Raw genomic sequence first — 72,089 nt, forward strand, 5'->3', positions numbered from 1 at the left:
ACATGTTTTAATTGTCACATAAAGGATGTGGTCTATCCAGATCTGACCACTTATTATTTATCTGATTAAACAATTGCGATGAGCAGTTTCATGGTCTTTTGTTCATTGTGTGCCACTATTAAAACCTGAAGTAGCCAAATTAGCTATCTTGTTTTCTGGCTGTTAATATTCAGCAGGTCCCAGCTGATGACAGACACAGGTCCACTCGAATAAACAAACATTACTCTTCGCTGCCCGCTAAAGGTGTCATAGCACCAGTCCAGTCACTCCACTTTCTGAAATGTCATTAAGAAATGGCAGTTAAGGGGAACTGTGGAAGTCAAGATACTCAAACAACAAGAATAGATAGAACTGCTTATACACTGGCCGAAAAGGCAAAGCAAAACCCCCATATGACAGCAAAGAACCTACAGGAAAGCTTAGCTGACTCTGGAGTAGTGGTGCACTGTTCTACTATGCAAGAAAATGAATAAATAAAAATAACAGTTCAACCAGCAACAGAGGCAGCATGGGGCTTCTTTTATACAGTGATAGGAAAAACAGTAGGTCAAAGAAAGCTTTAATTCCACAAACTCCTGATCTGCTTTACTTACCAATATGGACATGCATGCTTACCAACTACTCTGAGGGCAGATTTTAATCAGTTAAAGTGGGCCAAAGTAAAAGACTCTGACTCCAGCAACACATTCAGAAAGATTTTACATGATGGATTAGGGTTTGAGTCTGGCTTTGTTTTTGGTAATAATAGCTAAACCTGCTGTCGATGCTTGGATGTGATTAATCACTCGTTCGGCTACCCGTCAGAACACGTACCTGATCCTGGCACACTTCAGAGGTAATGCAAACCACATTTAGATACAATTTGATGCCCAAACCCATTAATGTTCTATGCAAATTCATATGTACCTCCTTTAACGCTGCTTCTATTTTAAAAGCTTGGAATGAATTTCAGAATGTCATCCGCTTGCCCACGCCCTTGAGAAGCTCATTCTTTGACAACAAATTGAATATTCAAAAAGACATTTAAAAGCATTCAAACGTTGTTGGTCATCATTCATATTCTGACCTTATTCTGACAGAGGCTGAAGAATGGCTGCATATGAATTTATTCTGGAGTATTTTTATATAAAAAAGAGCTTTCGCTGCTTCAGAGGCCTTTTAGTTTACCCCAGCGTGCAGCATTGATTTTCAGAATGTCAGTCAAATTGTGCAGCATTTCCTCCTTGACGAAAGGATAACAGCTCTCATTCATCACGTACTGATGTGCTCTTAACATCTGGAGACAGACAGCTCTTCTTTCGACAAGCGAGGCAGCTCGGCATCCTAAAAGTGATTATTTAACGTTTTATTGTTTCTTTTTAAAGCTCGCAGTAGACTCATTTTCTCCACAAATAGTTATGTTATTGTGTCACCACATGGTCTCTAAATCTCTGAAGGCCCCTACCCAGTTTCTTTAGACTGTCCCTGCTCTGAGGCTTTGAGACAGTCTACCAACTGACGTTAAGCACTGTAGGATTCAGTTATTAATTTTGAGGCTAATTATCCAGTAACTGCTATGAATTATTCACTAATGTGAATGTGAACTGGACTTGTAACAAGATACGAGATGTAGGTAACAGAATATTTCAAAGAATGCTATTTTAGTCATGTTTACATCATTTTGTTGTGGGATATATAGCGAGAAAACATAAAACCAAATTAAAGTTAGGACATGATGTAAAATGCCAAAAACCAAAAGCAATGATTAGTAGAGTCTGTTTGACCTGTATTCAGTTGAAAACAGTACAAAAAGCACATATTAGATGATTTACCTTAAAAAGTTTATTGTTTTCTGTTTGTAAATATACACTCATTCCAAATTTGATGCCTGCAACACGTTCCAAAATGAGCATGTTTACAACTGTGTCACAGCCTTTTCTTTTAACACTTACTAATCGTCTGGGGACTGAAGACACTAATGGAAAGTAGATTTTTTGCCATTCTTACATCATCCAAGCCATCAGCTGCGCAACCATATGGGTCCTTTGTTTTCATATGATCTGCTTCATAATTGGACAGAGGTCGGGATTGAAGGAAGGCCAATCTGAATTTTAGCTCAGTAATCAGATTTCTCAGTGCTGTAAACTCTGATTTCTTTGGGATTTCAAACCACATATATGCTTGATGAAATCTTCTTCTTCTTTCGGCTCCTCCCTTTAGGGGTCGCCACAGCGAATCATCTGCCTCCATCTTGCCCTATCCATTGCCTCCTCTACTTTCACACCAACCATCTCCATGTCCACCTTCACTACATCCATAAACCTTCTCTGAGGTCTACCTCTTCTCCTTCTACCCAGCAGCTCCATCTCCAACATTCTTTGCCCAATATATCCACTATTCCTCCTCAACACATGTCCAAACCATCTCAACCTGGCCTCTCTGGCTTTATCTCCAAACTGCTCCACCTTCACTGTCCCTCTGATCTGCTCATTTCTAATCTTGTCCAGCCTTGTCACTCCCAACGAAAATCTCAGCATCATACGCTTGATGAAATGAAGGTTTTAAATATTCTTCATCTTCTAGACGATGCATGTTCATATTTTCAGGTTTGAGTTTGTTACGTTTACGTCATGTCTTCTTCTGTCAGTCTATTGTCTGGTTGCAGAACAGAAATCTGATGATGGTCTGACTCACGTTGACCCGGACTTTCCCCATTATCATATTTCACAAGTGCATGTAAACATGTTGATCAGATTAATGACAAAATCTGATTTTCTGAAGTTAGCGGAATATTGAGTGCATGTAAACGCACTCAATGGTGCCTAGAATGTTGCTCCAAGATATGCGTTTATCTTTAAGTGCTAATAGTGCCGTAACAGATGTGCAAGTTAGCCTGTAATATCCCCTATACCATGAAATTTACACTGATAACAATCTGGATGTTCATTTTCTTCTTTGGAAAACACAACTTGCATTATTTCCATAAACGGTCTGAAAGATTGACTCATCACACCACAATACGTTTATGCCTCAGTCCATTTCAGATCAGCTAAAGCCCAGAGAAATAAACGGCGTTTCTGTGTTCCTCGAGTGCAGACTGACACTTTCACCCTTGCACTCTGTAGATTTTAATCTGCATCTGTAATCATTTATTTCTTTCCATCATAGTTAGTTCTCTAGTTTTCTTAGCAGTTTGTACTTTTACATCAAAACAAGATTTTAATGCAAACTCCAATGATGTTCCATTCATTTTAGGACAGTCACAATTAAATTATTTATCATTATTTTTCTAATCATTTTTTCAGGTAACAAGAAAAGCTTCATAGGCCCACACAGTAAAGTCAGACTGTTTATGGTGATCTGTTACTTTTTAAAGTTAAAACTATTGCTTTTTTAGAATATATTATACATTTATGGATATAAAAATGTCCAATTGGCCTAACTGCATGCCTTTGGACTGTGGGAAGAAAACCGACGCAGACACGGGGAGAACATGCAAACTCACAGAAAGGATCCTGGTCGCCCGGCCGGGGAATCGAACCCAGGCCCTCCTTGCTGTGAGGTGACAGCGCTACCCATCGCCAGTCCAAAGACATGCAGTCAGGCCAATTGGACATGCTAAATTGCCTCTAGGTGTGTGTGTGTGTGTGTGTGTCTGTCTGTCTGTCTGCCCGCCCTGCGATGGACTGGCGGCCTGTCCAGGGTGTATCCTGCCCGATGACCGCTGGAATAGGCCCCCGCGACCCTGAGGGAGAAGCGGCTTAGAAAATGTGTGTGTGTGTGTGTGTGTGTGTGTGTGTGTGTGTGTGTGTGTGTGTGTGTGTGTGTTAGGGTTAGCCATCCAAGCAACCCCCAACATCAGGAGGTTGTGAACTCCAGTGGTTCCACAGCTGTTCATACCTGGAAACCCATGAGGAGAAATAAAGGCTGACATTCTGTGCTTTGTTTTCATTCAACCATGTATCTGGCATTATGATATATATCACAAAGATAACCCAGAAAATATACTGTCCAGGTATATTTTCTTCTCGCTGAAATGAAGCTCGGGGAAGCATGTGTAAAGCACTTGAGTCCACTTAAATGTACTATATAAATAACTGTTTGTGTTATTTCATTCTTACACAGACAAATTATAACAGGTTTTTTTTATTTTCCATGTTTACATATTCGCAGGGGCACTTCAATTCCTCCCTGTGGAGCGGCGGAGAGGAGGCCAAATCCTGGACCTCCAGCTGATTTTGTTCCCGCTTTAGCATTCTCACAGTGGTGCATGAACACACCGATCGGTGCCTCTCCGACTGCGCCGCTCATAAAGCCACAAAGGGCAGCGAAGAGCATACTAACATGCCGTAAAGCTAGTGTCTGCTTTCAGTATCACTGCTGGGTGCTTACCCTATGACTCAGAAGGCACACGGGGAAAAATTAATATAATGACCACACTCCAAATGCTGTCTGTTGCACCCCCTACGTAGCCCCTACTCTGTACATTTTGGTGTCCTCACTGCCCCTACATACACTAGATGACCAAACGTATGTGGACACTTGACTATTACATTTATATGAGCCTGTTGCACATCCCATTCCAGAACTATGAGTATTAACAGCTTCCACTCCACTTCTGAGAAGGCGTTGTATGAGATGTTGGAGTGTGTTTCTGCCCATTCAGTCAAAAGAGCATTGGTCAGGCACCAATGTTGGACAAGAAGGTCTGGCTCACAATGACTTTTCAATTCATTTCAAAGGTGATCAAACTTTCCTATCAGCACTGTGCGTTCTGGTAGGTAACAACCTCAAGTTTTTAAACACCTCGGTGTTACTGCTGGACTGAGCAAAGTCCATCATATCCTGTGGGCAGCGTCCTGTGACCACTGATGAAGGACTAGAGGATGACCAACACAAACTGCGCAGCAGCAGATGAGCTGTCGTCTCTGACTTAACATCTACAAGGTGGACCCACAAGGTTGGAGTGTCTAATAGAGTGGACAGTGAGTGGACACAGTGCAGCACTGCTGTGTCTGATCCACACATACCAGCACAACACACACTAACACCACCACCACCACGTCAGTGTGACTGCAGTGCTGAGAATGACCGACCACCCAAATAGTACCTGCTCTGTGGTGGCCCTGCAGAGGTCCTGACCATTGAAGAAGAGGGTGAAACAGGGCTGTCATGGTGTCACCCCCCTCACTAGGCTATGTTCAGACTGATTTTTGGAATCGGATCGGATACAAACCTCATTTGAAGGTGGTTTAAAATGCAATTCTAATCACGTCTCAGCTCTGGCAGCTCAAATCGGACTTCAAAGAGTCTTTAGTGTCACTCGCAGCACGATAAACAAAAACAATGTCAAATCCAGAGTGACTGAAGGGCTGAAGAGTTTGGGGGGATCAAGCTTCATCTCTTCTGCCATGTGTTTGAAATCCTCGTCACCAGCGTATCTACATAGTTACTGATGCCTACATTGTTACCGTAGCAACCCAAGACAGGTTAATGATGTCGTCTGATGATCTGATCATTTGCAAATAACAGTGCGGACAGTTGGGTCAAAAGATGTGATTTGAGAGACAAATTTGGACCTTGGACGATTCCTGGCTCCACCCACACACAAACTTTCTAATCTAATGTAAAACGCTTTGACTTCTTTTTATGTGTGGTTCACTCGTCTGCAAAGTCTCCGTGTTTGCACCTGAGTTCTGAGCCTGTTTCCCTGTTCTGAGCCTCATTTTGTCTTTCTGGTTTATTGAATGCATATGTCTCTAAAATAATGACCCCTGCTTTTATGGACAATGAGAGCTGGGCCTAAATGGTCAAATCTTATTATCTGTTCATATTGCTCATCTGTTATTTGTTATCTGGTGTGGACCAGAGAAGGATGGGTTTCCTGTTAGAGTCTTGGTTCCCCTCAAAGTTTCTTCCTCTTTCTCTTAGGGAGTTTTTCCTTGCTACTGTTGCCACTGGTGACGCTCATAGGGCTTGGACACGAATTTATCTGTAAAGCCGCTTTGGGACAACACCTGTTGTAAAATGTGCTATATAAACAAACTTTAATCTGACTTGACTTCCCCCAAATTAAGCCATTTTGCACTTGCAGCTGGTCCATTGTCTGTAATTGTAAGACTACGAAGTCCTCCTGTATGGTCAGTGGAGCTGTTAAAGTGGACACTTAGGCCCAGTCCTATCTTCTTTTTCCCTCTACCCCTCGTTTTCGAGTGTCACCCTAACTACTAAGGTCCAAGGGGTAGTGATTGAAATCTTGCCGTACGAAATGGGACCCTCAAAAGCAAAAATGAAAAAAAAACCCACATCACTTCATTAACAGCTACTTGTCCTGCTCTGCAGGCGACCCTGCCAGCCTGTAGAGGAGGGTAAAGTTCAGCTCCTCACTGCTGGACTTTAATTACATTTAGGGCATCATATGTTTGCCCCCCTCTTTGAAATCACCCTGAATTTTTCAGTGATATGAAGCTGAAATCGTCTATTCACCAGCTTCTTGTTTGACTTTCCACTCTCCACCTTAAACAGTGCAGCAGTTTCATTCTAGCACTTCAGGTGTCAGAACTGCTAGACTTCTTAAGGTGGAGCAGGAAAGTTAGCTAGCCTGCTACCGAGACGTTAGCATGTGATTGGCCATATTTTTGGTGCTTGTTATGAAGAAAATGACCATAATACACTGAATTGACATTAAACTCAGATAATACGATTTTTATTGTAATTTTTAACTGAGAAAATTCTCACATTTGTGGGTTTCTTTGGTCTCTTTTGTTCCATCTTGCCGGTTTTTCTTTATTTCTCTCGGTGTGGAATCTCTGAAAAGCCTCTGTTTGGAGGGTCATGTAGCCCCAACACTTCACTCCACCCCTCTATCTCAACACAAATTGGGACACCCTAACCCTAGAGGTGAACACACAAAACGGAGGGCTAAGGGCTCAGTGGTAGGGGGTGAAATAGGATGGGGCCTTAGTGTAGAAACAAGGAGGTTAGATTAGATTGAGGTTGACTAGTGAGCACACACACACTAGGGGGCAGTGAGAACACTTGCCCGGAGCAGTGGGCAGCCCTATCCGCAGAGCCCGGGGAGCAGTTGGGGGTTAGGTGTCTTGCTCAAGGACACCTCAGTCATGTGCCGTCGGCTCTGGGGATCGACCCGGCGACCTTCCGGTCATGAGGCTGGATCCCTAACCTCCAGCCCACAACTGCTCCGTTGCACTGGAGGGAAGTGGCCAGTCGATATATAATGTAATGCAGTATATTCAAACGTTGCTCTGTGAAGCTGTTTGGCGAATTCGCTGCCCTAATGCACTTGATCCACCTCATCAGCTCATTAAAAGACTTTTCATGTTAAACTGGCTGACTGAACTGAGAAAACTCTCAGTTGTGCAGGACCAGGATGGGAAAATGATGGAAAGATGTCCCTGGTATGCTAGCTGTTACCATCTGGTGTGTTGAAAGATGCAATCTGGGTAAATGGGAACTCTCTCGCAGTTACAGGAAGGTGCTACGCAGGACGATCCATCATGTCCATATTTAGGAAATTATACTATGGTGGAGCGAATGTCACCGTGAATACTGTCACATCTAGGCTTGCAATTGAGCCGAGGCAGGGTGCCAAAGCGAACCCGATGGTAAATGGCAGCTCTTTGATGTTAGCTTAGGAAAGCTCTATTGAAGTCTACGCTGGGTGGGCTGTCATGTCACTCAGAGGGCCTATAGGAGTTTCAGGCACTGCATGAAGCTGTGTGACTGTTCAGATTCATTATCGCTGTTAACTTTCAGTGACTTTGGGAAAGATCTGCTGTTCTAGCGAACACAAACATTTCAAATGTCCTAACCGACAGTTCCTTTCTCCGGATCAGCATGGACGCCCAACTTTCATCTCAAAGGCAATGAAATGTGGGATCATATTTTAGCCATGTAGCACCAGCATGCCCCAATGTGGGCGACATTTGAGCGTGAAAGGAAGTGAGACAGAGAGAGGAACACTTCCTTCAAAAGGATGAGAAACATGGCACACTGTGTAGCCCTTCATGTAGCAAGCAAGCAAAGTTTATTTATACAGCGCTTTTTACAACAGGTGTTGTCACAAAGCGGCTTTGAAGAACAATCAGCATTACGGAAAGAAAGAGAAAAATCTGGGTCCGAGCCCCCATGAGCGTCGCCAGTGGCAACAGTGGCAAGGAAAACTCCTTAAAAGAGGAAGAAAGCTTGAGAGGAACCAAGACTCAGAAGGGGAACCCGTCCTCCTCTGGTCAACACCGGACAGCAAACATTGTTACTATGAAGTTTTATAGAACAAAGTGGGGGAAAAAAAGAAAGCAGTGGTTAATTTGATTAGTTTATGATTATGCAGCAGCAGCAGCAACAGCGGTGGTCAAGCCGATGGCTGGTGAGCAGTGGCACCCAAACAGGGCAGAAGGGCCAACAGCATCAGACGCACAGGATGGGCAGCTGTTCGACTCGGCAAAGAGAGGAAGAAAACACAGAGTCAGTTCTGTAAAGAGTGGCTGACCACAGATTATAGTGTTAACAGTGTTTTAGTATTTTAGTATTGTTTTATTTTGACGTATTCAAATGATTATTGATTCACATTTATTATTATTGTTGCTTTTTCCTGGTTTGTAAGGTGACCTTGGGTTTTTGAAAGGTGCCATGAAATAAAATGTATTATTATTATTATTATTATTAACAGAGCAGCTGAGACTCCGGCAGGTCTAGATCTGACAGAGAAGACTAACTACCAGTAGTAAGCCAGCGCCTTGTGATCCAAGTAGGCATGATGGTTCATAGTAGGAGAGAAGATCACTCAGGTACTGAGGGGCGAGTCCATTTAGAGCTTTATAGGTCAGTAATAGAATTTTATAAATCAATATGAAATTTAACTGGTAACTAGTGCAGGGTTGATGAAACTGGGCAAATACGGTCAAACTTTCTGGTTCTTGTGAGACTCTGGCTGCAACATTCCGGACTCACTGAAGCTTGTTAAGGCTTTTGCTCTGACATGAAGACAGCAGGGTATTACAGTAATCTAGCCTTGAAGTAATAAATGCATGACCTAGCTTTTCTACATCCTGTAGGGCTAATGCATTTCTTAATTTAGCAATATTGTGGAGATGCAGGAAGGCTGTTCTAGTGATATTAGTCATATGTGCATTGAAGGTCAGATCAGCATCTATCACAACACCAACATTTTTAACAGATGAGCTTGATGCAGCTGAGAAATTGTTAAGTTTAAGTTAGACAGTTTGTTACTAGCTGCTTTTGGACCAAGAAGCAGGACCTCTGATTTTTCAGAGTTATGTAAGACAAGGTTACTTGACATCCAGTCTTTAATGTCTTTTATACAGTCCTCAATCTTGCCAAGTTTAATTTTATCATCTGGTTTGTTTGATATGTATTACTGACTGTCATTGGCATAGCAGTGGAAATTTATGCTGTGTTTACTGATAATGGTACCCAATGGTAACATATAAATTGTGAATAATATAGGTCCTAAAACAGAGCCTTGTGGAACACCATACTTTACTTTTGCAAGGACAGATGATTCACCTTTTACATTAACGAACTGATATCGATCAGTGAGGTAGGACCTGAACCAGGAAAGAGCTATTCCTCTTATCTCTGCAAGGTTTTCCAGCCTATCTAGTAAGATTGCATGGTCTATTGTGTCATATACTGTACTTAATTTTTAGTAAAACAGCCGTTATGTGCAAATAAGTCTTCACCCAGGAGATATTTTTCCAGGAGTTTCCAACACCGGTGTTTAAAAATGATTAAAAGCTACAGAGAAAATGGGACTCCTAACAACCACCCGCACACATCAAACAAAGAAGCTGAACAATGGACATACCACCCCAGAGTCCAGACCTCAACATCACTGAATATGTTTAGGATTATTTGGACAACTACTTGTAAGTTTTTTCATGTACAGCCATGTTCAATCTCAGCAGTGGCTGCCATGTAATACACTGTACAATTACACATATTGCACAATTACACTAATGCACACCTGTACATACTGGCTCAATGTGTCCCTATATGTTTTACTGCATTTATATCAGTGTTGTCAGAAGAAGACCTTGTATCTCCATTTTTGTCGTTTTTCAGTTTTTGATATATTTCAAAAATATATATATACAGTACTGTGTGAAAGTCTTAGGCACCCAAGACACATTTTCAAAATCTATTTATTTGTGTAGTATGTGCTTATGTTATACAAAATTTACAGAATATTAATCAATAATGATTATATATATATATATATATATATATATATATATATATATATATATATATTAATATAGTGATTTTGTGGATGTTAGTTTGTATGTTTAACCATCTCCAAGCTTCTCCTCGAGGAAGCCCAGTATTATATGTAGTTAAAAAGCAGCTCCAGGTTTGACCAATCAGTGCTCAGTAAATTGAGCTCATGATGTAATTCATGATATTAACGAGTCTCTGTGGCGGCTGTGAAGGTGTCAAGGAAAAATATGGACTCAAGAAATTCTTGTTACTTTTTATTGTTTTGATGCTTATTTGAATTATGAATACGACTTTATTCTAATGTATATTGTGATAAACTCACTGCTGAGGTCAGTTTAAAAATTAGCTTAGATGCCTAAAACTTTCACACAGTACTAGGTGTTTCTGATAAAATGGCAACTCACTAATTCTCAGAAATGGTGAGTGAGTGCTGTACAGTCTTCCTTACACGCATGTTTGTCTAAAAGTTTGTCTAAAAATTTGGTTGACTAAAAATGAGTTTGTTTGTAAAGTGTCTAAAGTTGTCTGAAGTAAAGGATAAGCTTCAATGTAATTGTGCTGTTGTTTCCACTGTTACTATTGACTGTCTGGCCTGACCCAAACAAAACCTTCTACATCAGAAGAAAAAACACACAGTTCTTGTTCGTAAAGGTGTTTATTTTCACACCAAAGAGCCTGAGTTATATTACTATATGTGTTTACCCACCCCACAGTATCTAAGCACATCAGATGGACTCTAATATTAGTTTTATCATCAGATCCTGCAGAAAACTAAAAACAGTGAACAGCTTTATAATGGGCTTTGTGCTGGAATGGGCTAGTCTGAACTCCACCCACGCGTTTTGTACTAAAATGAAATTAAAACTGTGTTTTTATCCACAGTAATGTCCACAGCACACTACTGGGTCACACCCAACGTACTGCTCAATAAACAACATTACATTTTAAATACCTTCTGTATACTTATATAACATATGTACCATCTTAAATGCATTATTGCTTTATGAATAAAAACATCATAGTAGGTTAAAAATAAACAAATGCATTTGTATTTTGACAAAAGCTCCAGCAGTATTTTCTTATTTTACCATCTTGAGAAATAAAACAAAAATTCTGTAGATTTTAACGGCGTCTTGTCTGTCATTGAAAACCTGAGGGGAGAGAGAGAGAGAGAGAGAGAGAGAGAGAGAGAGAGAGAGAGAGAGCACAGATGTCATTCCATGTGTTATATCTACTAACACCCTCTTTACACAAGAGCAAAACTGACCTTCAGCTGGAGGTTTTACTTTCTCTGAGTCACTACAGTTACAGAGGCAAGGCATAGAAGCCCTTAGAATTCTTGTGCTATTGTCATTTTGCTGCAATTCCATTTAAATTGTGTAATTATTAAAATGTAATTATTTAAACCTAATAATCATTTAGCTGTGTCACTAATTAAATACATTTCTTTACATTCTGCTCTGACAGGTTCGAGTCTGCATTTCTGACTTTCCATTTATTTTGAGGTCCAAAAATGCTAAAAAAATAGGTTTTGATTGTAAAACAAGAATGTAAAAACAATATAGTAATATAATTTTTTTCATTAACTCCAAATCATCATAAACTATCTCCTCTTCAACCTACAAACATAAATGATTGAAATTCTTAACAATAAACAGATTTTTCAATGCTTTAATGAGCTCCGAGTGAGAAATGCTTCATATATAAAATATAAATAATATAAAATATATAAATATATAAAAATGACATGCTTCAAAAGTTTAGATACACCAAGGCTAATGAATAAACGGTCACAATGCCTCACGTTTCATGTTCCTACGTCAATTCGATGATGTACTCTGTTTCTATACAAGGTCATTTCATAATAATAGTTAAAGGACAGTTTAATTCACTCACAGATATTCAGTGAGTTGAATGGTCTGAAATCCCTATTCTAGTAAAACACCCCCACAACATGACACTGCCACCACCATGCTTCATAGTTGGGATGGTGTTCTTTGGATAATGAGCCTAACACTTACTCCTCCAGTGCTTTTCAATATGGGCAAAAAATTCAATCTTTGTTTCATCTGACCAGAGAACACTCCTGGTCATTACTTATTGTCTGCAAACTTCAATCTGTCAAAGTGAGGCCTTTTTCCTTGCGCGAGAGTCCTTTTGGTCATGTAGGATGCTCTTAATCTTAATGCATGTACATACTTTGGTACCTGAGGCTTTCAAATCCTTCGTCCTTTTTTTTCTATTGAACGGCGAAGCCCAAAGTTCATGTAGCCTTTGGAGTTAATTTAATGAACTGACTGTGTGGTCCCAAGATTTTTTATTTTTTTATAAAATTTCTCGTAAAGATGCTTGTGGTACCTTCAGTCATTTGGAAATTTCTCCTAAGGATAACCAGACTTATTTATATCATTGATATTTAATTTATATTCTAAAGTCTTGCTTGGATTTCCACATAATATCAAGAACATAAGTTCACTGGCTCTAATGGTAGGCCCTGAGACGCAGCCACAGGTGCACTCACAGTTAACTCCTAATCTTGACAAGTGGCCAGTCAGAATCTTCTGTAAGTAATTATGTAATTTTCTGGAACCTTCCAGATTTTTTAAGGAGAGAGTTGACTTGGTGGACGTCAGTTGTTTTAATCATCTGTTTTAAAATGATCTCGGATGTGAACAAAGTATATTCCCTTTATTCATTTTCCAAGGGAAATGCACCGTAACCATAACATGTGTGGGGTTATGAAAAACTGAGTTTGAAGTTCTTTCGTCTAGGTGTACGTAGAAAGCCTCTAGCCTGATTTTTGGCCTCAACTTCAACTCTGGCTTTTAAAGGTTGAATGAATCCTCATCTCCTTTCATCTCCGTTCGCTCACCGTTCCTCCTCACAGCAGAATGCAGCCCTTCTTTTTGACTTTGGTGGGCTGCGGGCAGAGCACAGCTCGGATGGCCTCGTCAAACACCGTCTTCAGGCCGCGCTGAGTGAGAGCTGAACACTCCAGGTACTTCACTGCATCTGCTCACACAAACACACACATACATACATGTGAATTCAAGTTCATCATAAAATTTTGCCAAATGCAGCTTCTGCATGTTTAACACACAGGCCTGTGCCAGTAACAGGATGGGGAGGGGTCTTTCTTTGATTTACCTCTTATTTTTTATACTTTAATAAAATACTACCATAGTAAGGAAACACTGTTGCCTTCAACTGAGCAGATTAGTGGTCAATTCCCCACCTGGTAACCATGGATTTTGAGGTACCTTGTTATAGAGGTATCTTATTACAAATAAGAATCCCTGGGCAAGACTCCTAATGCTCCATTCAGCTATGTCTGCGATTTGTGATTCAATTGTAAGCTATTCTGGAGTATCTGGCATACATAAGCATGAATATATAAGTGAATGCAGTCATGCAAAATAGCTAAATGTTATTCACATAGCATAACATTGCTTATAGTGTACTGCATTCAGTTTATAGAGATAAGCTTCTTTATGCTGCCATGTGGGGGTTTTGCTTTGCCTTTTTGGCCAGCATATGAGCAGTTCTGTGTGAGAGTATTTAGCATTAAATTACATAATATTGCTTATATTATACTGCATTCAGTTTATATTGATATACTTTTAACAAAGACTTGCAGTCCAAATTTGGGGTCTTTAACTAAAGAGTGGAGTGCTCAATCCTGGTCCTGGAGATGTACCACTGTGGATCGGATCCAACACACCTGGCTGTAACATTCAGATGTTCCTGAAAGCCTTTACTACCTGGGTCAGGTGTGCTAGATTAGGGTTGGAGCTAAACTCTGCAGGGTGGTAGATCTCCAGGACCAGGGCTGAGCACCCCTGTTTAACAGCATATAAGGAAATCTCACACTGTACTCACAGTGCACACGTTGGGGCACCATAAGGTGGCATGGTATACCCACCAGTACACACCCACACACATACTGTGTGTATGTATGTATGTATATATATATATATATATATATATATATTACATGACTATAATGTCAGGCATGTCAGTTTGTAGTTGCTGAAAGTGAAGCACCTTCTCATTGTCTTCGGTTGAAAGGAGGCTTCTATTTTTTTTATTTTCTTTCTTTATTAACCACAGAGAAATAATTGTCTAGTAGAGAGACATCAGGTTGAAAAATGTTGGACCTTTAAACTACTATTGGTATTCATGTTGATTGTGATTGACCAAAATTCTGCTCCACTGTATGTAATATTTACTGTGAAAGTAATAAAAATGTGACTAAAAAATAAATAAACAAAATTATAGCAACCGTCATGTCGCAGAGTGAATATCTCTCTCTTGCTGAAACAGTGCGAGGACAGTAGTGTCAGATGAGTGTGTGAGCTGAGGAAGGAGGAATCAATGATATCTGAGCATGTGGGCGGCAGGGCCATGTGTTCACATAATCACCACAGTATAAATCACCCTGACAGCAAATAACACGCAGCATCTAAAGCCGAAGACAGTTATGCAATATGCAGTGCCATTTTTATGTTTTATAGAGGAGTAAAATTCAAAAATGATTGCGCGAAGCATCATTTTCCCAACAAATAATGCTGGATTATAATATTATGTGGATTTGTATGGTGAACCTAATTATGTTAACTGAATATATTACCAGGTACCGCCATACTACAGGGCAAGAGAGCTGCAGAGAATGCAGTGTAGTGCTATAGACAGTGTGTGTGTGTGTGTGTGTGTGTGTGTGTATGTAGTATGAATTGTACATGTTTGTTGAAGAAGTAAACACAATCTCTGCAGTAAACCGTTTTAAAAATAAAATTTTCCCATCAATCTTTCTATATAGTTATATTATACTGAATTAATTAGAAAATAGACTATTAGAAAATAGAAAAAATAGTGTTTGTGTCATGTGCAAGAGTTCAGACACCCTTCAAGTAAAGCCTGAAAATATAACAAACACATTAGACCTTAACTGACTCATCAGGACTGGGTAGACAGGAAAATAACTGTCTTTAGGAACTGGCAGAGCGCTCCTCTAAGTAGCTGGATGAGGATCTGAGAATGAACCTAACTGATGCGAACAAAGTCGAAGAAGGCAAAACAAGGTACTTAAGCACATCTGGCTCACAATTTCTGCTCTCTGAAACATCGGTAAGAAATTACAGTAAAAGGGAACTGTGGAAGTTGAGACGAGATCTGTTTTTCTGGCAATATTCTCAGACAGAACTGCTCATCTATTGGGCAGAAAGGCAAAGCAAAACCCCCACGTGGCCGCAAAGGATCTGCAAGAAGATTGAGCCGACACATCTGCCAACGGGGGTGTTTTTTTCTGTTCTGACTTAGTACAGTGTCCGAACTTTTGCACATGCCACAATTACCATTTTATTTTATTTTTCCATTATTTATTCAAATATAAAGTAACTGGACATTAACTTAAAATAAATAAATACGTAAATAAAAATGTTTAATAGCTTGCGGAGGATGTGTTTTATTATTTTATTATTTATTTATTTATTTATACTTATTTTCACACAACAATATATATCCAAACTTTTGACTTCCACTGTGTATATAATTTATAACAGCATCACGGTTTATCAATGGTCATTAAAGTCTTATTCTACCAACATCCGTGAAAAACAATGGTTAAACTCACTGCAAAAGCCTGAAAACCTCATTCATTCATCAAGGTCAAATTTCAATCCAGTGAAACAAAGCATAATTACATTCATACTTCTTGTCTCACCTATTTCTTTTGCCAATGCCAGGCCCTGCGGGTAGGTGATCGGAGCCAGTTTCTTTTCTTTCAGCTTCTCAATGGTCTCCTTCTCATCCCTCAGATCAAGCTTTGTACCTACCAGGATGATAGGTGTAGAGGGGCAATGGTGCCTTACCTCTGGGTACCACTAAGGGGGCAAGAGAGCATAAAAAAATCAGTTAAAACATAGTTATACATGGATATGCCCATTCATTAGGTCCACCTTCTTTGTATCTAAGCTCATTGGCCATAGTTTTAGAAACATCTACCATTTAGGTGTAGCCCACCTGTTTATCAGCCTCCTTCACCCACTTGATGGTGAAGGTATAATATCTGGTCAGTGGTGGCTCTATGAAGGTCTCTCAATGGTAGCTGTCTGGCATAAACTGTGCCTCAACTGATGTCTCTAACTGTACATCAGCTATGTGGAGCTACAAGAGAGAGGTTTCTAATAAATTGGCCAGCAAGCATGCACATTAATGACCTAGATATCATTCTCTACGCAGTGATGTGAAGCCACTTGGCCACCATACACCAAGAGGGACTCTCTCTCTCTGCTGTAAAGTGGACTGTTGTCTATGAACATACCATCAACATTTTCCAAAAATATGCACCTGTGATGAAAATGTGACCCAATTTAAAGAGACATTTCTTGTGTGTCTGTAAAGGGTTATGAGTTATGAGTCTTTGTCCAGCTACATAGTTTTGATCACTGCTTTCAATAGCTTCAAAAGAAACCACAGGACAGCAGGTTATGATAAGACTTACTGAGTCTCTCACTAATTGTTCCACACTGACTGACTGACTGACTGACACCCATTGTGGAAATGTGCAAGCATCAGCAAAAACAAAGATTGGTGGCAGTATACATGTAATAAAATCAAGCACTGCATGCTCATACCAAAAAATGTAGAGCCAACACTGATAAAATAAAAGAAGAAAGAAAACACTAACATGTCATGGTTCTTGCAAAAACAACAAAAGCTTCCTTGCTGAAAAAAATCACAGAGCAACAAGCATTTCATGTTAGTCTAAGCTGGTCTGTGCTGACCGATGCTGGATTACTGTCCTATTTAAGTTTTTTGCTCATATTTGTACACTTTCAAGGGAAAAGTGTACATTGGCTTGGCTTTAGACATAATTTTGTGGAATTATCAAACTGTAGATGATTGTGTGCGTGTGAGTAGATTTATTATTATTATTATTATTATTATTACTATTATTATTATTATCATTAGTAGTAGTAGTAGTAGTAGTAGTAGTATTAATAGTAGTAGTAGTAGTGATAGTTATAGTAGTAGTGATAGTGATAGTAGTAGTGGTAGTAAAAGTAGTAGTAGTGGTAGTAGTAGTGATAGTGATAGAAGAAGAAGTAGTAGTAGTAGTAGCAGTAGTAGTAGTAGTAGTAAAAGTAGTAGAAGTGGTAGTAAAAGTAGTAGTGATAATAGTAGTAGTAGTAGTAGTGATAGTGATAGTAGTAGTAGTAGTAAAGGTAGTAGAAGTGGTAGTAAAAGTAGTAGAAGTGGTAGTAGTAGTGATAGTGATAGAAGAAGTAGTAGTAGTAGTAGTAGCAGTAGTAGGAGTAGTAGTAAAAGTAGTAGAAGTGGTAGTAAAAGTAGTAGTGATAATAGTAGTAGTAGTAGTAGTGATAGTAGTAGTAGAAGTAATAGTAGTGATAGTGATAGTAGTAGTAGTAGTAGTAAAGGTAGTAGAAGTGGTAGTAAAAGTAGTAGAAGTGGTAGTAAAAGTAGTAGTGATAATAGTAGTAGAAGTAGTAGTAGTAATAATAGTAGTAGTAGTCATAGTAGTAGTGATAGTAGTAGTAGAAGTAGTAATAGTGATAGTGATAGTAGTAGTAGAAGTAGTAGTAGTGATAGTGATAGTAGCAGTAGTAGTAGTAGTAGTGATAGTAGTAGTTTGCTAGAAAATTGTATATCTATTTTTAAAAAGTGGCAATGCAATTTTGTTTGTGTGCAAAAGTTTGGGCGCCCAGGTCAAATAACCTTTGGTTAATTTTTTTTTAAGTCAACAAATCATCAAAGCATGTAATTACACAAGGGGTGCCCAAACTTTTACATACAACTGTATCCCGTACTCTAGACAGTGTGACACAAATACCATAGAACTGATGGTGGACCAGTTAAATTAAGGTTTTCAAATGAAAAAAAATTAGCTTAGAAAAATCAGATGTTTCTGCAAAAAAAAGTAAATTTTCACATAACAGCTAAATTTGAGCTGAATCCAATCAAGTTTATAGGTGACTGTGGCATGCGTCCACTCCTCAGGTTCCGACGATGACGGTCGCGAGAGCCTGGCAGGGAGGCGGGCCCCAAACACTCAGTGGTGAAGAACCTTGGCGAGGAAGCCCGGGGAGAGAGCCGCGAGTGTGGAGGGGGCGGAGCGCAAAGCCCAAGCTCCCCTGACGAACGCAAGTCACGAGAGTGATGACGGGAGGAGGAGGATGAGGACTCTGGTGCCAGCTACGAGAGGCACCAGAGGGAGGAGCGAGTCCCTAGCTCCGCCGTCCGGGCCCCGCCCCCTGTTACTTAGAGAGGCTGCTTCACTACACCTCATGTTTGACCCGGGCGGCCAAGCTGCCAGCTGGGAGCAGTAACGAGGAGGCAGAGCAGCGAGCTCTCATTCCCTCTGGGCTCCGGTGCTGATGCTGATCTGGCTGGCAGCGTGAGAGCCTTTTAAAAAGTGTTGAGAGGGAGCAGAGAGAGAGAGAGACAAACAGCACCACCAAGAATGAAGAGCTGAAAAGCTCCAGTGAAGAAAGGACTAAAAAGCCTAGCTAGCAACAGCCACTGAAATGTGGCCAGCATAGCACTGGTTGTATTTACTCTGCTTATTTTGTGTGAATTAAAGAAACGTGGCTGCTGCAACCCTGAACCCTGCCTCCAGCGTCCTCCTTGAGCCCGGGGCAGCACATGCGCTGCTACAGTGACCCTTGAGATGGAGTGGTTGCTTCAGTAGTGTGCCCCCTGTTGGTTATAAGGTAAAAAGGCTTAAACAGGCAGGTGTTGATTTCTTGATTTTCTTTTTTTGTCTGAATTTTTTTGCACATCCTTGGTTAAAGAAACACTTCAGGATTTTTAGTAATCAGTAGCCAGTCTACGAATGAACTGCTGCATGAATAGCTTTCAATGAGCCATTAAGTGTCCACCGCAGTAAAGAAAGCGTAGTTCAGAGGTCAGGCAGCATAGCGTACATAAAACTGATTTGAGGTAAAGCAGAAGGTTAAAGCTGAAATGAAACCATAAGCAGCCCGAAAACTGAGCCAATCAAGCGGTCAAGCCCATGCCATTTCTCACTTTTCGAGGTTTTCAAGGATCCATCAGCAGCTTTTAAATGGCACTCTGTTTTCATACGAGTGAAAAGGCCTTGAATTGAAATGCTTCAAATGAATGGCTCAAGCTCAAAACGGTCTTCAGGCTGACCTCCTTGCATTAGCGGAGAGAAAGTGTACAAGGCAACTACACTTCTTCAGCTTTTAGGAGAAGAGAAAGAATGTTGTGATGCATGGACTGCTGAACATCTCAATGCCTTCCCTGGAATGCGGTCTTGTACTTCTACTTCTGACTTTCTGCGGTTTTCACAGCTCCTGGAAAACCTTGAGCGGTTTCTGGATGTTAACATGCTTTGTTGATTCACAAAGTGACAGTTGGAAGCTTATTGCTAAACACAGTATGGACACTACCAAGGACACACGGCTACGGTGGCTTTAGGAAAACGCATATATACATCCATTCTTCACTGATCCACTGAATTCAGGCAGAAGTTGCGTATCTTAGACTAGATTAATTAGACCGTATAAAGAAAGCATTTATTAATAATGTGTATTAAAAATCAAAAAGCTTAGCTCGCTTACATGGCCACAAATGAGCAAACACAGCACACGATCCTTTTAATAAATGAAAAAACGTCTAAACGTCTATCTAGTAATGGCTAAATGTTAAAGAGTGCTGCTAACTAGGAGAGAAGAGCTGGTTAGCATTGGCTTAGCTAGCATGACAACAGCTCTGCTCGCCACAATGTGTGATTTTGGCTCTAAAGCACTGACACAAGTTTAGATGATCATGGTTCACATCTGAGCAGCAGTAGTAGTTGGTGTTAAAGGGAAGGAACAGTATAATTACACCTGTTGAGTGGTATTTGGATCTGTAGCCTGATTGGCTAACTTAACGTTAGCTTAGCGAAACAATGCCACAAACCCAAGCCCGGGCTTGATTCTGGTGAACTGCTCCACAGCAGACACAAATGTAGATGATAGGAACGAAGGTCTGAGAGAGAAGAAGCAGAGTGACTGGTGTTGGAGCTGAAATTTAACCTGTTCTGTGTTTGGGGGCTGTAGCGTTCCGGCTAAGCTAATGAGAGCTTAGTTAGCAGGCCAAACATGCTTCACAGTACAGCACAGGCTCGGTTCCAGCTAACTGATGCTAAAATGACCCCCGTTTAGAGGATTTCTGAGAGCGCAGAGTCGAGCAACTGGTGTTAGAATGAAAGCTATGAGCTGTGTTTTGTGGTGAGTGTAGCTATTAGCCGTTGCTGAGTGGCTAAAACTCATAGTAAATTTTTTACTGGCATCTAAACTTCAAGCACATTTCATTGAACAATATTTGTAGGTAGGCTCCATTTACTCAGGAACATGGACTGAAGTACAGTTGATTTGTACTTTCAAATGATAATATATCTACTTAAAAGTATAATATTAGTATTGAGTATTATACTCTGAGTATTATAATTTGAGTATAATACTGAATCCATGTACTTGCTTAGCGTTTAGTTCCTAATTACTTTCATTATGTTGTGTTAGTAACAGCATCTACACTCTAAAAAAATAGCAAGCTTTTGTTTACACCCAGGGGCAATCTTACTTATTAAAATTTCTGATTCAGCAGGATAAAAAATGTACATTGAATACATCCTTTGCTCTTTTTTGCTTTGGCTAAAAGTGGTTAAAGATGGAAAACCACAAATCATCTGTTACGATGGGCCCCTCCCAGTCCTGTCCATGTGCTTTTTGTTTACTTTTTCTTCAATGTGCGTTTGTTTTGGTTTCTTAGTCCGGCCCCTTGTTTTGGTTAGTCCTCCCCTGAATGTCTCCACCTGTGTTTCCACCTGTCCCTCGTTTACCCTTAGGTATTTAAGCCCTGTGTTTTCCCCTGTCTGGTGACAGGTGTTTGTTTGAAGTGTTTGATGTGCTGTTTGATGTGTGACGTTGTTTGGATTCCGTGTTTCTGTTCGTCATGTCTGACTATCATTCTGTTTGTGTTGGCTATTTGAACAAGGGCCGTCTTGACCACGACCCTGGATTTGCCCATAATAAAAGTTATTTATCTCAGCATGTGCATCCGCCTCATCGCTCCCCGGGATTAAATCAACAAATGTTACCGCCAATCTTTCTTGTTTCATCAAGGCAATGACAACATTATGAGGGGAATCAATAAGTTTACCAATGTTATTTTATTATTTACTTATTTTTGCCTTCTCATTTATATGTGTATGAAATGTACATTTATGGCCTTACTTGATGATGCATTATTGTAAATAATACATTTGTGCTTTGCTCTTTTCACAGGCCTTATGGGTAATTAAGAAAAGAAATTCACATAACAAAACAGCTGAAAGACTTTTCTAGTATCACTTCTACAGTTTCAGCCATCAGAAACCTCAAAAATGTTTTTCTCTTTCATATTTTTCCACTCCGAAAAACAACATTAGCGTGTTACACCAGCTTTGGTGATTTTTTTGATGTTTTTCCTGGGATAACGCACACTTAAAAAGGAGGGTTCTTAAGTGAAGAAAATTATTCTCGACAGAACCATGAACACTCAAAGAACCTTTGGCATGATTAAAGGGTTCTTTGTATTCTGAAATGGTTCTTCAGACTGATGGAGAATCTACTGTAGCCTTTTATAAGGGTTATATGTAGCATGAAATAGGAGTTCCTCTATTGTTAAAAGCCAAAGAACCCTTTGTTCGTACTATATAGAACCCTTTTTGCTAAGAGTGTACCTATATGGAGGTTTGTGAGCCATTATAATTTAGAAACTCTAAACAATTAAAAACAAGTTTTTGTTTTTGGAGAGTTTTTTAGGAAAGGCAATGGTTCTTTTTAGAACCATTCTAAGCTTAAATGGTTCTTGCATGGTCAAGTGGTTCTTCAGATTGTTGTACATGGTCCTACATAGCACCACAAAAGGTTCTGCTGTGGTCAGTTAGCTACGGATTGGCAGTCCATTGAATTGAACCAAAGCCGTAAACCAGGTGGCCCACATGGAATTTTGACAGTTGCCCCCTGCTGGTCAAAACTGGTACAGTTATAGGCAGAAAAATGACGTGGGACTCTTCATCTCACCCTTCAGGGCCTCCATATAAAGCCTCTGTTGAACTCCATAGAGCAGTGCAGATATACCACTTAGAAACAGCTCCACAAACTCAATGATCCATTGTTGTCTAAAAGAGTTTAAACATGTGAACCCTCTCCGCCCCTCAGCCGTCTGGAGATATAGGAGAAGTTTCCACCATCCAGCTTCGGTTTCTAAAATGGTACCTGTTAGTCACACAGATCTGGTGTGGATAGGATGTGTGGGCTTCGCATACAGACTAACTTCATCATAAATGCACTTTTGTTAAGCGTTCCTCCTTTCAAGGCCATTAACAAGAGACTTCAAAGGAGTCTATTAAACCACAAAATAGCTGTCATCATTAGGGCCTGATTTGAGTAATTCATCAGAGCTTTCCCTGTTTCTGCTTTCACTTCGGCACCATTATTCACAGTTTACACTGATAATGGGAAGCGGTGTTTATCATCTCCACTCAACTGCCCAACGACAAGCAACATGCAAACGACTATACTTCAGAAATGGGTGGGAACTGTGCTCTGAAGCTCTGAAACTCTTTGCCATATCATATATCGAGTCATATATTATATATATATATTATACGTAGTATTTAATATATGATATTATTATTATTATATTATTATATTAACTAGTTCCATGTGCATAAGACAAATAATCACGTGTTTGTGCTCTTGTGAGCTCTTTCAAAGGACAATATTAATAATAATGTATTAAATGTTCTTTAATTAATACAATTTGTGAGGAAAGGAAGTACTTGAATTTTTTTGGTTATTAAATTTGAGGTTTTGTTATATTCTGTTGCATAAGTTATTGCGTAATACTTCAAAATAATGACTTTTTTGAGTATTTCATAACAGATGGGCGCCGGCTCCTCATGCGACCCAGAAGGATAAGCGGTTTAAGGAATGCGAGAATGTGTATTTTATAACATTGATTTGCTATGTCAAAGTATTTACTTAGTAGTAAGGACTTACTATTGCAGTATAATTAGTTACTTTATTGAAATGTAATAACCCCTTATTTGATCAGAGTATCTCACTTTGTTGAGAAAATAAGTCATTTTTTAAAATACTACATCAACATTTTGAGAGAATAAGATGGCATTTTGAGAAAATATGCCATTTTACTGAGAAAATGTCATTTTCAGATATTAAGTCAATGTTCAGAGAAAATAAGTCATTATTTAGAGATACAAGTGAAAAAGCCATTATTAACAGAAAAACAATTAACAACTTGTCTTTAATTCAGAATACTCAATCAATATTATAAGAGAATAAGTGATTATTTTGAGATATTATGTCATTATTTTGAGAAAATATGGCACTATACTGTGAAAATGTCATTTTTTAAATATTAAGGCAACGTTTAGAGAAAATAACTAATTTTTTCTAATAATATTTCAACCTTTTGAGAAAACAAGTAAATATTTTGAAGTCATAATTTTGAGATACTAAAGTCAATATTTTGAGAAAATAGAACAATATTTCAAGAAAAGTCACTATTTGGAGAAATTAAGTCAATGTTAGAAGAAAATTAGTTTTGAGGTACTCCGCATTTGAAAGACAAATAAATTATTTGAAGACATGTCAACTCAGAATTCAACATTATGAGAAAATAAGTCATTATTTTGAGGTGTTAGGTCAACATTTGAAAAAAGAAAGAAAAAGTTTCAAGAAAATTTGCCTGTAATGTTGAATTATAAGTCAGAATTATTGTCTCACAAGTCATTATTTTGAGAAAATAAATGAATGTTTTAAGAAAGTGAGTCATTAGTTACATTAGAGACACAAGTCAATATTTCAAGACAAAATCATTATTTTGAGAAAGTAAGTCAATATGAGAAGGTTAGTCATTCATCTGAGATACTAAGTCAGTGTTTAAAAAAATGAGCAATCATTTCAAGACAACTTGTCTTTAATTTGGAATTCTTACTCAATATTATGAGAAAGTCATGATTTTCAGATGATAAGTCAACGTCTTGACATACTGTTGCCAGAATCAAGGAAGGAGAAGGAAATAATAAATAAACATAAAGCATATTTTCTCCTCCACCTGGTGGGAAAGGGCTTCTACATAAAGAGAAGAATAGAGCCGACAGGCTGACAGCCGCCGGACTCGGCGGTGGTTTCCTCTGACCGAGTCATTCATCTCACAGAAGTAACAGTCCTGATGTTCGAGCGTGATTTTAAGCTACCACTGCTCAGCGTAAGCATGTGACTTCCCACGCTTGCCCTCCCTGAGCCTTCCTCAACGCCTTGAATAGATTTTAATTTGTCTCCTCAACCTCGCGCAATCTATCATGCCTAGATTTGCATATGGCCAGCGTTACCATGGCGACTACTCAGGAATATAGCATAGATAACAACAACAGAAGAAGAAGGGAATAAAAGAAAAGAATGGCGAACATTAGTGGAGGATTCAGAGCCGCCCTGTAAGGCGAGCGAGTGTTAAGCAGGCGCTGAGTGGAGATTGCATTTTCAGCTTAATAAGGAATCAAAGGCCTTGTTTGGGGACTTGCTTATTCCAGCGGTGAGATTTTAAACTAGGCAAATTGGAAAGGATTAAGCCTCAAGTGTTTCCTGCTATCGTCGATATCAACAACAATTTGCCTCCCTCTCCGTCTCTCTGACACGCGTGTGGCCTTGAGAAGGTCTAGCGTAATGATGGCGCAGCTGGTTTGAGACTTTCTTTCTTTTTTTTAGAAGCCAGTTTCAAGGTTTCTTCAGTTGTTTAAAGAGCTTGGGGGTTTGTGCATTTTATTTAGGTCCACTAATGATGTTTGTGTGGTTTTATGGATCAAAAACGGTCATAATGAAGTTTTACAGCCCCCCCCCCCCCTTTATCCCTTCATTAAGCAGGCTTTTTTATGTACTGTACCTTAAACTAATATGTTAATGAGCTTTGCTCTCATTGGCTGCTCTGCATTGTGCCTCATTCAAAAAGGCTGAAACACTCCTTATAACTTGAATGGGTGGGGTTAAACTGTTTTAGGCTATTTGTAAATGGGTTGGTTTTTGTGACATCACAAAAACAATGAATTATTAAAATGATGATTAACCATATAATGATGGCATGGACTGAATGTCCCTTTTGAAAAATACTTAAGTATATCAGTAAGGTTCACTCTTAAAAAAGATTCTTCAAGGGTTCCTTAAACCCATTCCATGAAGCTCTCTATGCTGTTCTTGAGCTGATCTGAAGGCCACATGAAGTTTGGAGGTCTGTAGTGATTGACTCTGCAGAAAGTCGGTGACCTCTGCTCACTATGCCCCTCAGCATCCGCTGACCGCTCTGTCACTTTACGTGGCCGACCACTTCGTGGCTGAGTTGCTGTCGTTCCCAATCGCTTCCACTTTGTTATAATCCCACTGACAGTTGACTGTGGAATATTTAGCAGTGAGGAAATTTCACGGCTGGACTTGCTGCACAGGTGGCGTCCGATCACGGCACCACGCTGGAATTCACTGAGCTCCTGAGAGCGACCCATTCTTTCACTAATGTCTGTAGAAGCAGTCTGCAGGCCTAGGGGCTCGGCTTTATACACCTGTGGCCATGGAAGTGATTGGAACACCTGAATTCATTGATTTGGATGGGTGATTGAATACTTTTGGAAATATGGTGTATATTTATTGTATGTACCACGTCAGGTTTTATTCTGACAGATGTGATATGTATGAGTGTAATAACAGGTACTGTGTCTACTACTCACATGCAAAAGTACAAATAAGTGCATTTAGTACATCACTGTTGTCAGAAGAAAACCTTGTATCTCCAAAATTGTAACTTTACAGGAGAAGTAAAAAACTTACTTTACTTTTAATGTAGGTCAATGGAACCAGAATTCCCTTTCCCATTTCCCATGTCATTTTAGGCCGTTTCTTTTAGTCCATTCATCATGAAATTCACATACAATGTAAAGGGCCATACGTATTTTCAAATTATGTTAGAAACTGAAACCTATTAGGTAGCAGAAGTGTGTAGTGAAACATCGGGCCTGCAGGTGGGCAGTCTGGCCTTTTAGGGGGTTAAATATGTTTTTCTTTCACAAATGGATGTGTTGACATGTACAGTGTTTACACACTACAGCAAACATCAAAGTTTTTTTTTTTTGTTTAAAGTGAAGTAAACTCCATGAAGCCGGACCCTTTAAGGACGGAGAGTTAGTGGGATTTTCTGGGCTGATAAGTTTCCAGCCAGTTGACTTAAATGCATATTCTTTGATGCAAAAGATGCTACATCAGATGTAAAGTTCAGCTAAATCCTGTTCTCTTTCATCTTTTCACATCTGCGAGTGCTTGAGATCTGAGAGAGGGTCTTTGTAGAACCTCTTTCAAACTCTTCGGAAGCAGATTCACGCAATGCAGAGTAACAGTATTGATATTTTCATCTGCATCAAAGCCAATAGAAGCATTTGAGGAGTTAACAAACCTGTTTTGAACCGTGTGGCTGACACAGTACGCTGTTGCAGTTCTTCATTGCATTGTTTCTTTTCTCACCCAAACTAGTTTCAGGTTCCAGCGAGAAATTTGAGAAATTCCAGCCTAACTGCTTACATCACAGACGGTGTGAATCAGGGGCCAGGCTCACAATGGGCCAATTCAACAAGCGGTCATGAAAATGCTGACTATGAAAGACGAGCACAAGCAAGCTGTTCATTACTTCCGTATATTCAGCTATGTAGTCATGTAGTATGTGTAGTCACTGCATAATAAGCCTAAGATTCCAAGGGGTGAAAGGGTCCGTGTCCCATTTTCATTTGTATCGTTTCTTTTTCATCACATTTATGTGGATTTATGTACCAAACTGTATCTTTTCCAACCTCTCATTATCCCTTAGTATCGAAAAGGCTGTTTCTGTCACTGTGCCTTTAACACTCATATATGTAAATAAGCTCTGTTCTGATTGGCTGCTCTGCATTGTGCCTCTTTCAAAAAGCAGTCTGAAACACTCCTTTTGACTTCAGGGTGAATGGGCGGGGCTAAACTGCTGTACGCTGAACAGACATGTATTGTTATTTTTGTGAATTATGACTGTCATAACTGTCATAATCAAAATTTTACTAGCATATATATATATATACACACACTCACCGCCCACTTTATTAGGTACACATCGCTAGTAAAAGTTGGACCCTATATATGTGTGTGTGTGTGTGTGTGTATGTTAGAAATGAAGGTTCTGTACAGTATTTACATACAGTAAATACAGTATCTGTATTTTTCGTTCATCAAGGTACAAACAGTGTAAATGTTCCCTCAAAGCTCCAGCAGTGGGTTTAAGGTCTGATTGTGGACCTTAAATCAGTTCCTCCAGGTGAAAAGTTGGTATTTGTTCCTTTTTATAACCGAATGTTTTAAAACAGAGCAGTAGAATAAAAGTCTGGAGGCGAGGCGGGGTGTGTGGAGTCAGTCCAGCTTAGAACAGATCATTTCAGTGGATTATGGTTCAGTTATGATCCCTGACTGAAGGTACTAAGATGTACCCTTGAGAGTCCCACTCCAGTGACAAGAGGGAAACTGCCCCAGAGACAGTTTAGTACGGAGTGTACAGATGACTACCTTTCCCTGAACTCAGAATACAACAGAAAACTCAAACCACTCTTATAATAGAGGCCAATTGGCAGCTGCTGAATTCCATTAGTCATCATTTAGGCAAAATTTTGCAGAATTCGTCAGTCAAAAGCATTTGTAAATCAGTGTAATTCTGTCTTTTAGAGATGGGAGTGGATTTTTAAAAGGAAACATTTATTCTGATTTGCACAAAATTCAACCAGAAATGTTTCTCCAGCAGTGCCAGTTCTACCCCACAGTCACCAGGGGTCCCGACTTGCAACTTCTATTAAAAAAAACAAAAATTTGCTTAGGGTCACCAAGAGGCTAGAGCCGGCTGTGTACTCCAGTGTTCAAAAGGTGAATAAAACTTCATGAGAACAGCTTTGATCAGCCATACATTTATTAGTGGATTTCACCAGCTTCACCATTGGTTTCTATTATGAATGAGTTTCGAATCAACAGGTTTTTCTTTTCTCATTGCAGAGAAACGTATTGACCTGATTGTCCATGATAATCTACCATATAGGACAGATGCAGCAAATTAGATTGAAAAATTGGGGACTATTCCTTGAATATATTCTATATAAATATGTATATGTCCATAATAACTTCCGCTGCGCTCGTTTTAAAGCCCAAAGCTCCCGTCATAGGTGGTCTTCTTCTTTCCTCTGCCACGCCACTGTGCTTGTGTCAGGCCTGTGAAGTGCTTTCCAAAATGCGTTGCGTCAGATATAACCGAGTGCTCATTCTGAAATGTCTATATATGGGCTTGTCAGAACAAGGATCTTTTATTCACTTGTTTTTTTTTCCCACTGAACTTTTCTCCAAAGAGCCTGTGCTGAGACAGCCCAAGGACGTGTCCAGCACTCAGAGAGAAGGGTGGCCTCACACTGGGTGTCCATTTGATTTTTGTATTAGACTGAACATCAGTTTTGCAAAGTTAGCAAAAAAAAAGTTGCAGCAATGCCGACCTTCAAACGCTGACCAAAAGCTGACCCTGCACTGCCACGCAGTAGACGGTCTGGTTTGAGTGCACTGGGAAAAAAGTGATGCATGGAATTGAATTGATTAAATGTGTCGTCACTTTCAGACGAATAAAATATGTCAACACCATCAACAATATTTTAATCTTTTGCTTTACTTACACTATATGGTCAAAAGTATGTGGACACTGTTGAGTTCCGCTGGCCTGATGAGCTCGGCACCCTGCTGGGTTACTGTGCTGCATACAAGCTGTCACTAGTTTTTAAAATCCTCAAATGAATTTTAAATGACTTTTATTTTAGAAAATAAACAAGTACAAATGTTACAAACAAATGAGAGAAAAAATTTAATGACTAGGCTTGATATAAAATGATTTTATAGAAAATTAAAATGACTTACTAAACTAATTTACAAAGTATAACTAAAGAAAGGAAAGAAGGAAAAACAGTAAATTGGACTTTCAGTGGAAAATGAGCAATGATAAGTGGAATTGTGTCTAATACTCTGCATAAACACCAGTGGGCCACCTAAAAAATGCTGAACAAAATGCCAGTGGACCACTAGCTTTGCCACCAGCAGGCCAACAGTGGTCTACTGTACTTTTGCCATCAGGGCAGGTCTTTCAGACACACCCTTTGCTAACATGTGCATAAAATCAAGGATGCCACCTCTGCCACAATTCACTTTGGCACATTTCTGTGCTGCTAGATCTGCCCCTGTCAACTGTAAGTGCTATTATTCTGAATTGAAAGCATATAGAGGAAGCATACACTGTAGAGTTATAAACTGCATCTGGAAGCAACATTAACACCAGAACAGTATGTTGGAGCTTTATGAAATGGCTCTCTGTGGCCAAGCAGCTGCACATAAACCTTAAATCTATATGTGCAATGCCAAGTGTCAGCTAGAGTGATGTAAAACACCCCACCACTGGACTCTTGAGCAGTGGAAGCATATTCTCTGGAGTGATGAATCACACTTCACTGAGTCTTGGTTTGCCTTCCAGAATCCATAGTGCCAACAGTAAAGTTTGGTGGAGGAGGGATAATAAGGCAGGGCTGTTTTTCAGTGCTTGGGCCCCTTAGTTCCAGTGAAGAGTGATGTTGATGTTACAGCATACAAAGACATTTTAGATAATAATATGACTGAGCTGCATTTACGTGGCCAGAAGCCTGCACTTACATATGAACCAATCATAGAAAACTATTTTGCTTATAATAGTAATGCTATTCAATTCAGGCTTCAAACAATTTGTAGGAAGAGTGAAAATTGAGACATTGTCGAGGCTGAATGGAGCTGTGCATTATTCCATAATAACTGAGAAACAGAGAGGCTGCACCATCAGGAAGGGAGGCGCTGTTATTCATCACTAACACAGAGGCCAGGTCTCATCCTGGATTAGTATGATTGCACAGGAACCTTGTGGCCTTTTAGGCCCTGGTCATTTACAACGTTTGCCAATAAAATGAATGGTCCTCATATCATGACCATAATTGTTTCCAGAACCATTATTTATGCATGTTCCAATGTTCTAATTAATCAAACAAAAGCTACTTCAGCAATAAGACCTCTCCCTCATGGAGAATCTTCAGTCTAGTAAGCTGTGAGTGCCCATAAGTGTCCATGCATGCGAACATTAAGCGCATAAACTGGCAGATAGACAGTCCAGAACTACCTGAAGCCCATCACAACCAGCCTGCTCAAATACACAGTCAGCACAGTGTTCAACAAATGACACTAAATATATGTAATCTTTCTGGCAGGCCAAGTCCAAATCCATTGACCTCACGTCTTTTGGCCAGCTATGGTCTAATCCATCTTCATGCAGAACACATACCATACAGATCAAAGAAACACGACAAACTTCCCTCAGATCCTTCAGACAAGCTATCAGTGAGCTCTTAAAGGCCGTAGCAGGCTCTGGCCCTTCATTTGTCTCAATCACTATGACTTGTTATTTGATCACCGCTGCAGCCTTCATGAACAGTCATTTACAATCTAAAGGAAATAGTTCAGCAAAATAAAAAAATAAAATAATAATTCAAATTTGCACAATTTCCCCCTTTGAACAAACACAGCCCATCAGATAAGACAGGTTCAGCGTCTGAAGGTCGCTTCTTCCCTCAAACAGCGGGCTGGTAAGTAACCTCTATAGAAGTCTTGCTGCTTTAGTGTCTTTGCCTCTCCGTGGTGGAGCGAAACGTCTCGCACTGCACAGTCATTCAGGTCCTTCCGCAGTGGTCTACGGACTGACCTCTTCAGTCAGAGCGCAAGCTTCCACCTCTCTGCACTCATTCTCACTTCATTTCTGAAACACTGTGTCTTCGGATTTGTGTTCAGTTCTTAACTTCTGTATATATATATGTACATGTCTTGGGGAGGGATTTGGGAGTTATGCTGGGAAGCTAAGACCTCTTTAAACACCTTTGAAAACAAAACTAAAGAAAACTGAATCATTCTATCAAATTAGTTCAAAACACACAGTCTCAGCAGCGCCTGTTTTGGTAGTGACTGTTTTGGTAGTGACTGTTTTGGTAGTGGCTGTTTCAGTAGTGGCTGTTTCGGTAGTGACTTTCAGTAGTAACTGTTTCAGTAGCGACTGTTTTGGTAGTGGCTGTTTCAGTAGTGGCTGTTTCAGTAGCGACTGTTTTGGTAGTGGCTGTTTTGGTAGTGACTGTTTTGGTAGTGGCTGTTTTGGTAGTGACTTTCAGTAGTGACTGTTTCAGTAGCGACTGTTTTGGTAGTGACTGTTTTGGTAGTGGCTGTTTCGGTAGTGGCTGTTTGGGTAGCGACTGTTTCAGTAGTGACTGTTTTGGTAGTGACTGTTTCAGTAGCGACTGTTTCAGTAGTGACTGTTTTGGTAGTGGCTGTTTCGGTAGTGGCTGTTTGGGTAGCGACTGTTTCAGTAGTGACTGTTTTGGTAGTGACTGTTTCAGTAGCAACTGTTTTGGTAGTGACTGTTTCAGTAGCGACTGTTTTGGTAGCGACTGTTTCAGTAGTGACTGTTTTGGTAGTGACTGTTTCAGTAGTGACTGTTTTGGTAGTGACTGTTTCAGTAGCGACTGTGTTGGTAGCGACTGTTTTGGTAGTGACTGTTTCGGTAGTGGCTGTTTTGGTAGTGGCTGTTTCAGTAGCGACTGTTTTGGTAGCGACTGTTTTGGTAGTGACTGTTTCAGTAGCGACTGTTTTGGTAGCGACTGTTTTCGTAGCGACTGTTTTGGTAGTGGCTGTTTTGGTAGTGACTGTTTCGGTAGTGACTGTTTTGGTAGCGACTGTTTTGGTAGCGACTGTTTTGGTAGCGACTGTTTTGTTAGTGACTGTTTCAGTAGCGACTGTTTCGGGAGTGGCTGTTTTTGATTTTAGCTCATTTTTAGCAGAACTCAAACATGTTAGCCAGTACATTACTTAAAATCAATGTGATCTAACTGCTCACCATGTGGCCATGAGGGACGGGGATGCAGTATCACTTCCTGCTCTAAAATGCAGGGGCATGGCTGAAACAATGCTCTGCCTATTAAAACTCTTCAGTAGTGAAGTGAGTTGAGTATTATCTGTAGTGATGAAATATAATAAACCAGGAAAAAGAAAATGAGACAGTAATCAAACTTTGTCATCCAAACTAGCTACTACTATCAGCTATCAATCTCTGTGTGTGTGTGTATATATATATATATATATATATACAGTGTTCTTATTTGGCCTCTGTTCAATAAATAACCCTCACCTCACTCTAATGGCCTTATGTCATAAACACCTTTTGTGATCCTAATGACTTCTCAAGTACTCAAGTGAATGTTATTATGTGGTTATGCATGTGCTATAAGGTCCCTATGAAGGTAACCTTCGAATAAATTGTTCCCTAAAAAACGTTTTTAGTAACTTTCAGTTTTGTGTAAGTAGTGCGTATTGAACCATGTGAGCAGAAGCAGAGCTGGATCACACGGACAAAGCTGGACCTGAATGGACATGAACTTCAATCTCCTGGCACCAAAAGGTGATTGCTTGCCTTTCATGTGTTTAGACAAGAATTTTGAATGTGCAGGCAGCTTTTGTATTAGCTTATGCTGTGTTCATGGTCACTGTATCAGCATGTGGATATTAACTTCACACCAAGCTGAGTCTGAAAGACTGAGGGTGAGAGGAAGCGGGCAAATCATGTTTTGTACACAGTGGCATCTAGTGTCCAGTGGACTCATTGCATGGTCATTCCAGACACTGAGGGCCACATAGGACATGAATATGATTGTTATTAGGATTTAATCGTTATAGGACTTGAATTGGAAAGTTTTTGAGTGTTGGGGTGGACAGTATAGGAAAAATAATGTAATATTAATAAATTAATTAATATTAATTGACAATTAATAGCAATTTTCTTTCCTTTTTTTTGTTTTGTTTACTATAACAGAAAATTGCTTTAGCAGGTTATTAACACCATTTACTTTATCACCAAAATCCATGTCAGGTTAAAGGTACTGAGGAACGGTACTGTGCCATAGGGGGCGCCCAGGAGCGCCAAACTTTGCGAAACCCTAGCTCTGTTACTGTGACGACGCTTAGCCTCGCTCGAAGGCAATACTAAAAATACCTGTTATTATTCATGCCCCCGCGACCCTGATGGAGAAGTGGCTTAGAAAATGGATGGATGGATGGATGGATGGATGGATTATTCATGCCGATGTTTCTTGGGTTCATCTCTGATGCCTCTTCGCAATGCGTATTACAGGATTACATGCGTATTATGATATTTGATATTTCTGAGGCTTGTAGCAGACACAGTGCACCAGCAAAACCGCACTGCCAAAACAGTTCCCTATTTTATTCAGCATGCTAAGGAACCTTAAGATAAATGAAACAAAAAAATGAGCTAGTGAGTGGGAAAAAATGTGGAAGCCAACATCCACTTAGCTTCGTTTTTCATCATATCAGTTTTAACACATCAAATGTAACGTCTCATCTCTGAGAGTGTTGACATGCACTCAGTAATCTGATCAGAATTACTTCTACCATGTTTCCTATCACTGTGTAAAAGAAGCTCCATGCAGCCTTTATTGTTGGACTTCCATCGTCTGTCCAAACAGCAGAGTCTCACCGCCTTCAAATGCTGACTGACTCTCTTCGTCAAGCACATAAACCCTTAACATCTCAGGCCTGCTACAACCTAAGGCTTATTATTCAGTAACTACAGGGACTTCAGTGCAAACTGGTTGAGCTGTTCTTAGGTTACAGAAGTGTGTAATAAGACTTTGGGCCTGGTCATGTAAAGGGTTAAATGAGCACTAATCATGTTGTGTCTTAATTTAGCATTTTATGTCTTTTTTTTCAAGGTATCTGCTCTGGTTTCTGGCCAAGTCTTAGCTCAAGGGTAGTTTGGGCATTCTCTGAGTGGACAACACAGCAGTCGCTTTGGACGAGACAATGCAAACGCGCTGCAATAGGTTCCGATTGAGCCTTTGCACACCTCCACATCACTTTGTAAAACACTTCTCATTCATTTACACGTTGGTACCATGCCTTTATCATGGGCTTCTTACAGCAGGAGATGGCTGGTGGAGAGAGAGCTTTGAGATGGAGCTTCTGCTTAAAGAAGCTAAAAAGTGGTCACACCCACTTTTTTAATGAACAGAGATAGGACTGAGAGGACCGAGGAACCGGTTTGTCACAGGAAATGGATCGTACAGATGGGAAACTCACAGGTTGGAAGGAGGAAGGGCTTCAGGCCCTTAGGTTTTATTTACCATTGATAAGCTGTGACATTATCAGCACTGCATCATTGTGATTTTCACTAAGCTACAAAGCCTGTTGTTATATGTCATGTTACCCCAAAACAGGTCACCTGACTAAGGTGTTATATCAACTCGACATTAACAAAGGCAGCCTTTGTGATAGACAGTGCCTTTGTGTTTATGTAGGTTTATGTCAGTTGTCATAATGAGCTTACGAAGGCAGCCTTTTTTGCACTGCTCTACGGTGATGTCGTACATTTTCTTACATTTATGGCATTTGGCTGACGCTCTTATCCAGAGGGACTTACAATTTGATTGTTTTACAGAGGTAAGCCAAGGCGGTGTTAGGAGTCTTGCCCAAGGACTCTTATTGGTATAGTGTAGGGTGCTTATCCAGGCGGGGGATTGAACCCCAGTCTACAGCATAGAAGGCAGAGGTGTTGCCCACTACACTAACCAACCACACCAAGGCTTACTGCTTTAGTGCACAGGGTTCTTTCAAAAGTACTTCAGTGTACTTGTATGAACTGAGGACTGACCTTGGCTCTGACGTTCTCGAACGATGCCGGGCTCACCAGAGAGAAACAGATGAGAAACACATCCTGGAACACACAAACACACAACAGAGCATGAGGTCAGTTTATTGGTCCAGCCTGTTAACTCTAATGCTGTGTTTATTTTATGATGATAGATGGACAACGGCAAACCAGATGTTCCATATTTTTCAATAGATTAAGCCTACCCTTATAAAGCATTTATCAATGGTTTATTAATGCTTATTACTTAGTTTATACACACCTTAAAACAAATCAACACAAAAAGCAAAACAATGGCTTGTTGACTGCCTAATAGTGAACCCACATTCATCTATGCTGTGGTCACTGATTTGACTTATATTGCTTTTATGAATGGTTTAGAAGTAGTTCATTAATAGTTATTAATTAGTTCATACACATCTTTAAAAATCATTAATAAGCAGTTACAACACATTCATAAGAAGCAAAACAATGACCTGTTGTTTGCCCAATAGTGAACCCACATTCATCTATGCTGTGGTTACTGATCTTACCTTGTCTTTTTCATGAGTCAGCGTTAAACCAGCCAGCTTCATCACATTCTCACGTTCATCAGATATAACCGCTCACCTTTGCCATTTTAAAATGAGTTATAACTGTTTATTCATGATTTTTAAGGTGTTTATGACCTAATCAATAGCAAGTCATGTATTTTGAACCATTCATAAACCCATTATAAGGGTAGACTTCTAAAGTGGAACCTAAAAGGGACTGGTTTATCAGGGGGTTATTGTGACACCACCACATAAGGGGACTTTCTTGTTTTTGTTTTTGTTTTTTTGCTGGGCACTGTTTTGATTTTTTTAGTTTTTTGTGGACATCGTTTTTTGGACAGTGGTCACTGTTTGACCTTTTTTTTGGATTCTCTTGAGACAATCTCTGGACATTCTCTGGAGTACTTTATCATCAGATCATATCAGCTGTTTTTCTGCTTTGTTGCTGTTAGTGTGCTGTCTGAGGGGGTTTCTGGGGAATATTAAAACTTGTGCAAGCTCTGATTCTGGGATTCTGTTTTTCTCACCATATTAGTGCTGGGGTTGTATTAGTAACTGCTGAGTTTGGTCAGATTGTTACATTATCTGTGATAAAACTGTTCACATCTTCTGCTCAGTGATAAAACTCACCCAGATGGCAATGAAATTACTGTAGGAGAGTTTCTAGTGGGGTGGATATATAAACACATATGTTGCAATGACAGCTTTCTGACACCAAAACAAACAATCCCAAAAGTGGAAAGGAAAACTGATTTTAAGTTGGAAGTGCTGAAATTTTAAGCAGCATATCGCTGCTGTCGGAAGAAAACCTTGTATCTTCTTTTTTGTCGTTTTTCAATGTTTGACCTAATTTGGAAATGCCGGTTGTCCTTTACATCGTGTGTAAATTTCATGATGAAAGGAACAAAAGAAACGGCCCAAAATGACCTGGAAACACGTCTGGTTCCATTGACTTACATTAAAAGTAAAGCAGGTTTTTTCCTCCTCCTGTAAAGTTACCGTTTTGGAGATACAAGGTTTCCTTCCTACAACAGTGCTTTGCATGATGTACACAGTGATACCATTTTTTGTTTCCATTTGAATTGCTTGGACGATTTGAAGTGTTATAATGAGGTGAGAGCAACACAGCTTCGCACCTCCAGCTGACACATCAAACCTCTTTCGCACACTCTGCTCACTCTCTCGCTGCTCATGCAAATGAGCTGAGCAGTGACCAATCGGATTGTTGAGTAAGAGATTGTGAATTGTCCGCAGTCACACTATATGCCGAAGATTCAATAGCAAGAGATCTTCACTTTGCTAAGTTTTAAAAATAATATTGGCAAACAAACAAAATACACATTCCACGCTGCAACAAGCAAGATGGTTCTTCAAGGGTTCTTTAGTAAAGAAAACAGTTCTGTATAGAACAATCAAAGGAACTTTTGCATGATTGAAGGGTTCCTCAGATTGATGGAGAATGTGCTGTAGATGGTTCTATATAAAACAGTTTTGAAAAGGGTTCTATATCACACCAAAACAGGTTCTTCTACAATTTTAAGCCTGTAAGAATAAAAGTTTTGAAAAAGGTTCTATATAGAGCCATATGAAACATGCTTTCCATCAATGTGAAGAACCCTTTACTGATCTTTACTGATGCAAACAATCCCTTAATCATGCAAAGGGTTTTTTTCATGTTTTATGGTTCGATATAGAACCAATTTCTTTACTAAACAGCACTTGAAGAACCATATTTTTAAGTGCGTAGACTTGAGTTATTTAAAATTTCAGTCCTTTTATATTTTTTCAGTCCTTAATTTTGGGGGGCGGGGGGCATTTCCAGCGTCACAGGGCTGCACTTTGGTGGACAGGAAGAGACGCCTGTCATGTTGAACATTTTGTAAAAGATAAGCATCATCAGATGCTCAAATGGATCTCATGCTTGGATAAACGTATGTGCAGTAAAATATCTCTGTACCGTCTGTGGGTAGGACAGAGGCCGAAGCCTGTCGTAATCCTCCTGTCCAGCTGTATCCCAGAGCCCCAGGTTGACCGGCTTGCTGTCCACCATCACGTTGGCCGAGTAGTTATCAAACCTGACAGACAACACAAAACACACTCGGGTCAGTCTCTGTCTGGCTGAGCCGTGAGGGAGAAAATGGATATGAAGCTGAATGTAATGCGGTTCCTGTACTCACACTGTGGGGATGTATTCTCCGGGGAAGGCGTTGGTGGTGTAGCTGATCAGCAAACATGTTTTACCCACAGCCCTGAAGCACACATGGGACAAGAAGAAAGCTGTAATTGACTGGAGATAATCACATTCCTGTATAATGTCTCTGGCAGAAAAAAAATTAATTAAATAAATTTAAAAAACCTTGCTTGAAAATGAAAACCTCATTACTCATAATTCATAAGAGAACTTCTACGAAAAAATTTTGAAACTTAGAAAATCTTGCAAGAAAATGTTGTAAGAAAACTTTATATGTAGTAAGAAAACCTCAAGTGAAAATCTGAGTTGAAAGTGTTCTAGAAAACCTTGGAAATCATAAGAAAACTTCATAAAAAAAAAAAAGTTTCCAAAAAATTCATAACTCAAGTAAAAACAAGGCTGTGGGAAAACTCTGTAACTCATAGGAAAACCTTGTAAACCTTTTAAAAAAAAATTTATATATAATATATCAATATATTTGATGTATTAACACGTTTGAGCCTCATAAATTCCATGCACCGTGTTACTCAGTGTGGCTGGTGTTTTTGCCTCATTTGCCCCATAGAAGATCAAAACAGACTGCAGCACATTTTCCATGCCATTATCACTAATTTCAGACACACTCTGGCATTAAACCAGATGAGCTGAGCGCTCGGATGGCCGAAGAAGTGAGTCACACACAAGATTTGCCATAAAAGACGCAGCGTTTGAAATGCTGACACTACCGCACTCAGCCAAAGCCATCGTCCTCCACACTGGCTCAGGAAATCACACACATTCCTGAGCCGAGCATGTGTGAATCTGTTTACAGTGCTGTCTTGACAGGCAGCAGTGCGAGGGGCCGGGTCCTGCACACACTGGGAGAGTGGAGAAACGTGTGTGTGTGTGATTGAAAAGTGGGATAACGTAAGTGTGGTGCATGCTGCTGCACGCAGTGAGAGAGCTGGAAGAATGCACAGCTCCAGAAACCTGTCTCGCCCTCACACCTACATCTACACAGACATACACACATACGCATACAAATACCAATATATATAATCATAATGTAATGTATGTAAATGCTCCCAACAATGTATATCATGAAACAGTAAGGGGTCTATAATTTTTGCAGTGAAATCCCTCATATGTAACTACATATATATATTGTGTATATATGCATATACACTTTATTTCCAAAGGTATTCGCTCGTCTGCCTTCACACACACATGAACTCGAGTGAGATCCTATTATTAATCCATAGGGTTTAATATGATGTCGGCCCACCCTTTGCAGCTGTAACAGCTTCAACTCTTCTGGGAAGGCTTTCCACAAGGGTTAGGAGTGTTTATGGGAATTTTTGACCATTCTTTTCTTCCAGAAGCACATTTGTGAGGTCAGACACTGATGTTGGACGAGAAGGCCTGGCTCACAGTCTCCACTCTAATTCATCCCAAAGGTGTTCTATCAGGTTGAGGTCAGGACTCTGTGCAGGCCAGTCAAGTTCTTCCACACCAAACTGGCTCATCCACGTCTTTATGGACCTGCTTTGTGCACTGGTGAGCAGTCATGTTGGAGCAGGAAGGGGCCGTCCCCAAACTGTTCCCACAAAGTTGGAAGCATGAAATTGTCCAAAATCTCTTGGTGCTGAAGCTTTAAGAGTTCCTTTCACTGGAACTAAGGGGCCGAGCCCAACTCCTGAAAACAACCCCACACCATGATCCCCCCTCCACCAAACTTTACACCTGGTACAATGCAGTCAGACAAGTACCGTCTCCTGGCAACTGCAAAACCCAGACTCGTATATCGGATTGCCTGATGGAGAAGCGTGACCCCGCTGACCCTGCACTGTCATTTTACATGGCTGACCACTTCGTGGCTGAGCTGCTGTCGTTCCCAATCGCTTCCACTTTGTTATAATCCCACTGACAGTTGACTGTGGAATCTTTAGTAGTGAGGAAATTTCACGACTGGATTTGCTGCACAGGTGGCGTCCGATCACGGCACCACGCTGGAACTCACTGAGCTCCTGAGAGCGACCCATTCTTTCACTAATGTCTGTAGAAGCAGTCTGCAGGCCTAGGGGCTCGGCTTTACACACCTGTGGCCATGGAAGTGATTGTAACACCTGAATTCATTGATTTAGATATAGATATATATTCATATATATTTAGATATACAGTGTATATACAATATATATATATATATATATATATCAGAGTCAGTGTTTGGAATTACTTGAATCATGAGAAGCAGAAAACACAACCAGCTTCTAAGACTGAGCTTTGAAGGTGTGTCTGCAGATTCTTTGAGGAACTGAAAGTTAGTCTCTTGAGAAGAATGGAAGCTGGAATAAAAGTAAAGAGTCGGCACACTAAACACCGCTATACTATATCTGGCTGTTGAGGACTGTGTCCAATGGTCAATCTAAAAGGAGATCAGACAAATAAAAGGATGGCGTCTCTCTTGCTCTGTATAAATGTACAAATGTATAAACACAAGCACACAAACTGACTCACACTCACACACACAGACACTCTAAAACTGCTCATGTGTATCAGTGAAAACATGCCCCTCAGGCTACATATGTACTGTAATAGAGACTATGAGCTCTTTCCATCTCACACACTCACACTCTGTCTCTGCGCTGAAGGAACCCGACAGACTTGTGCACACTTGACTTGAGGGCTGGGTTCTTCAGCAGATTGGGGGAAAAAAGGATGCCACTCCAAACATAAACATAACTCATCTCGGCTTAGTCAAGTGGTTTGGAAATCACTACAGAAGCATTTCAGGCCCAAACTGCGCCTACGTAATGCATTACCTTTTACAAATGATCACTGAAAATAAAAGCCAAGACGTTCCTTTATGGGACTTTTTCTGCTGCACAGCCATCTACGCTGCCAAACAAACACACGGCGCTCGAGTGTCTCCCTCAGAGACACGAATGCCTCCCAAATTAGACCGACACGACAGGGGGTCATTTTTATTTGAATACAGAATTCCCTGATATCATCTGAGAGTTGGCTGGTTTTGCTGTGCACTTGGAGTTTGGGAGTTTGCGAGGCCCTTTGAAGTCGTGTCACGAATCACACAGGAGAGAGAGAGAGAGAGAGAGAGAGGTAGAAAAAAGAGAGAAAGAGAGAAGCTCAGCATGGGGCCCGGCAGCGTCAAGACAGGAAGCAGGGCGGTTTCTGTCAGGAAGAGACAGCGAGCCGCTTTTTGAAGTGTGTCTTTGAAAGTCCGCCATGCTTCAGTCAAACAAGCTCTGACTTTCATCCCGAAGCTCAATCTTTCCATCTTAAGCCTCCACACTAAGTTCTCATGCAACCTAGCATCGCATCCTTCGCTCTCTTATGGAAGACGACAACAGTAGTTCAACGCTCGTTGGGCTACATGACACCTATATGAGCCCTTCATGACAACTGACATAGACCTACACTAGCATTTACTGCCATATGTCAGATTTTTATGGCAACATAGATAATTCCTATATGGAATTTCCCTTATATTGCCCTTATATATGCTCACATATGGACATACGTTCATATTTGACATATAGTTCAGCCAAAAAATATGACAACTATATATATATATATATATATTTACATATACATGTGCTCTGTCATATATTGTTATATATAACAATATATGACAATAAATGAAACGAAAGTGAGTTTATTTGCCATATAACTAAACTCAAAAACATGCACCTGTAAGCTCTGCAATAAAGGCATAAAATAAATGGAAATAGTGCTCCCTGACATATTTGATCAATTTTTAATATTTAAAAGCAGACAGATACCATAGTAACAATGATGACTGTACTGGGGTGTTTTCACATGTATTAGGCATATATGTGTACTTCATCTGTCATGCATATATGCCCGATATTATATAACATTCACATATATATCGCTGTTGTTGGAAGAAAACCTTGTGTCCCCAAAATGGTAACTTTACAGGAGAAGGAAAAAACGCACTTTACTTTCAATGGAAGTCAATGGAACCAGAGTTTCTTTCCAAGTCATTTTGGGTCGTTTCTTTTGGTCCATTCATCATGAAATTTTCACACAATGTAAAGAGCAACAGGCGTTGTCAAATTATGCAAAAAATTGGAAAACAACAAAAATAGAGATGCAAGGTTTTACTCTGGCACTAACAATATATAGCTCTATATAACTCTTTATGAGGCATGCATTTATGGCCATATATCAAGCTTATGCAGGCATTTTGTAGCCTTACATACACTATCCCACAGTACAGTGTTTCCAAACAATTAACCAAGAAGGCAGTTTGACTGAAAAGAGTTTGGAAATAAACAGTCTCTATATACTAACTCTACTATTAGTTTGGATAGGAAATGTTTATGAAGTACCTGAAGAAGAATTATTGGGAAATATATATAATAACACAGTGGGGAATCATGACTATTAGAGCTGGGCGTAATTGTCAAGACTCGACCAAAAACAAGACACCTCTATGATCGTGCGAGTGCTAGCACACCTATGGGAATCTAGTAGTATGTTAGTGCTTGGTAAATTTTAATCCACATGAACATTTTTGGCTGTTCTAGATTAAAGACAGATATCTGGAGCTTTTAAAATGCACCCCTTGGTTTATTTGAAGCGTGACGTTTTTGACATAATTTGAGAATGCCTGTTTCATTATGTATGGACCAAAAGAAGCGGCCCAAAATGACTTGGAAAAAAGTGCTTCCATTGACTTACATTGAAAGTGAACTCATTTTCTTGATGGTTTTTATTGGACAGCGTTTACTAGCACACCATCGCCTCCTACACTGAGCGTCCTACTTCATGAGGTGTTGAATTAGTTTCAAAATTTCCCAGTTCAGGTATATTTCCCACCTTAATCAATCTATCACTGTAGTCAGAAGAAAACCTTGTATCTCCTTTTTTTGACATTTTTCAGTTTTTGACATAATTTGGAAATTACCTATTACTCTTTACATTGTGTGTAAATTTCTTGATGAATGGACAAAAAGAAATGACCCAAAATGACTTAGAAAAATGTTTGGTTCCATTGACTTACATTAAAAGTGAAGCAGGTTTTTTCCTTCTCCTGTAAAGTTACCGTTTTGGAGATACGAGGTTTTGATCCGACAACAACGCTATATCAGATTTACTCCTTTAATAAAGAGTCCTGATATAGAACTGCCTCGGCCACTGTTTTACATTTCTAACCACAGACTGAAACCTGGTTCGACTGCAGCTCAGACTCACAATCAGTGCCATATCTAAAACTTCCAAAAGTTTGCCGAATGATGCGACTGGTTGATCACACTGTCAGTTCGTGGTTATCTAAGTGGTTAATGTGACATATTAGGCTATCTGAGGTTCTAGCCAATGGGAGAGCTCGCTTGGCTGTATCTGGCTAGATACCACTGAGAACAAAAATTTCAATCGGGTGTTTCAAGAATTTGGTCTTTTTATTACCAGCCTAAATGTATCAATACCATAAGAGAATCATTACAGTATTTACAGAGTGTAAATTTAACAACAGCCTAAAAAAACAAAGGCCCTGAGGGCTCTGTATTAATATATATAAATTTGCATATCATTACTACTCTTAGGATACATGCATCTCGCTGCTGTCAGAGCAAAACCTCGTATCTCCAAAACAGTAACTTTACAGGAGAAAGGGAAAACACACATTACTTTCAATGCAAGTCAATGGAACCAGAATTTATTCCAAGACATTTTTGGCCGTTTTTTTTGGTCCATCCTTCATGAAATTCATACACAATAGAAAGGCCAACATGCATTTTCAAATGATGTCAAAAACTGAGAATCGACAAAAATGGAGATACGAGGTTTCGTTCCGACAGCAGCGATATGCTAAAACATATTAGCTTTAGTGCTATTCCAACTTCTAATAGAGAAAATGTCCTTATAAGCGGCAGATACTACAAAATACTTGTTAATTGTGTCCTCACTGTCCTGCATGTAAAAGGTGGCATCTGTGTGTGTCACATCCGTTTAAGCTTTGCTCCGGCTTGTAAGGGCGGTTATGAAAGTGTCTCTATGCAGAAGTGCTAACTCAATACAGCAGGGTCACTCTGTGACCTCAGCACTCTCTGAGGTAGACGGATCCATGGCACACTTTAAAAGCGGATGCATGTTTGTGCTAAAATGTTATGTTGTCATTGCATCTTTTACGCCACACTGTGCTGTGGTGGGGATCCCGACCACCGACTAGCCTATTTTATTGTAGCTCACATTAACCAGAGAGAGAGAAAACTAAGCAGCACTTTATTTGGATCGTCCACTTTAGATGCTTTGCAGATACTTAATTCATTTCCAGGTTAAATTCAACTAAATATCGACTAAACTGACCATCATTTTCTTTACCTTTAAACCTGCTCTAATCCTAACCCTCAACCCAGAACCTAAACCCAACCCTTGGGTCCGAGCCCCAGCCCTGGTCCGAATCCTAACCCCACCACTGTTTAGAACTGAGTTTCAACAGTCTGTTAACAATTTGAACATCTCTAGATAATCTATAGTGGACTGTCCAGATAAAGTGAGACTGGATTGACACCTGATGGTTTTGCTCTTCTAATAGGAATTGGCTTAATGGTTAGTATCAGAGACCTCTAGTTTCCTGTAGGACACCATTATAGTCCTTTACACTGTGATATCAGCCCAGTAGGAAAATACAAAATACCATTAGAGACTATGGGACGCCATCAGGAACCAGCAGACACTTTGAGTGATTTCTATGAGTTTTTCAGCAGGGTTGTTATTAAAACAGCGGACAGCACACCGCTTCGGCTAAAAGCTATTCAACCAGTGAACTGCATCCCTCGGGGAGGTCTCGTCGGGGAGATCACGTGACTTCTGACGTCCTCCAGCGCTCCAGTCATAGATCTCTCTCTCCTGATTTCTAATGATTCACCTGGTCCTTGACTAGCTATAGTCAGCATAAAGCACAGCTTCTTTCTGAGGTGTTGTTTTGTGTTTTGCTGACCTGACTTTGGATTGGTCTTTTGTCTTTGCCCTCTGGATTTGGGTGCCTGGTCTTTGTATTTTGACTTTTCTGGATCTGATCTTTGCACATTTCTCCACTCTGAGTAAGCCCCTGATAATAAAGCTTAAATAAATATTGACCACTTGATCAGAAACCCCTTGAAGCACCACCTTTCTGGAGCACAGTTAGAGACTGTAGCCTATTTGTTTCATTAGTCATCCTCTAGTCCTTCATCAATGGTCAGTTTCTGACCACAAAGCCATTCTTGTCTGGGTTTTTGGTTGATTTTCCACTGACAACCTAGCAGTGACGCTGACATGGGTAAAAACTCCAGCAACACAGCTGTGTCTGAAACACTCAAAACATTTGGACAACAGCAGTTCTGTTCTGTGGACAGAAACTGACCAGTGATCAATGAGCTGATGAACTGTGAAGCCACACATGGCTGCACAGTTTGAAACTGTACACCTTGTACTGCAGTTGTGAGTGAAAGTAGTTTGTTTCTAATAAAGTGGCCAGTTAGTGGAAGCACTAGGTAGGTGTTTCTAATAAAGTGGCCAGTTAGTGGAAGCACTAGGTAGGTGTTTCTAATAAAGTGTCCAGTTAGTGGAAGCACAAGGTAGGTGTTTCTAATAAAGTGGCCAGTGAGTGGAAGCACAAGGTAGGTGTTTCTAATAAAGTGGCCAGTGAGTGGAAGCACAAGGTAGGTGTTTCTAATAAAGTGGCCAGTGAGTGGAAGTACAAGGTAGGTGTTTCTAATAAAGTGGCCAGTTAGTGGAATCACAAGGTAGGTGTTTCTAATAAAGTGGCCAGTGAGTGGAATCACAAGGTAGGTGTTTCTAATAAAGTGGCCAGTGAGTGATACTACAAGGTAGGTGTTTCTAATAAAGTGGCCAGTGAACATTTCAAGTGGAGGACAGCATTATAACTCAAAAGCCTCCATTGCGGTGGATTCTTCAGTGGAGATTTAGAGGTTAATAGAGCTGCAGACACATTACGTTCCCCCAGGTTACTGTGTGATGAAAGGAGGAACTTGAGCAAAATGGCTCAAGAGGAACTGTGCAACTTTAAAATAGAGAAGTGCGCACATGCTTTAAACAGGATATCCTCAAATGCAGTGAGAGACAGAAAGAAAGCAAGAGAGAGAGAGAAAGAGAGAGAGACAGAAAGAAAATGAGAGAGAGAGAGAAAGAGAGAGAGAGAGAAGATAGAGAAAGAGAGAGAGAAGAGAGAGAGAGAGAGAGAAGATAGAGAAAGAGAGAGAGAAGAGAGAGAGAAGAGAGAGAGAAAGAGAGAGAGACAGAAAGTGAGAGAGAGAAAGAAAATGAGAGAGAGAGAGAGAAAGAGAGAGAGAGAAGATAGAGAAAGAGAGAGAGAAGAGAGAGAGAAGAGAGAGAGAAAGAGAGAGAGAGAGAAGATAGAGAAAGAGAGAGAAGAGAGAGAGAGAGAAAGAAAGAGAGAGAGAGAGAAGATAGAGAAAGAGAGAGAGAAAAGAGAGAGAAGAGAGAGAGAAAGAGAGAGAGAGAAGATAGAGAAAGAGAGAGAGAGAGAGAAAGAAAGAGAGAGAGAGAGAAGATAGAGAAAGAGAGAGAGAAAAGAGAGAGAAAGAGAGAGAAGAGAGAGAGAGAACGAGAGAGAAGAGAGAGAAAGAGAGAGAGACAGAAAGTGAGAGAGAGAAAGAAAATGAGAGAGAGAGAGAGAAAGAGAGAGAGAGAGAAGAGAGAGAGAAGAGAGAGAGAAAGAGAGAGAAAGAAGATAGAGAAAGAGAGAGAAAAGAGAGAGAAGAGAGAGAGAAAGAGAGAGAGAGAGAAGATAGAGAAAGAGAGAGAGAAGAGAGAGAGAGAAAGAGAGAGAAGAGAGAGAAAGAGAGAGAGACAGAAAGTGAGAGAGAGAAAGAAAATGAGAGAGAGAGAGAGAAAGAGAGAGAGAAAGAGAGAGAGAGAAGATAGAGAAAGAGAGAGAGAGAGAGAGAGAGAGAAGATAGAGAAAGAGAGAGAGAAGAGAGAGAGAAGAGATAGAGAAAGAGAGAGAAGAGAGAGAAAGAAAATGAGACAGAGAGAAAGAAAGAGAGAGAGAGAAAGAAAGAGAGACAGAGAGAGAGAGAAAAATAAGCAGATTTACGTCTGCTTCAGTCTCTGAAACACACGTTGTTCTGCTGGAAGACGTATAAAATAAGCTGAAATGTTACTAAATGACTCATCCAGGTTTTTTTGGGCCGAGTTTGATTCTGAATCAGGGTCACTGCTTACAGAATCAAGGCCACAGGTGCAGAATGTGAACTAATTACCCCAACATCAGCCACTCTCACGAATTCTTGCCTTGAGGTTTTTAATCTTCAATGATCTATGGGCAGAAATGATTCATGGTTTAATTAAACAGATGCAAATTAGATCTGTTAGCTTGCAAAATGTTGCTCATGTCTTGTTGTCTATGTACTAAATACTAAGAACTATATGCTAATATATATTACATGCTATAGTACAATATAAGCACTAAATCCCTGCTGTGGGAACAAAACCTCATATCTCCATTTTTGTCATTTTTCAGTGTTTGAGATCATTTAAAAATGCCCGTTCCCTTTTATATTGTCTCAAAATTTCATGACGAATGGATCACAATCAACAGCCCAAAATGACTTGGAAAACATTCTGGTTCCATTGACTTACATTAACACTAAAGCAGGTTTTTTCCTTCTCCTGTAAAGTGACCATTTTGGAGCTACAAGGTTTTGATCTGACTGCAGCGATATACTAAAAATGAAGCATCGCTATTAAAAGTATCAAGAAACCAGCCATTTTTTAACGTCAGCATCAGCACAGGCCTCGCGGCTACTCACCAGCTGCTGGGAGTGATCTAATCTAATCGTCACTTCCACGCGCCTGTTGGTCACAGCACAGTCTCACTGTGATTAGCAGCCTGTTTATATTCCAGTAGCACCTACCCTGCTATCTATTCCTAATTTCCCATTAGCATACACCTGCTCCTGATTTTACAGAATCTGGCAACCACAAATGTAAGCTAAGAACTTTATGGTCTCGAGCTAAAGACAAATCCTAAACTTCAGCTCACGTAACTGCCAAACGTTGAACAACCACACCTGTAGTTAATGTTTCATGTGAGCTGCACTGTGGTTTAGTTTCCTGTGTTGCACATGTTCAAACTTTCTGTACAAACAGAGGTTTTAGTGTTTGAATATCAAGTCATGAGGTTTTAATAGGATATAAGCGCAGCGTTTCTCTGGCTACAGCCTAGGGCTGTTTACGGTATATTTCACTGCTCTGATCTGCATACAAGTCAGAAATAACTTCACTGTAAGATTACATGTTAATGTTAATGCTGGTCCTCATTTGTTCTGTCCATTGTTTATTCAAAACAGTTGTATATGACCATTTTAAGATGTTAACTAGCAGGATTATTGGATTTTAGAGAGGTTTTATCACAGCCTCTTAAACTCCATGAGACCACCGGTGGTTCCAAACTACTCTTGGTCATGTTCTCCATAACGTTCATATTCCATAAGCTCCATTCAGAAGCTGGGCGTCGTGTGAGGCTGTAGCTCTTCTCTCCAGTCTAATAGACGGTGATGTCATTTTAAACCCTTATAATAAAAGAAGCTGAACTCAGTTTTTCTACTGAAAGTCGACCCGTTTTTCCCCAAATCTGAGCTCTAAAGTATCAACAGACGGCATCTCTTCAGTGATCTGCTCTGGAAACATCACTTTCATAAAATAACACAAAGAGCGTCTGAGATCTTCGGCTTTAAGCGGTTAACTGTAAGCATGTAATAATATGTGTGGATCATAAAACACGTGCTCTGTTCATTTGAGGGGCTTTTACAAAAAAAAAAAGGTCCCACTTTATTTTGTCTCTAATAACTGTGTAGTTACACATCAATAGCCTATTTAACAACACTGTAACTACTGATGAGTTAATCAGTGTTACAGATGGATAACAGCAGTACAGCCTGTGTAATTACACATGTACATTTTGCCTCTTGTAATTACACAAGGATGTCTTTTGATACATGAGATCAGAAGTTTTTTTGTTTTTTTTTACATATTACATTTGTTTTACATTATTACTGCGGAATATTCAAGGTAACTAATCACATCACATTAATCGTCATTCTGTAATTACCACTCTCTAATTGCACTGTGCCTATATAAACAACTGAAGATGCCATACATGTGTAATTACATAAGGGGGTACTGCTGTAATCCGTCTGTAACAGTGACTAAAACATTAGTAGTTACATTGTTGTTGCATAGGTTGGGCACATATAACTACACGGCTATTAGGGACACTTAATATAAAGTGGGACAAAGAATAAATAAATAAATAAATAAATAAATAAAAATGTCCATTTATTTCATGCAGCTGCTGAATAATTTGCCGTATGATTTAGTGATGTCAATTCAGATGGGCAAACTAAAATGCACCCTGGGGAATTTAGGTTTATGAATTGGCTGTTTTCACCGTTGCTGAGAGTTGGTGGTGTTCGCATTTCCACACTTGTTAGTCTCCTCTTAACGTTCATTATTACTCAGGTTTGGTTTTGTGGTTCTGCCGCCAAACCTCCCTCTGCCTGTTTGATCCCCTCCATTAGCTTCATCTGAACGTTGCTGACCTAAACTCACATTATTTACATGAGCACATTATCGTCTGTTAGACTAGCTGATGTCCAGACTGATGTCCATTAAACCTGAGAGTTTTTATTCTGACCCCTAGCGGCTTACCGAGCTCTTTTGTAACATAAGATTTCGGATTGGAGTTAAATGTCATATCAGCATCAACTGATGTGCCGCTCATTTTGACTCTCTCTTCTTGGAGAGGTGTGAACGCTTTCACAGGAGGGGGGTCTTACCCCCCCCCTTCCGGCCCCTCGTTGCTCACCAGCAGCTCAACACCGCATCGCAACCTTTCACGCGCAGAGAGAACAGAGCCAAAGTTAATCTGATAACAGGTACAGGAACATGTTTATATGATTATATTCATTTTAAAAAGTTGATTTCCATTGCACTGGTGGAAATGACCACTAGGGGGCCTGCAGAAGAAAGGAAAAGTAACTGAATTGAAACGAACCAAGGTAGCTAATGTATTCGGTATAAATGTTTATCTGCTATGAGATGCAGCTTCTTTGGGGAGTTTTTGAAAGAGCCTTTACACTCCAAGGACACGAATCTGCCCAACTGGGTCTGCTGTGGTAGGTGAAATGAGATGTATACGTGAATGAGGGAGACTTAAAGGTGGGAACGCTAAGAAAAAAGTGAGTAAAGTGAACACGCTATAATTACTGAGTTGATCAACAGTCATTACTTGCTGCAATGTATTTAAAACATAATTCTATGTGTATCAGCCAAACATTGCACAACTCCGATTGTGAAAGTAACAAGCAAAGCATGAATTTGGGAAAAAAAAGTTACACTGCTGTAAACTTGATGAGTCAAATCCAGCCATATTATTATGAAACTGATGTATAAGCACTTAAAGAAAATCTCCCCAAAACAGACTGTACTTTACATTTTATTCGACCCTTTTGGCTACTTTCTGAACTGTTTTCACCTGCTTGTTTCTAGTTTTCATCTTTTCAAAAAAAGTCTTTTCATTTTGTAACCAAGAAAACTGTCATATGTATGTTTTGATGCCCCTGGTCAAATGCTATATTAACTTTTTATTATTGTTTATTATTTGCTGAGTTAAGCATATTAAAAAAATGATGCTCTGTAACTTTTGCACACAGTTTGTTCCCCCCAATATATAAAGTGCAGCAAATAAACAGTAATTGTGCTCTAAAGCAGGCAGAAAATTAACACCACATGTTGTTTGACCGGGGGCGCACAAACTTTTGCACACAACTGTATCTGGCTGTGTTGTCCAGAGTAAAGTCGTGACAGGCATTTTAAACGATGACTCTCTCTATATAAAGTACCGACAGGACTGTTAGCTCAGATGTACTTGGGTTTTAAGAGTAACTCAGAAGTAAAGTAATGAGTAAAGTAATCCCATTACATTTTGAGGGAAGTACCAAGTAGTAATTTGACACAGGTTTTTGTGTATCTACCCCAGCACTGATCATGTGCTCAGGTCTCAATTGCTAGGAAATGGTGCGCAGAGGAAATGGCCGTTATCGTTACCTCTAGATGAGGCATGACTAGCATAAACATTGAGAAGCTCCACCAGTGATGGATCTTCACCATCAGTACCACAGTTAAAACATCCCATGTGACTCTTTCTGTATTGTTTAATAGCCACGCGTAATATTTCACCCTAAGGTCAGGCCGGCGGGTGAGATTTGATGCCAAGCTTGTCGCTGCGCTGACGCTGCTCAGCGCTGGAGTCGGTGCTCTACAGGCAGCTTCCTTTTTCAGATAAAGATCGTTTGGCCATCCACAGAACGTGGCATAACAACTTCCTGTAAGATCTTAAAGTAGTGGTGAAATGGACTGGCGATGAGGTCTTTTTGGGTCTCGTTTGCCAAATCGTGAGCTCGATCTTTAGATGTGTAGTGATTTTCATAATAAGACTAACCAGTGCCAACTGGTTGAGCTATCCTTAGGTTATAGAGGTGTGTAATAACACTTCGACCATTTAAGGGGTTAAAAACTGCCGGATGGAGTTCGCAACCCTGATTAGCTGTAGTAGTTTTTATGAAGGGGTCAAATGAACTGCTGGATTTGCTTTTCAGGGCCTTGTTGAACTACACAAGCTCATTTTTCCACCAATGAGATTCAGTGTCCATTCAAGGCCCTTGCACTTTATATCTCAGGGGCATATTTGTGACTTTTAGTGGGGTGGGGCTGAGAGCATGTTAGCTAGCCCTGCAGGTAAAGGGTGGTCCTAGACCTCCTCACACATACTTGGTGTCACCTGACTGTCCAGTGATTTTGCTCCAGTGATTTCTACAGCTCAACAAAGCACTTTTAAACCAAGCGAAGGTGAAATAAAGAGAAAGAGCGGCACGCTTTGCCAAAGCAGTTGAGTTCCACACTGAGCCAAACGTCAGCTCACTTCCAGATCAACCCATTAACTTCTAACATCTAGAGATGGCTTCTATAACAGTAAGAGTGAATAAAAAAAGGAACATACGACCAGGACAAATTCCGTTACACACACCATATGTACAAGAATAGAATAACACGGGTCGAAATGGGTGAAATTCTCCATCCACACACACAGAAAAAGGTATAAATGACAAAACATTCACCTGGAGCTTGTTCGTGTGACCGCTTTACGGATTATCAAGAAGGAAAGAAAGAAAAAAGACCAAAGAAACGAAGGAAAAGAAGCAGGCTCAGTCGCCCGATTTAAATCTGTAACAAAACTGAAGTGAACACAAAACTGAGAGTCACTCACCCGTCGCCCACGACGACACACTTTATAGCCTGCATTTTTCTGACCTCGACTCGGAGTAACTTTAAAGGCGCTTCGGTTAAACTACAGTGTGCAAAGTAAAGGTGCAGTACAGGAAACCAGCGAGCAGACAAGCTGTCAGTGTCTCTCTCTCTCTGTCTCTCTGCCTCCTCCCTCCCTCACTCCTCCCTTTCTCTACCTCCTCCCCGCTCGCTCTGCTCCGCACGCCTCTGAGCTGCCCAGTCTTGCACACTCGTGCAATTCTACACTTGCTTGACTGATTGCAGTTCAGCCTTGAAGCTGTTCGCATTAAAGCAGGAAACAGTGAGTGTGACTAGATATGCACTTCCTGAAGTAAACAGAGAAAATGACACACTTCACACGGAAAACAACTGGAACGAGCAGAAAGAGGAGAAGATGAGCGACGTACCAAACTGGGCAAAAGTCAGAAACCTACACACAGAGGAGGAGGGCTCATTTTCTGGACTGTTATCTTGAGATCATGACTTATTTGTCTTGTGAGCAAAAGTTGTTTCCTTGAGATAACTTGAAAATCTTGATCATCTTAAGCTCACAAGAAAAAACTAATTTCGCTATCTTGAGATCTCAGGAGAAATAAAGTCGTGACATTGAGAAAACATGTCTCTTCAGATCATGAGAAAAATAAGTTGCGACACTGAGAAAACATCTTTTCTTATCTTGAGATCACAAGAAAAGTGAGTGGCGTTATCGAGAAAACAACTTTTGTTATCTTGAGATCACGAGAAAAATAAGTCGTGATATTGAGAAAACGTTTTTGTCTTGAGATGACGGGAAAAATGTGTTGTACTATCAAGAACACACCGGATGTTATCTTGAGATCGCAATAAGTCGTGATCTCAAGATAACAGTCCGGAAAATGAAACCTACCTGGTGGCTTCACTGGACGTCCGCTAGAACCAGCCATTAAATACAATTTCATTTTTCAGGGTCAGAAACAAAAGAAAAAGAAAAAAAAAAAGTTGTACCGAATTTTTTGAAAGAAATCTGCAGCCAAACCTCCAAAGTTCGGTCTTAGAAGTAAATTTTCTGCTTCTCATGATTCTAAACAATCTCAAACGCACTGTGATTTTGAGGTGTGGACTCTGGGGTGGTCAGTCCATTGGTCTGAGAACACCAGCAGCGTCTTTGTTTACGTTTCTCAGTAAGAGCTGGTAATTTACCACAGCATAACTAAGATTAGCGTTTAAAAACATCCATTCAGAATTTCTGATGCATTGTACCCCAAAACCTGAAAAGGGAGGACCACACATTGAACTTCAAAACAAAATTGATTCCGAAAAATGAATAGAAAAAATGTTTTTTCCGTATTACAGGAACATGGAAAAAGGAAACGTATTAAAAGGAATGGATAAAAAGTTTAGAGAGTCTGAGCTCAAAAAGATACGGATAAAGTCTAGTGACTTAAAAAGCCATACCACCTCCAGGGCCACGGTGAAAGAAACCTTGAGCAGAGCCGAGGCTCAAAAGGAAGACCCTCATCCTCCTTTGGGTGGCACAAGACAGTGAAGCTACAAAGAGCTACACTGACCTGACCTCTCCAGGGACCAGGCTTCGTTCTTTTGTCTCGCACGAGGTTCAGTCATAAATGACCCTCTTTCCCATACGAACGTCCAGTTTAGATCAGGAGCTCCTCACAGCACAGCCATCTGTACATAATGAGCTGAGCAACAAGCGGGAAAGGCCCCTATTCCGATGGGATTAGTTTTCCACGAGGAGGTGGGGTAGTGCCCGTTCACTTCAGGACGTCTTTGGGGGATAAAAAAAACCTGCTGTAATTGACCGAGAAGGGAGTGACCACCATTCACTACAGGAAAGAGTAGTAAAGATGGTAAAACACTTAATTTAGCTGCCTTGAGTGAATGCAGTGCATTATTAGCACCACCGTTAGCTTAGATGTTTACAGCCAACAGCCAACTTCACATTAAATCTAACTTTTTTGGTCAATTTGAATTGTTTTTAGTTGTGTACATGAGATAGGACAGTAACGTTCCATATCAGCCAGCTTCTTGTTTCCCTTCCCACCTTAAATTGTCCTGGGGCCTCAGGCATTATAATAAGAACTACTGCACCATTTAAGGTGGGATGAGAAAAATCAAAGAAGCTGGCAAATACGAAGCTTCGTCAGAGGACACAGGTAAACACTTCTTCCAGTGTCTCCATACTTACGAAACTCCACTGTATATGATAGCATTTTGCCAACATGACGATTTACATGGGATTAATATAACGAGGTTATTTTTATGGCTTGTGTTAGAGAAGGTAAAAGGAATGTTAATTGGCACAGTTGGTAAAAATGGCGCATTGGACAGAATTAGTCACAGAGAAACGCCGATAAAAATTACCCCACCACCTCATGTAAAACTAATCCTGCTCAAATAGGACTATAAAACATATGGCTGACACACTGGTTCATTATACTGCCCCAACAAAAACAAATTCAGAAGCTGGTAAGAGCTTTAGTTTCATCGTCTGTGCATTTGAGCTATCAAAATTATTTTGGGTAGGTCTCATCAGGACCTCACTGCCTTCGTTCACCATAAAAGTGTACATCATCACCAGAGTCACCATCAGATTTGAAATTTAGCCCAGGGTCCACTGGGAGACCCAAAGTTTTATAACACACTACTTTAAACTAAAAATAGCTCAGCCAGTTTTCATTGAAGTCCCTGTAGTTACTGAATTATAAGCTCTAGTATGTAATACGCCTGAGATTCAGAGGGATTAACACAAAAAATGCTTCATTTACTACAAAACAGCTCAAACTGGTTTGAAAGCTTCGTATCATCCAAGTCTCGCTCACTCAGGCTGAGGTGTTGGAACACCATGACGACATCATTCACAGCTTACGCTCCAACAGCACTGACTGCAGCCTGGAGGTCTGAACATGGTGGAGGAAACAGCCTGTCTGACCGCTCTGCTCCTCCAGATCCAAAACAAGTGTCCTGGACATGCACTGTGACCTCACTCTCAGCACATTAGTCCTTATTTCCACATCCACAATGTGACACAGGTGTAGAAAGGTTAATGTAAAGTCCAGCTACTCAGGTGCAGGCAATGAAGTGCAGTGACAGCATGTTGCAGGCCCCAATTTTTGGGGGGTGGGCTCCCGTGTTTCTAAGGGTCCTGAAAACTGTTCCAGGCTCACTCAGAAACTCCCCCTTTTTCAGGTTTCCTAATAATGCTCAAGAGGGATTTTAGCCTCATGCAAATATGAACTAAACCAACTAAACAAAACCAAGGACTTAGTAAAGTTTACAGGGAAGAACTACGCTTGCTTTAAGCCAACTGGATTCTTGGCCTGGTCTGGCCCACACACTGTAAAGTCAAGTCAAGTCATTTATTTGTAGCTGTTTTTACAACTGATGTGGTCACAAAGCAGCTTCACAGAATTCCAGTAAAGATGAAGTTTTAACATGAATATAAAACCCCCAGGTGAGCAAGTCAGGGGTGAGAGTGGCCAGGAGAACCTCCCTCAGAGCTGAGGAAGAAACCTTGAGAGGAACCAAGGCTCACAAGGCGGGACACATCCTCCTCTGGTCAGACTACCTACAGAGTTATTATACTACTAAGATTAATAGCAGTAGTATTAGTTGTAGTAATAGCTGGGAGTCTATGAGAACTTCAGTGTAGGGTGGGCAGCTAGTCCAAGGCAGGTGGCAGTAGCTGGGGCATGGGCAGCTGGTCTGAAGAGGGGAGCAGGAGGGCTCGACAGTCAGTCACCCATCAGTGTCCGGCCGGACAGGTGGGCGGTCATTTACTCGGAAAACGTGAATAGGACTGACAAATGTAGCCCAAATCTGGCCCAACTACATTGTTGGTCCACACATTGCACACCTGACCTGGCCCACAAATATAGACATGAGGTTAAACTGTATGCAGCTGTAGCATCTGGCCCTGTTCTGGCACGCATGCCTAACACCTGCCCGATAAGTCAACCAAGACTCAGGTATAAAAGCCAGAATCAGCCCAAAACTGTTGCTGGCTATTCTGTTCATTTCTAGCTAATTCTAGTTTGTTCCTTCTTCTTAATAATCTTCTTCAGAATCTGACCAAACGGTCAGCAGATCAAGTATTATTTCACAGGAAGTGTCTGAAGCCTCCAAGTTCTGTTTTCACATGTGCTAAAGTAGAAACAAAGGTTGGCCACCATGTAAGGTGAGTTGAGTTACTTAGCAACTGGGGAAAGATAAAGTTATTATGAAATAAATACACTGTTATGACAAATTTCAGCATGAGTAAGCGTTTCTCAACCAATCAGACTGCATCTTCAGAACTAACTGCTGTATGAATGTCAGCTGTCGTGTTCTTCTGTAGTGATGTAAGGATGACTTTACAATAATTGTGATCCTATAAAATACGTGGATCCTAAATCACACCTTTATTGGACATCTAGCAAGCAAAGTCTATTTATATAGTGTTTTATTACAACAGGTGTTGTCACAAAGCAGCTTTACAGAACAAACAGTGTTACAGTAAGAAAAAGAAAAGAAAAATTGTGTCCGAGCCCCCATGAGCGTCGCCAGTGGGAAAATCTCCCCAAGAGTAAGAGGAAGAAACCTTGAGAGGAACCAAGACTCAGAAGGGGAACCCGTCCTCATCTGGTCGACACCGGAGAGCAAACATTGTTAGTATAAAGTATTACAGTACAAAGCGGGAAAAGCAGGTGGGCAGCGGTTAATTAGATTAGTTTATGATTAGCAGCGGCATCTAGTGCCCAATTAGAGGGTAGAAGCCATTCATGCAAACTTGACTGTATACCAAATTGCACCCTTTTGGACAGTGGCAGACAGTAACTGAGTAACTGAGTAAATGTAATTAGTTTCTGTACTTTAGTATTTTTGGTGTATCTGTACTGAAGTTTCTCCATTCTGGACTTTTTCCTTTCACTCCACTACATTTCAGTCTAATATCCGACTTTTTCCTCCTACATTCTGAGAAATCTGTCGTTCCTTTTGGTTTCTGTGTGTATAAAAACGTAACATGTCAAAACGAAAGAAGCGCAAAGCCAGAGCACCAATCAGGGCCCAGCGGTCACTTTGTTTAGAGCTGGTTTTGACCTGTTGGTCATACCGACCCAGTGCAGCACGCGGTTCAACGGCAGCGCAGCGGCGTAAAACTTTGGGAGAGTCTGTTCAACATAAATGATGAACTAACCTAACTTTGTGTAAATAGAGCTCAATATAGAAATATGTCCACATATGCAGTCGAGACTGACGCGGCTTTTTTCTGAATTTCTACAAACACCATTTCATTTTATAGTAAATGAGTTTGGGCTGGTTTATGTTTATGAACAGACGCCTACAGATCAACATAGTAAAGGAGCTCATCTGTGATCCTGAGTTTAAAGCCAGTTTTTATTCAACTTAAACTTGGAACTAAGTTGTAAATAAATCTGAAACTGAAACTTTGCTTGTGTGTAAAAAGTGATTTCAGAGCCACTCAGTTCTCCCTGATGGAAACTGTTTACCTTCAGTGTTTTGTGCTTCTGATCATTTTAATAGACGTCAGCGTCACTAATTAATGACGTTCTATTAAAAGACTGGTTTACCAAGAGAGACGCTGGAGGACTTTCACCTGAAATGAGTTCATGAAGCCAGTCTGGTTATAAAAATGATAACAGGACATCAGAGCCAGAATTACTCTTTTAGTACTTTTACTTTATACTTAAGTACATTTGAAGGTAAATACTTTAGTACTTTTACTCCAGTGGAGGTCTAAAGGGAGGAACTTCTACTTTTACTGGAGTGATATTTTACCTTGGGGGTCTCTACTTTAACTCAGGTACATGGTTTATGCACTTTGTCCACCTCTGAATTTGGACACATAGTGCACTAGAAGCTATTATTTCAGGGGTACCAGACTGAACCACTAAAAGGGCCATATTAAAAGATCTTGTGTTTTTATTTCATATTTCCGTGATCCCAGCTGGCCTTTGTGCAAATGTGCCAGCACAAAATAAGCACTGAATCCTTGAACGACCTAAAAATTATTTTAAATAAAAACTAATTATTTTATATAAAACAACACCTACATTAGCTGCAGATCACTGTTAAACCTCTTTAAATGTCCCCAGTGTACAGTAGGTTTATTTACAACTGCCCATTCACTTAAACTGAACACCAGGCATCCTTTTTTTGTGGTCCTGTCCCATAGATCATTGTTGGGGAGGGGGTGGTATCACACATTTCGTTGAAGTGCATGCTGGGAACTGTAGTGCAGCTCATGGTGAAATGGGCTAATATTAATAGAAATAGAGTTGTGCCACAGGCCTGACTTGTGTTCGAGTCCTGAACCCTATGCAGTGCACTAGGTAGGGCACAGGAAGCCACTTGAGAACACATTACACTGCAATTCCAGCTCCTGACCACAAGAGGGCGGAATGGCACGATAATTATGATGAAAGGTGTGCAGAGTAGTCTGAGCACATGCTCCAGTGAAATATGTTGTACTGCAACAAAACAAAGACTCACGAAGCAGGAAAAGTAACTCCCGAAGAGCTGAGGTCCAGTAGATTTAGGGTCTCAGCATAGGGGCAGTAAAGCGGCAGTGGCTGTGATAATAAATATGAGACATACTGTATAAAGCAGTTAAAATTAGTGCACACATAATTATTATTTCACATATGAACACTACAGTTTGGTATTGAGTGCACAGATGAACCATAGTATCACACATTGAGGGAGAAGTTAGTGGCGTTAGTGGTTGGTTAGTGTAGTGGGTAACACCTCTTCCCTCTACACTGTAGACTGCGGTTCAATCCTCTGCTTGGACAAGCACCCTACACTATACTAATAAGAGTCCTTGGGCAAGACTCCCAACACCACCCTGGCCTACCTGTGTAAGATGATCAAACTGTAAGTCGCTCTGGATGAGAGCATCAGCCAGATGCTGTAAACGTAAAGGAGCTATCGAGTGTGATGGCCACAGGTAAGAATGCCTTCCTGTGGTGCATATCAGTAGAATGAGTCTTGCACTGAATCTGCTCCTATGTCTCATCATTCCTTCTCTTTTTGGCTTAAAATGAAATTCTAAAGCTCCAGAACGAGGGACGTTAGCAACAGTTACGCAGTCCAGGAGCTGAACCAATACAACACGATGAAAACCCCAAATAACACATTAGGAACTTGTTAATGGGAATGACTCCAGTGTAACACAAGCAGATATGTTGGCATTATCTTGCTCACAGGGCTGTGTAAATCCATCAAAACTGTAAATATGAAACGGTTCTTCAGACTGATGGAGAATGTGCTGCATGTGGTTCTGTATAGCACCAAAAAGGGTTCTTCTATAGATACAAGCATGACATCATAACAATAGAAGAACCCATTTTCCAAAAGCTTCTATGTAGAACCATTTCAGCATGTAAAGAACTACTTGAGCATGAAAATTTAGAACTGAAGTTCTAAACAGGACCATTGTCGCTACTAAAGAACCATCTTTTTATAAGAGTGGGAGTGTGTTTGTGTGTTAGTTGAGTGTGTATTTAGACATTCGTGGGGACCACACCGTCCCACTGTGACCTGACATTTAGTGCTTGTGGGGACTTTTAGCTGCTCTTCTTGAGTAAAACATGCTTTTAATGGAGTAGAAAGCTGATTTGGATGCTGAGGTTAAGGTAAGGGTCGGTTTAGATTGCGCACAGCTGCCTCTACATGCCAAAGAGCAGAAAAATATCCCACAAAGGCAGGAATACAGAGTTCATTGTGTGTGTAACTGAGACAGACAGACAGAGAGAGCTGCGTCAGCTATTGTTCATGAGAGTCTCTCTCGTCCGGTGTCGCGAGCAGCTCCGTCTGAATGTCTGTGTGGCAGTCGGTGGAGTTACACTGAGGCACAGTTACACATATGAAGGTAAGCGACTCTTTTATCAAAAAGTGCATCTTTTCTTTTATTCACTGTTTCAATTACTTCAAAACTCTATGAAGCACGTTCAGCACTGGATTGTACAACTGCATAGTAGCTATTCCACTAGACAGTGGATTTTGGTGTGCTGTAATTTTAGAAAGCTTCACTTTCTAAAGGGCTATAATGTTGGATAATGTCATTTACTTGCATCATAACCACTTTCACAGCCTACAAATAGCCTTACTAGCCAAATATATGAGCAGTATCGGATATTTTGGTATATATTTAATGCACACTGTCGATATTGCAGTCCTGTTTAGTGTATCACACCTTCATGATAGCTATTCCCCTGGACAGTGAAGTGTGATTTGCTTTAAGTTTACATTGCTTCATTTTCTAAATGAGTGCTTCTTTTAGTTGCATTTTACCCTCTTTAAAAGCCTATAAATAGCATGGCTAGCCAAATATATTAACTGCATTTGTTATATTTATGTATAACTAATGCACACTGTCAATATCATAGTGTTAAATAGGATCGTGCACCTATGTGGTAGCTATTCCCCTGGACAGTGAATTGTGATTTGCTGTAATCTTGAATTGCTTTATTTTCTAAACAGGTGAAATGTTGGATAATGCCTTTTTATACTCCTTCGAACCTCTTTAGTAGCATTCAAGTAGCCTTAATAGCCAAATACATTAATAGTCTTGGGCATATGTTATATGATGTCAATAGTATACAAAGCTTTATTCTCTATACAGGTCAAATAAAGGGTGATGTCTTTTTGTAATGCTTTTGTTGCATTATAGCCCCTTTGACAGTCTACTAGCTGAATATTTTAACTGCATTGGTTAATTTTGTGTATATTTAATGCACACTGTCAGTATTATAGTCCTACATAGTATAGTACATCTACACACAAGCTATTCCACTGGACAGTGACTTGTGGTTTCCTGTCATTTTATAATGCTTCATTTTCTAAATTGGTCAAATGTAGGTTAACGTCTTTTTGTAGCCCTTTAGTTGCATTAAAACCTCTTAAACAGTCTTCAATTAGCCTTGAGAGCCAAATACATTAACAGCACTGGCTATTTTTGTAAATAATTAATCAATATTGTAGTTGTATATTGTACAGTATGCCTATAGTAGCTGATCCACTGGACAGTGAATTGTGTTTTGCTGTAATTTTACATTGTTTCTTTTTCTAAATGGGCCAAATGTAGGTTAATGTCTTTTTGTAGCCCTTTAGTTGCATTAAAACCTCTTTAACAGCTTTCAATTAGCCTTAATAGCCAAATACATTGACAACATGGGCTATTTTTTTACGTAATTCATCAATATTGCAGTTGTATATAGTGTAGAACACCCATATAGCAGCTATTCCAAAAGACAGTGAATTGTGGTGTGCTGTATTTTTACAGTGCTTCATTTTCTAAATGAGGGAATAGCTTTTGTGTAGTTCTTTAGTTGCATTATAACCTTTTTAACAGCCTACAAATAGCCATAATAGCCAAATATATTAACTACATCTGCTAATCTCTATATAATTTATGCACACTGTCAAAATTTTGCCAATTGGGTTAAAATGAAGCTCATAAAGCTCATCAAAAAGCATTTGTCAGGCTGACACCTACATTACTTGACACCTACACCTACATTTTCATCTTCTTTCAGCTTCTCGTTCATATGAAGGCCTCAGTTGTCAGAATGTTCAACGTCATTTAACCTCCAGACATGTTATGACAGCTGAGGCTTCTTGAGATAAGCCTCTATAAGGGCCTATATAGGTTTATGTCAGTTGTCATAAAAGGCTTATAAAGGTGTGGTGTCGCCTTGCACATTTAAAATGATGGTTTTCAAGGGTTCTTTAGTAAAGAAAATGGTTCTATAGAGAACCATGAAGACTCAAAGAATTGACGGAGAATGTGCTGTAGATGGTTCCATACAGAACCTTTTTGAAAAGGGTTCTATATCACATCAAAAAGGGTTCTTCTATTGTTATGATGTCAAGTGTGTTACAATAGAAGAACATTTGGAGAATCCATAGAACCATAGAACCCATTTCAAAAAGGCTCCATATAGAACCATCTATAACGCATTCTCCATCAATCTGGAGAACCCTTTCATGATGCAAGAAACACTTTAATCATGAAATGAGTTATTTGAGTGTTCACGGTTCTACATAGGACCATTTTCTTTACTAAAGAACCCTTGAAGAACCATCATTTTTAAGTGTGCATGAACGCTGCCCTTGAATAACGTGTTGGAAAGTGAGCAACAACATACAAAACTCTGATAGTTTTGTTTGCATAAAGATTAAGCCAGAAGAAGAAACCACAGTAGTTCTGCAGTGACATATATAAACCCTTGAGGTCACTCCGAAACTGGCCTAACTTTAAAGTAACTCAAGTTCCTGTTTAACTGCAGTCCCCCTCCAGCACGGCCAGCATGGGCACTCAGAGAAAAGACAGTTTCCTCTGGGGTAAAGGTAAGCGGCTCGTTCTTACTGAACTCCTACAGCATGTCAGAGTGTCAGCATGTACCTGGACTAGGACTGTAACTGTCAGCAATATTAGTGGTGGACTTTTCTACCTATTGTTTTGATAATTGAGTAATTGTTAAAACAAAAATGGACTTAACTGAGCAATAAAACATGCAGAGTCTGATTCCAGATTTCCAGATTTCCTGGAAGATTAAACAGGAGGCCTCGAAAAAAAACCCTTCAGTGTATTTCCCCGTATTAGGAGCTCTGGGTCTATGCCGGTTTTCACTATGGGAACAACGAACGGCCTGCTATTGCACCCTATGGTCAACTATAATGTTCCAAATCTGATGTGTCTTGCTTTTCCTCTGAAAAATCACTGGCTGCTCTCGTTGATCAAGAGCCGAAATTTGACTACGGCTACATGCAAGCTAATGCGGGTTGCACAATGCATGGGCAACCTCACGAAGAGACCCCAAGCGTTCTCAAATGTGGTAATGAAAAGACTTTCCCTGATTTTTTTTCTCTCATTTTCCTCAATTTTCTTCCCCAGTTTAGTCGTTTCCATTTCCATCCATTTACAGAGCCCCCCCGCCCCCATTTACACGATACTACCAGCACAAGGAGGGCCAAAGCTAGCACAGGCTTCCTCCGAGTCCTGTGAAGCGCCACCGCGTCTGTTCATACTGCCGCTAATGCACTGTTATTGGAACACGCTCAGGGGAAAGCGCCAAGTTAGCCAGTCAGCTAACAGATGCCTGCTCTCGTTAGCTATGTGCCAATTAGCCAACTGTCCTCGCTTGGATTCCTAGCCACGGATGGCCATAGCATGAACTCGGAATATCCTGATGACAGGGCCAATGCACCACTCAGGAGCCTTAGTATGTAACAGTGTTGAAGCTCAGTAGCTGACTTACTTTCATGTGATGTCATTTCAATGAGCACGAGTGTTAGCTTGGGTGTAGCATATATGCAGCATCAGTCATGTTTTGACCTCACAGTTCGGAGAATCCAGGAGGGAAACTGCATGTAGGACAAAATGTTTTGGATCTGGAACAATTTGTGCAGTGCAACTGGTGAAAATGATACTCATTTTTCCCAACGAGAAGAACTGCTTTGACCCGGACTTCCAAATATGGGCGTGACAGAATGACACGTGACTTTAGAGTTCTACTAAATCTTAAAGTTTGTCATTACTCATTAACTGCGTAGACTATATTGCAAACTGGCTGAGTTATTCATAAGTTACAGACGAGTGTAATAAATGTTCCGGACATTTATACGGTTAACGGATTAACCGTGGCAGCTGCACATGGATCGAGTAGGACAGTGGTGGAAACGACATTCTGAAGAGGAAGCACAGTGATTTAACCAGGAACAACTGCAGCATCACACTAAATCAGCCGCAGATCCTGTTGAGCTCATTTAAATGAATGGGACTTTATTGCATTTGCTGTGTACTAAAGTTTGGTGGTATGCAGTTGCAAGTATTGGTGTCCAGTAAGTGCCTATTACTCTAGTCTAGCAGTGAATGGCTTCAGCTGAAATAGTAGGAAATGTAAACAGGCTTTTATCAAGCTTTAGCGCTGAATACATTAATTCAAAGCACTTACGGTAAACGAGAGGGAAGCAAGCATGACTTTAGCCTGAGATATAAAACTATGAGTCAGCAACTCTGCAGATATTTCACATGTGACTTTTCAAAGGTGAACGTGTTGCTTAGTTGTGCTGCTTGTTTGCTGATGTCGTCCACAGCTCCAGAAGGTTTCAGCCAGATGGAAAAGAAACCGACTGAAGGCATTAGGGTCCACAAGAACGACATTCTAGATGACATCCAGGTACTTACGGTTTCTGATGTACCTCTTTATTTGATGTATGCTGTTCATTTAGAAACTAGTCCAGACGTCCAGGGAGGTCTTACATGAGGTCATTTTCTGCACTTGTCAAATTATCTTGAAAAAAGCAGCTTTTGTTATCTGAGATCACAAGACAAATAAGACATGATCTCAAGATAACAGTCCAGAAAATATCAAATTATAACAACTTCATGGCCTCTCTGGATGAGGAATCCGATTTTTGTTTAACCTTTTAAGACCAACACTGACACACTTGCGCATATTTCTGCATTTTGCACTTTTATTTTGTTATTTTTTTGTTTTTTTTTGGACAGAACCATAAGGTTTTTGCCCATAAACACTCCCACTGTGACGTTCTCTGAATCAGAAAGTCCTGTTGGCTGTGGCAACTTAACTAACACAGCCATTTTCCCCCAGTTTGTGCACTTAAAATCTCCGAGTGATGGAATCTCATTGGCTATGGCTCACTTACCAAAGCCAATCAAACGCAGGGTGTGGACTAAACATCTCACTGCATGTCATAAATAAAGATTTTGGACTTAAACTGATCCGTGAACAAAACAATTGGACAAGCATTCTGCCACGTGCATTGAAAGGCTGCGCATGTTTTCTGTAAATTCATGCTGTAGGTATACATGTCAAGTAAACAACCCTCAAGGACCAATTTGGGCTTGTATTTTAATGCTATTTCTCTAGTTCCAAGGGCAAAAAACATTCCTCTAGCTCCACCCTGGATGTAGTGGATCATTCAAGACATGTTCGGTGTCCAAATTTTGCTTCTTTCATTTAGCACTGGAGCTGCAACACTAAAGTTGCTAACAGACTCTGAGTTAATAGTAACCCAAATCTTTTCCATGAATAGATCCTCTAAACTTCTCTCAACTCCCTCAAACTATTTCCAGCTATTCATTACGGTCGCTCAGATTCTTGATGTAGTTGAGGAAGCAGTAGGACTATACTATAAACTATAAACTACATGGCTGTTAGATGGTTTTGTTGCTTCTGTGAATATATATCTTTTTATATATTTAAATATTCTTCATCTTCTAGATGATGTATGTTCATATCTTCAGATAAAGTGGCACAACGTGTTTTTAGAAGCCGTGTCATGAAGTTTGAGTTTTACATCACGTTTACGTCACGTCTTCTTCTGTGTGATTCTTCTGATTACTGTCTGACTCGCGTCGACCTGGAGTTTCCATTACCTGATTACTCCGGTGCCTGAAAATATGTTGATCAGATTACTGATAAAATCTGATTTTCTGCAGTTACTGGATTGTTAACTGCATGTACATACACTCAGTGAGCCATACCGCTTCCTATAAACATCGTCAAGTCTGCGTGACCTTACTGAAGCCCTGGACGCAGTTTGAGTGGAGAAGTTCTTGACAAATGTTTAGAGAAAAGTTTTGGGTGACTATTGGCTTCTAGTGATTGTTAGCCGTAGGTCTGGTTTTAAACTAAAGAAGCAAAATTTGGACATCAGACATACCTTGGCTGATCAAAGATATCAGGGGTGAGTGGAAAATTGAGTAAATTTAGATTCTTTTGACGGACAGTTCTTTTTAATACACAGTTCTCTCACTTCCTTGATTAAGGTGCGTGGAACTCATCATACAGTGGAAAGAGCTTCTCAAACATTCCCAGTAATGATTGGCTTGCTGCATTAAAGCTTGTGCATGAGTCATCTGGTCATAATCTGTTTTTAACGACACGCTTACTGTCCACTATTTCGGACCTACTCCCCCTTGTAGCCCCATGTTTCTTGTGTACAGTTATACCCTGCAGCCCATCTGTTGATGCTATATCTTCATCAGTGGTCAGTTTCCTACCACAGAGACACACTTGGCTAAATATTTTTGGTAAGTGGTCCACGCCCAACTTAGCAGGGACCATGATGTGTGTGAAAACCCCAGCAACACCACTGTTGTATCTGATATACTTATACAAGCACCACACACACCATGTCAGTGTCGCTGCTGTGCTGTGAATGGACCACCGCCTAAATTAGATTTGGCAACAGTGACTCTGTGGTCGGAAGCTGGCTGGTGATGAATGGGGCAGAGGGCAGCTGATAAACTGTGCAGCAACAGACTTTAACTGTATACCTATAAAGTGGAGCTGTAAGGAGGTGGAGCTCATGAACTGGCCAGAGAGGGAAAGAAAAAGAGGTTTCTAGGTTAAAATGAATGGCCAGCATAGCATATGAATGACCTCTGATTGAGCTTCCTCCTCCACTGCCTTTGACAGAAAATCAGATTGGACATTGAAAATGTGCTGACTGAAATCCACACCATGGAGTCCAACCAGGAGAAGTGAGTATTTTTATTTTTTCTCAGCTTAGCTGACTGTGTAGAAGATGAGATGCTCACTATCGATTCCCAGCTTGAGTTTAAAGTTTTAGCCATTAGTGCTCTTTGATTCTCCGTGTCATTTATTAAGTTGGCTTGACCTTCTTTGTTTTCACGGGTCACAGCTTTCACGCTAGAACCACAAAATTTGGCAGGAACATAGAGCCTATATTGGAATAGTCATAGTGGGCTTGTGCTTATGGAACATGTAGGATTTTCCTGCAGCTCAACATCATTTTTTCCCATCAGAAATGAATGGCAGAATGTTGAAACATTTTTAATCTAACTGGCACAAATGAGGTCACAAAAGACATTTCTCACACTGACCCTCATAGACAATACATGCAGACTCATACGAATATACTAGCACATATATACAAACATATTAGCAACCACAATAGCCACAACCCAGCAACATCATAGCAGCCAGCTGGGATACCACAGCAATGGCCAAGCAACGCCTTATAAGCCACCTGGAATACCACAGCAATGACCAAGTAACACCTTAGAAGCCACCTGGAATACCACAGCAATGGCCAAGCAACACTTTAGGAACCACCTAGTTTACCATAGCAACACCATAGCAACCACCTGGAATACCACAGCGATGGCCAAGCAACACTTTAGGAACCACCTGGAATACCACAGCAATGGCCAAGCAACACCTTAGAAGCCACCTGGAATACCACAGCAATGACCAAGCAACACCTTAGAAGCCACCTGGGATACCATAGCAATGGCCAGGCAACACTTTAGGAACCACCTGGTTTGCCATAGCAACACCATAGCAACCACCTGGAATACCACAGCCACTTCCAAGCAACACCATAGCAGCCACTTGAGATATCACAGCAATGGCCAAACAACATCATAGCAGCCACCTGGGATACCATAGCAATGGCCAAAAAAAGCATAGCAACCACTTGGAATACATTAGCCACAGCCTAGCAACATCATAGCAGCCACCAGGGATGCGAAGCAACACCATAGCAATCATCTGAGATGCCGCTCAGCACCAGCTTATCAACCACCAGAGATTCCATACCAACAGCCTAGAAATACCTTAATGACCACCAAATTTACAAGGCAGATTTGTGCATTACTGGCATAGCTTTACTGCTAATGTTGAAGCTTTGCATCATTCAGATTTGCTATGAAAGTCTGTTAAACAGGAAGTCAACTCAGCATGATTAGTCAAAATCTCCTCTATAGGCTTGAAGGCGTGTCATCATTCTTTACTTGGTGTCATGCCCAGATAATGAAGACTGCTCTCGCCGTTCTGCTCTACGGTACAAATAAGTGACTCTTTAAGGAATATGAATGTTGCTACGTAGCACCACTGCACAACGAATAAAACAATATCCCACGCCAACCAGCAAGCTTGGTCAGACGTGTAAAATTACTTTGGTAACTGTGTTCATTAGTACACTTACTTTCATGCGCCATCAGTTCAGTGTGTTTAAACAGTTCAGTGTTAGCTTGACTGTAGCAATATCGGATATAGGAATATTCATATTTTGACCACTAAACCAGCTGAGAATTCAAAGGATTCTGGAAATTTTTGCTGAGCACAGGACCCAACGCCATAAACGGTGTTCTTTTCTACCTAAACGGCCCGGAAGCTGTGAAGGCATCAAAGAAACATTCAACTTTTCGAGTTGCATGGCCATGACTTAATTATCTTGTTCCCATGCCATACTAAATCGTGGCCACGCATTATTTGGACTTATACAGAATGTTACGAGCGGGGCTCCTTAACACCACTTCGCTTTGCTGGCGTTGTCTTTTTCTGGAATGTATTGGCTTCTGATCACTTATGAACCATCCTGGGAATTTTGTGGGAGCTGTTCTGTTGGGAATTGTTCTCTGGCATTTGCATGCATCTCAACAGGATTTCGACTTCGCGTCTGCCTTAGACCCTCCTCATTTCATTACCAGATTCCTGCTCAAAAGTTCAAGTGTGAAAGGGGCTATGGTGACCAATATGGATTGATGACATCACTATAATATAGTTGCATAGTTTTGGTTGTAGTGTCTCTACATTCCCACTAATTCTTCCAAGTACATCTTCGGGAGTTTTTCTTTGCCACTGCCACTCTTGGATTGGTCAGTAGAGGCATGGACTCATACAAGGTGCGATTATATCTTCTTGTAGCATGCGTTTTCCACCATCAGTCCACCAACCACATGCTGGAACTACTTTTTCTGGAGGAAGGAATTGCCAATATTAAAATGTATTCGAAACAATGTCCAGGACTTCTTTGCTTTGTGTTTTTCTCCACTTTGAAAGAGAGACTGCAGTGTAAAGGCCACACTCAGGGTCGTGTAGTACTGCTTGCCTCGCAGCCCGGATATCTGAGGTGAGTTGGTGCTCCGTGTGCGGGTACGTGCTTCCTGTTTCATCAGTAGACAGTTTACAAGAAGCAGCTGAACCTCAAATAGGCCACAGCCAGGAGCGTACGTGGACAGAACAGCCGCAGAAAATGATGAAACAGATTAATGAGCAAATAAATTTTCCAACCAGCCATGTGTGACGTGACGAGCGGCTCGAATGATGTCGTCACAGCCTTCTGATAAGCCCAGATGGAAGATAGCAAAGCGGTCATTCATGATAAGTTTGAGTGACACGAATCACCGTCATGTTGTCCGGTTTTCCCTTTACTCCCTTATCTCTGAACTGTGAATTTGATCTCGTTCCCCTTCAGTAAGAACGTCGTGAGGGCGAAGAGGTTCCTGTGCGGGAAGAAGAAATTTAACATGGACCCAGTGAAGGCAAGTGCTTCGAGGTTTGTCCAGGTTGGAAAAGTTGTGGAAAAAAATGAGGCAAATAGCCCGAGATTCCCGACTGCGTTCCAAATGGGTGGAATAACATGCTATTGTTGATTTGAATATATTTGGAGGAAAAAAATAAACAAAAAAAACATAAAAAGCGGCGTGTGCAAAAAATTAGGACACGTTTTATATTTTATGTTGTATTTTTTTTTTCATTTGTAATATCTTAAACTAAGCAATAAATAGAGACTGAGCACTAAAATGAGCACAAACAATGCCATATTTTAGTGTATTAAGATGTGTTACCATTTTTTTTAACTTAAATAAGTCAACAAAACATAATTTGACTGGCTTTTTTTCAAACCTCTGCACACGACTGGAAGAAAATGAGGTTAAAGAAAGAGCTGGAGGAAGAGAGAGTGAAAAAAAAAGAAAGCAAGCAAATGACAGAACCACATCCTGTGTTGCTCAAGAACAGATGCACTGAAAAACCGGCAGGGATGTTTCAGAAAAGAGAAGTGCTGCATTTAAGGGACTTTAAATTCACATAAATGTCAGCGGTATTATTCAAAATAGTGAACATATGACGTCATAATACTTGCAAAACAGTAAAAGCACAACTGTAACATTTGACTGAAAAGCAAAACGTACAACGATTTTAATTTCCATCTGCCAAAAAGTGAGACAGGTGAATTGGGTCTTTTGAAAAAAGAAAAAAAAAACAATTATACCACAAAGAATCTTTCACAGCTGTTTTACAAGTTTCTTACAAGTACTTTTCCTATTGAAACACTTATATATGCATAAAATGAGCATAAATAATGCCGTATTTGAATATATTAAGATGTGTTACCTTTTCTTTTTAACTTAAATAAGTCAGCAAAACAATGAAAACAATTTTATTAAATTTGCCAACATTTGGAAATTTGCAAGTGGAGAATAACAGATTAGAATAAATCTAAAATAAGCATGTTTCTGTTGAGATTTGGCATTTTTGTGATTGCAGTTTATATAAAGATTAAAGTCATTTCCTATTGTAGTGTTTTGCCTTAATAAGAAGGAAAATCAATCCACTTTATTTCTATGTAATTTAGGATATTGTTCACTGGTTATATATATATATATATTAGGTAATAAATAAATAAATATATATATATATATATATATATATATATATATATATATATATATATATATATATATATATATATGTATATATAAAACCTTGTACCATTTTTATCGATTTTCAGTTTTTTGACATCATTTGAATGCATGTTGGCCTTTACATTGTGTGTAAATGAAGGATGGACCACAATAAATGGACAAAAATGACTTGGAAAAAATTCTGATTACATTGACTTCTATTGAAAATAATGCATGTTTTTCCTTCTTCTGTAAAGTTACCATTTTGAAGATATATATATATATATATATATATATATATATATATATATATATATATATATATATATATATATATACATTACAGGTATTGGTTTATAAACGTACTGAAGGTAAAACAGCTTTAATGGAAACTGTAAAGTGGAAAACAAACCCACGTACTTCATGTTAACACATTGGATGTATGTGAGGTTTTCAGTCAGGCTTGTGGTTTCATTGGTCTGGTCCTGTCACAGCATTATAGCTCAAGGCACTCTGACTCTATCTGTGCCTGTGTCTCACTATAGGGCATCCAGTACCTGCAGAATAATGATCTGCTGGACAATACTCCAGAAGCAGTGGCGGAGTTTCTCTACAAGGAAGAAGGCCTCAGTAAAACTGCTATTGGCAACTTCCTTGGGGAAAGGTATGACAATGATGATTTCTGATGATTAGTGGTTAAACATTTTTTTTACAATTAATGCCCTACTGGAGGTGGATTAGTTTTCCCTGAGGAGGTATAGTTAATGTAATTTGGGATGTGATTAGTTCAGGATGAAGTATCTGTGTAATTTCATTCAGATTCATACTGGATTAAAATCACTCCACAATTATTACAGTCAGACTGTAAAACTACACACTGCAGATTCACACTGGATTAAAATCACTCCACAATTATTACAGTCAGACTGTAAAACTACACACACTGCAGATTCATACTGGATTAAAATCACTCCACAATTATTACAGTCAGACTGTAAAACTACACACACTGCAGATTCATACTGGATTAAAATCACTCCACAATTATTACAGTCAGACTGTAAAACTACACACACTGCAGATTCATACTGGATTAAAATCACTCCACAATTATTACAGTCAGACTGTAAAACTACACACTGCAGATTCATACTGGATTAAAATCACTCCACAATTATTACCGTCAGACTGTAAAACTACACACTGCAGATTCATACTGGATTAAAATCACTCCACAATTATTACAGTCAGACTGTAAAACTACACACTGCAGATTCATACTGGATTAAACAACTATATTTGCCCCTTTTGTCTATAAAAGCAGTTTATTCCAATATATTCCAGTACTGTTGTGCTATTTTCTTAGTTCAGTGTGTTCCTGTGGAGAGGGAGGTTAACTCACCGACAGTCATGCTCTATCATG

At 40.1% G+C, this 72,089-nt stretch overlaps 2 protein-coding genes across 2 annotated transcripts in view; one reads left to right on the forward strand and one right to left on the reverse strand.

Annotated features, from left to right (window-relative positions):
- Positions 1 to 10,875: 10,875 nt before the first annotated feature.
- On the reverse strand, positions 10,876 to 52,348 carry rac2 (Rac family small GTPase 2). The gene is made up of 7 exons (XM_017713295.2): positions 52,181 to 52,348; positions 37,847 to 37,918; positions 37,627 to 37,744; positions 35,140 to 35,202; positions 15,962 to 16,121; positions 13,112 to 13,251; positions 10,876 to 11,390 (listed from the first exon to the last, which is right to left on the reverse strand). Exons 1-6 carry the CDS (start codon positions 52,213 to 52,215, stop codon positions 13,121 to 13,123), a joined length of 579 nt encoding a protein of 192 aa, XP_017568784.1. The 5' UTR covers positions 52,216 to 52,348; the 3' UTR covers positions 10,876 to 11,390; positions 13,112 to 13,120.
- A 7,611-nt stretch (positions 52,349 to 59,959) lies between these two features.
- The window catches only part of cyth4a (cytohesin 4a), a 21,233-nt gene continuing 9,103 nt past the window's right edge, over positions 59,960 to 72,089 (forward strand). Inside the window, exons 1-6 of the mRNA XM_017713294.2 lie at positions 59,960 to 60,070; positions 62,490 to 62,550; positions 64,300 to 64,382; positions 66,651 to 66,715; positions 69,457 to 69,523; positions 71,212 to 71,330. Coding sequence (XP_017568783.1) covers positions 60,065 to 60,070; positions 62,490 to 62,550; positions 64,300 to 64,382; positions 66,651 to 66,715; positions 69,457 to 69,523; positions 71,212 to 71,330 — 401 coding nt within the window. The 5' untranslated portion in view covers positions 59,960 to 60,064. The remainder of the gene's footprint in view (positions 60,071 to 62,489; positions 62,551 to 64,299; positions 64,383 to 66,650; positions 66,716 to 69,456; positions 69,524 to 71,211; positions 71,331 to 72,089) is intronic.

This window comes from Pygocentrus nattereri, chromosome 14, assembly GCF_015220715.1.
Source record: "Pygocentrus nattereri isolate fPygNat1 chromosome 14, fPygNat1.pri, whole genome shotgun sequence".
Taxonomy (NCBI): Eukaryota; Metazoa; Chordata; class Actinopteri; order Characiformes; family Serrasalmidae; genus Pygocentrus; species Pygocentrus nattereri.

What these genes read in the sequence shown, in the direction of transcription:
- rac2 (XM_017713295.2), bottom strand. Translation starts at nt 52,215, where the DNA reads ATGCAGGCTATAAAGTGTGTCGTCGTGGGCGACGG. An exon ending in GGAGAATACATCCCCACAGT is followed by an intron (nt 37,745 to 37,846) that starts GTGAGTACAGGA and finishes GTTGTCTGTCAG; the next exon opens with GTTTGATAACTACTCGGCCA. An exon ending in TCGAGAACGTCAGAGCCAAG is followed by an intron (nt 16,122 to 35,139) that starts GTCAGTCCTCAG and finishes TTGCCCCCTTAG; the next exon opens with TGGTACCCAGAGGTAAGGCA.